At 41.8% G+C, this 59,201-nt stretch overlaps 4 protein-coding genes and 1 pseudogene across 4 annotated transcripts; 4 read left to right on the top strand and 1 right to left on the bottom strand.

Annotated features, from left to right (window-relative positions):
- Positions 1-2,070: 2,070 nt before the first annotated feature.
- On the bottom strand, positions 2,071-15,792 carry LOC139472667 (uncharacterized; annotated as a pseudogene).
- Positions 15,793-16,026: 234 nt separating this feature from the next.
- LOC139472669 (mucin-2-like) lies at positions 16,027-19,012 on the top strand. The gene is made up of 3 exons (XM_071255130.1): positions 16,027-16,500; positions 16,627-18,150; positions 18,998-19,012. Exons 1-3 carry the CDS (start codon positions 16,027-16,029, stop codon positions 19,010-19,012), a joined length of 2,013 nt encoding a protein of 670 aa, XP_071111231.1.
- An 8,123-nt stretch (positions 19,013-27,135) lies between these two features.
- Positions 27,136-28,516, top strand: LOC139472906 (uncharacterized). Its single transcript, XM_071255367.1, has one exon. The coding sequence runs from the start codon at positions 27,209-27,211 to the stop codon at positions 28,514-28,516; it is 1,308 nt and encodes a 435-aa protein (XP_071111468.1). The 5' UTR covers positions 27,136-27,208.
- Positions 28,517-28,634: 118 nt separating this feature from the next.
- LOC139472891 (uncharacterized) lies at positions 28,635-31,522 on the top strand. Its single transcript, XM_071255356.1, has 6 exons — positions 28,635-28,831; positions 28,951-29,031; positions 29,261-29,667; positions 30,187-30,392; positions 30,825-30,984; positions 31,235-31,522. Exons 1-6 carry the CDS (start codon positions 28,635-28,637, stop codon positions 31,411-31,413), a joined length of 1,230 nt encoding a protein of 409 aa, XP_071111457.1. The 3' UTR covers positions 31,414-31,522.
- Positions 31,523-33,456: 1,934 nt separating this feature from the next.
- On the top strand, positions 33,457-53,401 carry LOC139472733 (uncharacterized). Its single transcript, XM_071255188.1, has 12 exons — positions 33,457-33,607; positions 35,790-35,942; positions 37,144-37,248; positions 37,685-38,183; positions 39,512-39,553; positions 41,125-41,259; positions 45,153-45,271; positions 46,660-46,894; positions 48,938-49,084; positions 50,212-50,332; positions 50,984-51,096; positions 53,276-53,401. Exons 1-12 carry the CDS (start codon positions 33,561-33,563, stop codon positions 53,399-53,401), a joined length of 1,842 nt encoding a protein of 613 aa, XP_071111289.1. The 5' UTR covers positions 33,457-33,560.
- Positions 53,402-59,201: the final 5,800 nt, after the last annotated feature.

Raw genomic sequence — 59,201 nt, forward strand, 5'->3', positions numbered from 1 at the left:
CGAAATAAGAGCTATACATACAAAATAGCATAGCGACACTCAAACGACGATACAAAATTAAACGATAAAAATACTGAACATTTTAATATAAAAAAAGTTAAGTATTCATGTAGACACTTGGGGTCGACTGATATGCGACAATGATGTCTTAAGGCTGTTCATGAAAGTTCACTTTGGATGGACTGTGCTCGCGACCTGGCGTTGTTTGAGATGCTTAATGTTTACACCCGATTTTGCCGAAAGAACTGTCAGATGAAGTGATAAATAAAACTGACAGATTCAAAATGATTAATTTTAGAAAGAACTAAACACTGGAATACTGACGTACTTCAAATGCGTTTTTATTTACATGTCTATGTGAGAGCAGTGATGTTATTTTTGCATTTAAGAGTAACTTCATATATATTTAGCATGGAAAATAACACCCTCCTTTACACATATGGAAAGGCATCCGGTATATATACTCACACGCAAAAGAAACGCAAGTCGAGTATGCAGTATACATGTTATTTATTTTTAACAGTAAAGACAAGAAATACTAATATGGCAAGATTGACAAAAATTTGACTGAAGACAGTTTAATGGATTAAAAGGCAGATGACATAATTGTTGTTTTTTAAATGTTAAGGGCTTACACAGTTTCGGGTCAATACCCAAAATGTCTGTCAATACCTGGTGTGACCACCAATAGCATTGAACACTGCCACACATCTCCTGTACATTGAGTGGATCAGACGATTTGTGAAGGCCCTAGGGATCCTCCTGCACACATCCAGAGCACATTGGGCGCACATTGTGCAGATGCCTTTGAACCTCATCCCACAAGTGTTCGTAGGATTCAGATCAGGGCTGAGGGCTGGCCACGGTAGAACATGGGTGTTGTGTTGTTGCAGAAAGGCCATGGTAGCTCTGGCAACATGGGAACGAGCGTTGTCCTGCTGGAAAATGCGTTGTTGATGTTGTGCAAAAAATCGAACAACGTGGGGTCTGATCACTTGGTCGATTTTACCTCTGAGCAGTGACGCCGTGTCCCCGACCTTGACCAAAATTCAAAAAGCACATGGGTCTAAGTCTCACATTAAGTCCAATCCCTTTCCGCAATGTTTCTGACAGCGAAACGATCACCTCGACGCCGCCAAATTCTGACTCTTCCGTCTGCATGGGACTTTCATCAGAGGAGATGACACGCCTCCACTCACGATGACGCCAATTCTGATGACCCTGTGCCCACTGAAGTCGTGCTTGTCGATGCCGTGGTTGGAGAACAGGACGACGTTCTGGTCGGCGACATCTGAGGTTGTTGGAACGGAGACGTCGGATCACAGTGTCCCGGCTAATGTATCGATTATGTGTTCCTATGATCTGTCGAGCACTTTCACTTGCAGTTAGGAACGGATGTCGCTGGTTTTGACGGGTAATCTGCCGATCTTGTGGAGGTGTGGTGACCCTAGGACGACCGCTCCGAGGAAGGTCATCTGTGGTCTGTGTAGCATTGTGTCGATGCAGGAGATGGTAAATTGTTGAAATGACGGGCAACATCTTGGACAGACTCTCCAGCTTCCAAACGTCCGTTAGCCTGGTTTCTCTGAATTTAAGTTAGGCGTGGCATTGTTGACCAAGGAATGATTGGTCCAAGAATCGGCCACAGTTTTATACCCACTACAGTTCGTGACAGTTCGTACATTTTCGATTTCGCGAAAAACGGCAGCATGATACCCACATATTCATTGAAATGGCGCGTTTTGGCGATTCGTTTTTTATGTTGCGTTTTTACTCGGGGCTTCCAAAATGCAACCAAAAATATTGATAACACCATCAAGCTTCACAACATGCTAAAACTCGTACCAGTTTACCTAAATGCTTAAAACTACTAAAACCACGTTTTTTTGCGTGTGAGTATATAAAGGATATTGCATATTAATCTCTACACATGTTGAAATGTACATTAAAAACCAACGTGACCGCTACAAATTGCACAATATTGAAAGTTGTCTTCAAATAAAGATAATAGACTGAAAACTGTGTAACTATTAAAAACAGATACATAGGGTAAGTATCATTGTATTTCATTCATATCAATAGTTGAAGTTCAATTCCTTTCAATCGCCGACCCCACACGTATCGGTTGACTTGATTGATAGCGTCTACACATTCTTGTTTTGCCTTTGCTTTGTCCTTGGGTGGGATGGTGTTGAGTAGTACATAAAAGATCATGGTCATCTTTGTGATGTCAATAGCTGGACTGGACGTTCTGGCTTGACTATCATTCCGTAAAAATACCTTTCATACGTTTCTTGCAGAGTGAACATGTTCTATATAGTTCTTTTGTGAACTGCTTCCGGGACTGTCCACCTCGCTGTGTTGCATCGTGTAGACCTGGATAGGCCTCCTTGAGTCCAGGGAGTTTTTAATGTTAATGTCGCAGAGTTTGCATGGCAAATTTGCTGCCCGCAGATCCCAAAATCTGCTTTTTGTGATGATGTTGGAGTTCGTTGATGTTAATGACGTGGCGAATGGCAATGGAGTGAATGCCGTTGAGAGGGGAGAGGACGACAGTGGTGGTGACGACAATGTATTGTTTATCGGAGCCCGGGCAGGTGACGGGAGTACTTATATTGCTGAAGGCGGCGTGGTGTCAGAAACCATCGACCCTTCTGACAGTCGCAATGCCTGTATTTCCTACTTGAGACATGTGACATCAAGCTTCGGTGTGAAACCATCGACCCTACTGACAGTCGCTAAGCCGGTATTTCCTTCTTCAGACATGTGACTTCAATGTTCGGTGTGAAACCATCGACCCTACTGACAGTCGCTATGTCGTTATTTCCTTCTTGAGACATGTGACTTCAAGCTTCGGTGTGAAACAATCGACCCTTCTGACAGTCGCAATGCTGGTATTTCCTTCTTGAGACATGTGACTTCAACGTTCCGTGTGAAACCATCGGCCCTACTGACAGTCGCTATGTCTGTATTTCCTTCTTCAGACATGTGACTTCAAGCTTCGGTGTGAAACCATCGACCCTACTGACAGTCGCTATGCCTTATTTCCTTCTTGAGACATGTGACTTCAAGCTTCCGTGTGAAACCATCGACCCTACTGACAGTCGCTAAGCCGGTATTTCCTTCTTGAGACATGTGACTTCAAGCTTCGGTGTGAGACCATCGACCCTACTGACAGTCGCAATGCCTGTATTTCCTTCTTGAGACATGTGACTTCAAGCTTCCGTGTGAAACCATCGACCCTACTGACAGTCGCTATGCCTTATTTCCTTCTTGAGACATGTGACTTCAAGCTTCGGTGTGAAACCATCGACCCTACTGACAGTCGCTAAGCCGGTATTTCCTTCTTGAGACATGTGACTTCAAGCTTCGGTGTGAGACCATCGACCCTACTGACAGTCGCAATGCCTGTATTTCCTTCTTGAGACATGTGACTTCAACGTTCCGTGTGAAACCATCGGCCCTACTGACAGTCGCTATGCCTTATTTCCTTCTTGAGACATGTGACTTCAAGCTTCGGTGTGAAACCATCGACCCTACTGACAGTCGCTAAGCCGGTATTTCCTTCTTGAGACATGTGACTTCAAGCTTCGGTGTGAGACCATCGACCCTACTGACAGTCGCAATGCCTGTATTTCCTTCTTGAGACATGTGACTTCAAGCTTCCGTGTGAAACCATCGACCCTACTGACAGTCGCAATGCCTGTATTTCCTTCTTGAGACATGTGACTTCAACGTTCCGTGTGAAACCATCGGCCCTACTGACAGTCGCTATGTCTGTATTTCCTTCTTCAGACATGTGACTTCAAGCTTCGGTGTGAAACCATCGACCCTATTGACAGTCGCTATGCCTTATTTCCTTCTTGAGGCATGTGACATCAAGCTTCGGTGTGAAACCATCGACCCTACTGACAGTCGCAATGCCTGTATTTCCTTCTTGAGACATGTGGCTTCAAGCTTCGGTGTGAGACCATCGACCCTACTGACAGTCGCAACGCCTGCATTTTCTTCTTGAGACATGTGACTTCAATGTTCGGTGTGAAACCATCGACCCTACTGACAGTCGCTATGTCGTTATTTCCTTCTTGAGACATGTGACTTCAAGCTTCGGTGTGAAACAATCGACCCTTCTGACAGTCGCAATGCTGGTATTTCCTTCTTGAGACATGTGACTTCAACGTTCCGTGTGAAACCATCGGCCCTACTGACAGTCGCTTTGTCGGTATTTCCTTCTTCAGACATGTGACTTCAAGCTTCGGTGTGAAACCATCGACCCTATTGACAGTCGCTATGCCTTATTTCCTTCTTGAGACATGTGACTTCAAGCTTCGGTGTGAGACCATCAACCCTACTGACAGTCGCAAAGCCTGTATTTCCTTCTTGAGACATGTGGCTTCAAGCTTCGGTGTGAAACCATCGACCCTACTGACAGTCGCAAAGCCTGTATTTCCTTCTTGAGACATGTGACTTCAAGCTTGGTTTGAAACCATCGACCCTACTGACAGTCGCAATGCCTGTATTTCCTTCTTGAGACATGTGACTTCAAGCTTCGGTGTGACACTACCACGTCACTGGCACGGTCAGACAATCCTGTTGTGGAAGACACATGCCGTGGCGATGTGGAGGAGGTCGTTTCAGGAGGTGAAGATGCAGCCATATGGAAGGAGGTGGGAGGAGAAGATGCAGTTGAAGAATGGCTTGATTCAGCTCCTCTTCCAAGAATCAGGAACTAAAACGACGTGAAGAAGATTGTGTTAGGTCATACAGCATACATGCACAGACCACTAAGGTCAGCACATAACCTAGCTACCAACTTGCTCATACTATCATGCACTTTACAGATATCTGTGAAGACGAGATAAGATCTTTACTAAAATAATTAGTCATGACAAAAAGGAAAAAGCAAACCCACATTCACCTTATTTGCAGGATTTGTCCTTGTCTTGGTTCGTTCTTGCTGCACATCCTATTACATACAAATATAAATTATGAACTTCAAAGAAACGAAGTGAGAATTCAATTAAAAACGTGAATTTATACCCTGAAATTATAAGGATTCATAAAAAAAGCAAGACACATCATAAGGCACATCATAAGTGGAAAAACAGAGTATGTCAACTTCGTCTATATTTTATCGCCGTCTTTCCATATCTGGATCACTTATCATTTGTTTCATGGTCGTGTCGGTTCAGGTGTAAACACATGTTAATCAAATTATGTCCATAAATACAGGCCCGTTGCTGGTATAAGGATATACTTGCAGATGGTGCTAGATAGTATTGTCTGATAGTGCCTGGTTCTGATAGTATTGTTTAGTATTGTCTGGTGCTAGATAGTATTGTCTAATATTGTCTGGCGCTAGATAGTATTGTCTAATATTGTCTGGTGCTAGATAGTATTGTCTAATATTGTCTGGTGCTAGATAGTATTGTCTAATATTGTCTGGTGCTAGATAGTATTGTCCAATATTGTCTAATGCTAGATAGTATTGTCTAATATTGTCTGGTGCTTGATCGTATTGTCCAATATTGTCTGGTGCTGGATAGTATTGTCTTATATTGTCTGGTGCTAGATAGTATTGTCTAATATTATCTGGTGCTAGACAGTATTGTCTAATATTGCCTGGTGCTAGATAGTATTGTCTAGTATTGTCTGGTGCTAGACAGTATTGTCTAATATTGTCTGGCGCTAGATAGTATTGTCTAATATTGTCTGGTGCTAGATAGTATTGTCTAATATTGTCTGGTGCTAGATAGTATTGTCCAATATTGTCTGGTACTAGATAGTATTGTCTAATATTGTCTGGTGCTAGATAATTTTGTCTAATAATGTCTGGTGCTAGATAGTATTGTCCAATATTGTCTGGTACTAGATAGTATTGTCTAATATTGTCTGGTGCTAGATAGTATTGTCCAATATTGTCTGGTGCTAGATAATTTTGTCTAATATTGTCTGGTGCTAGATAGTATTGTCCAATATTGTCTGGTGCTAGATAGTATTGTCCAATATTATCTGGTGCTAGATAGTATTGTCTAATATTGTCTGGTGCTAGATAATTTTGTCTAATATTGTCTGGTGCTAGATAGTATTGTCCAATATTGTCTGGTGCTAGATAGTATTGTCTAATATTGTCTGGTGCTAGATAGTATTGTCTAATAATGTCTGGTGCTAGATAGTATTGTCTAATATTGTCTGGTGCTGGATAGTATAGTCCAATATTGTCTAATGCTAGATAGTATTGTCTAGTATTGTCTGGTGCTAGATAGTATTGTCTAATATTGTCTGGTGCTAGATAGTATTGTCCAATATTGTCTGGTGCTATATAGTATTGTCTAATATTGTCTGGTGCTAGATAGTATTGTCTAATAATGTCTGGTGCTAGATAGTATTGTCTAATATTGTCTGGTGCTGGATAGTATAGTCCAATATTGTCTAATGCTAGATAGTATTGTCTAGTATTGTCTGGTGCTAGATAATTTTGTCTAATAATGTCTGGTGCTAGATAGTATTGTCCAATATTGTCTGGTACTAGATAGTATTGTCTAATATTGTCTGGTGCTAGATAATTTTGTCTAATAATGTCTGGTGCTAGATAGTATTGTCCAATATTGTCTGGTACTAGATAGTATTGTCTAATATTGTCTGGTGCTAGATAGTATTGTCCAATATTGTCTGGTGCTAGATAATTTTGTCTAATATTGTCTGGTGCTAGATAGTATTGTCCAATATTGTCTGGTGCTAGATAGTATTGTCCAATATTATCTGGTACTAGATAGTATTGTCTAATATTGTCTGGTGCTAGATAATTTTGTCTAATATTGTCTGGTGCTAGATAGTATTGTCCAATATTGTCTGGTGCTAGATAGTATTGTCTAATATTGTCTGGTGCTAGATAGTATTGTCTAATAATGTCTGGTGCTAGATAGTATTGTCTAATATTGTCTGGTGCTGGATAGTATAGTCCAATATTGTCTAATGCTAGATAGTATTGTCTAGTATTGTCTGGTGCTAGATAGTATTGTCTAATATTGTCTGGTGCTAGATAGTATTGTCCAATATTGTCTGGTGCTAGATAGTATTGTCTAATATTGTCTGGTGCTAGATAGTATTGTCTAATAATGTCTGGTGCTAGATAGTATTGTCTAATATTGTCTGGTGCTGGATAGTATAGTCCAATATTGTCTAATGCTAGATAGTATTGTCTAGTATTGTCTGGTGCTAGATAGTATTGTCTAATATTGTCTGGTGCTAGATAGTATTGTCCAATATTGTCTGGTGCTAGATAGTATTGTCTAATATTGTCTGGTGCTAGATAGTATTGTCTAATAATGTCTGGTGCTAGATAGTATTGTCTAATATTGTCTGGTGCTGGATAGTATAGTCCAATATTGTCTAATGCTAGATAGTATTGTCTAGTATTGTCTGGTGCTAGATAATTTTGTCTAATAATGTCTGGTGCTAGATAGTATTGTCCAATATTGTCTGGTACTAGATAGTATTGTCCAATATTGTCTGGTGCTAGATAATTTTGTCTAATATTGTCTGGTGCTAGATAGTATTGTCCAATATTGTCTGGTACTAGATAGTATTGTCCAATATTGTCTGGTGCTAGATAATTTTGTCTAATATTGTCTGGTGCTAGATAGTATTGTCCAATATTGTCTGGTGCTAGATAGTATTGTCCAATATTATCTGGTACTAGATAGTATTGTCTAATATTGTCTGGTGCTAGATAATTTTGTCTAATATTGTCTGGTGCTAGATAGTATTGTCCAATATTGTCTGGTGCTAGATAGTATTGTCTAATATTGTCTGGTGCTAGATAGTATTGTCTAATAATGTCTAATGCTAGATAGTATTGTCTAATAATGTCTGGTGCTAGATAGTATTGTCTAATATTGTCTGGTGCTAGATAGTATAGTCCAATATTGTCTAATGCTAGATAGTATTGTCTAGTATTGTCTGGTGCTAGATAATTTTGTCTAATAATGTCTGGTGCTAGATAGTATTGTCCAATATTGTCTGGTACTAGATAGTATTGTCCAATATTGTCTGGTGCTAGATAATTTTGTCTAATATTGTCTGGTGCTAGATAGTATTGTCCAATATTGTCTGGTACTAGATAGTATTGTCCAATATTGTCTGGTGCTAGATAATTTTGTCTAATATTGTCTGGTGCTAGATAGTATTGTCCAATATTGTCTGGTGCTAGATAGTATTGTCCAATATTATCTGGTACTAGATAGTATTGTCTAATATTGTCTGGTGCTAGATAATTTTGTCTAATATTGTCTGGTGCTAGATAGTATTGTCCAATATTGTCTGGTGCTAGATAGTATTGTCTAATATTGTCTGGTGCTAGATAGTATTGTCTAATAATGTCTAATGCTAGATAGTATTGTCTAATATTGTCTGGTGCTGGATAGTATAGTCCAATATTGTCTAATGCTAGATAGTATTGTCTAGTATTGTCTGGTGCTAGAAAGTATTGTCTTAATAAGTACATATGGATTTATAGTGCACTTATGGATCCTGATCTATGCAATATGTATTAAATTCTAATTGAAACCTTGGCATGAAATATTGTTGCGAAGTTGAATAATGCCAATGTAAGATATACTTGTATCCTATCAGAGCTCCCATGTACCTCCAGATTATTTCATTAATAACAATTATCCTTGAGTAACAGATTTTCATATTTTTTAATTTGTATCTCTAAATTAAGCTACGAATGTACATTTTGAAGCAGTTGCTGTGTGACGTAATATTTACCATTGTTCTTTGACTTGAACAATATGTTCCTTGTTTCTTCTCCAGGTGACGAATTGACTTGCCTCTGCGTGTGTTTGTGACGGATATCGCCAGTAGGGAGGATACGCTCACCTTACTGAATGTCAGCTTAACAGTCAGTGTGGTCGGAAATCCCGAAGTGATGCAGGTCTCAGACGTTTACCACTTTGGTGAAGCCCACGAACACGGTATACACACCTTGCACAGCGACAGCTTTCCTAGGTTCCGTCTGCAGTCCCCCGGAAGTCCTTGGATTGCAGACCTTAGATGTGCAGGATTTAGTCTTGACCTTTAGACAGCAATAAAACATCTTATGAAACAAAGTGTAAGTCATGAATGATATCAACATGATGGTCGAAATATACATTGCAAGCGTTTCCGCGAACGAGAGGTCACGGGTGGCCGCATAGTGCAGAGTTGCGTTCCTTAGGCACGCCAGAAACCTATGATTGTGGGTTCGAATCCCAGCCACTCCGCGGATGGTCTCTGACTGCATTCGTCTGTTGCCAACGTTGCCATAAACACCAAATGGTGTTTCTGTGGACGTTAAATTGTCTTGCAACATTACGTTGACTCAATCCTGCTTCAAGCATACCAGGGGCGGTCGGGTAGCCTAGTGGTTAAAGCGTTCGCTCGTCACGCCGAAGACCCGGGTTCGATTCCCGACATGGGTACAATGTGTGAAGCCCATTTCTGGTGTCCCCCGCCGTGATATTGCTGGAATATTGCTAAAAGCGGCGTAAAATCAAACTCACTCACTCATTCAAGCATACCAATGACTCGCAAAACGCTCATTTTTATATCCATTCTTGGGTAATGAAATGCATGGGGCTTGCATAAAAGTCAACTTTTGCATGGAATGCATGTTTTTCTGTAGCGATGGTGACGTTGTTGCCAGCGCCACTGTCATTGGATCCAGGACTATATCAAACCGAATACCTGATAACTGTTCCATTTTCACGGCCGCAGCGAAGGCCATATTCAAAGCATTACAATATATCAATGACCAATCAAAACATAAACAATTCATTAGATTTTCAGACTCACTCTCTTGCCTTCAATCTATTAAAAATTTATCCTTTATGCATCCGATTTTAATCAAAATTATTGAATTGTTTAATGATCTTGCTACTGGCCAATACGACAGCGTTTATTGTTGGTTACCAAGCCATGTTGGAATCATTGGTAACACAATGGCTGATGCTGCTGCAAAAGTAGCTCTCAACAAATCTGTGACACCACTTCTTATCCCATACAGTGATTATAAACCTGTTATTAGATGTAACATAAGGAATCTCATGCAGAAGAAGTGGGACAACCAAGTAGGAATCAATAAATTACATGCAATTAAACCAACTATCGATTATAACTATTTGGGCTGTCAGTCCAGATTTGGAGAGGTCATTATGCGACGATGTCGTATTGGCCATAGCAGATATACACACGAGTATTTGTTGAAAGGTGAAGATCCTCCGTTCTGCATCCCTTGTGATGAAAGAATCACAGTCAAGCATGTCCTGCTTGACTGTATTGATTTTGCCATCACAAGGGATAAATATTTCAATGTTTCATTCTTCAAGGATCTTTTTAATCTTAGTTCTCATTTAATCATCGGTTTTTTAAAGGAAATTGAATTATTACATAAATTTGGAATGATATATTTTGTATATAATCAGTGATTTTTATAATTGGTTGAATAAAACTAATAACTGAGATTGTTACTGGCTGTATCCTCAAAGGGGGTTAAAGTAGTGTAAAATTATTGTCCCCCTGAGAGGGTATGTAAGACCACGTCTTTCAAAGTATATTTATTTGTACCACTCTTTTAATCGTAGTATATGTGTCGTTTTACTATTTGCTAACTTTACCAATAATCGCCAACAGCTGAGGGGATGATGTAAATCCGGCTGGGGTCCATACAGGTAGCAAAGGTACTGTAAGTCCCCATGGACCCTAGCATGGTGATCACTCTTCAGTGGCTGGCGATCTATAGCCCTTTTTTATCTTGTATTGTTACATATGATGTTATATTTTTATGGCTATCTATGTATTATTAATGTACTTCTCGTCACGATATGGCTGAAATACTGCCGATGTGACGTTAAATATTAACTCACTCACTCACTCACTTTTCTGTAGCAGTTGCGTTTTTGTGACTTGATTCGATTCAATACATGTATTACTATATTCAAAACCAACCTTTACTTGTTTGAAAAAAATACGCTAAAATATTGGTGTCACAGTAACTTTTGTTGTTGAGTATAGAGTCCTATAGCAGACGTGATAATATTCTTATCCACGGAATACCGAAAGCTACAGGCGATGAAAAATCAATAACAAGTAAAAATACTGTGTTAACTGTCCTCAATGAACATGCTAAATTCAAAACGTGGCAACCATTGGACATAATACGTGCGCACAGACTTGGAGTTAAACGTGTAAATGCAAATCGCCCTCGCCCAATGATTGCTAAGCTACATTCGTCTGACGACAAAGTTCGTACCTTGAAAGCGAGACCCACATTCAAGGAAGGGGGACTAGGAATTTCTCGTGATCTAACGTCACGTCAACGTCAACAGTTTCAGGCACTTAAGGGAACCAATACTTTCGGGTATTTCAAAGACGGTCGTTTGGTGACAATACCCCGCACCATGGAAACAACATCAACAACATTTAGCACTTCAGACACGACCCGAGAAAGCCGACCTTTTTATAGAATACCGGATGGAAAAACAGTGTCTCATGCTTCTGTCAGCTAGGATATTGGCCGAGGCCCGGATAGTTTTTCACAAGATCCTAACACTATCAACACCGGTGTTACGTTGAACGTTGATTGTTCAAGCGAGACATTCACCTTTCTAAGTTGGAATTTTAATGGACTTCGAAAGAAAATTGATGATGCTGATTTTATATCATACTTACAACAATTTAAAATAGCATGTCTTGTGGAAACTTTTGTCGACTGTAGTTTTGATAATAACTGGTTAGTTGGTTATGATACTTATAGTCCAGCAATAAAATTATCTGACTAAGGAAGGCTGTCAGGTGGTATTTGTGTATGTGTCCATCACATGTGTCCGTCAGTAAATTTTGTAAGTTAATTAAATCAGATGTTGATAATCTCCTGTGCTTGAACATATCAAAAGTGTTACTTACAGTTGACAAAAATGTAAACTTGTTATGTACATACATACCACCAGCTGGTTCGCCGTATTATAACCATGTTTTCTCAAATTGCAGTATTGATCATCTTGAAGAGTTTATGTTAGATAATCAGTCGCAGCTTAAAGATTCTATCAGTGTAGTCTGTGGAGATATGAATGCTCGTTCTGGTAAAAAAACAATCCTTTAGTCGATACACAAAATTATTTTGTTCATAGTAACTGTCCATTCCCAGAAGATGAAAACGTATGTGTTGGAGATCGGAAATCCCATGACACGTTATTAATAAATTTGGTCAGATACTGATATGATTGTATACATTTCAGTTGTTCATTGTCAATGGGAGAGTGTATGGGGATGCCCTTGGAGAATTTACCTATTGTGGAAACCAAGGTGCGAGCGTTAATGATTATTTTATATGTTCCCCCGATTTCTTCGATTACATTGAGATGTTGAATATTGGCGATCGTCTAGAATCTTATCATCCACTTTGGAATTGACCTGTAAGTTCCCTCATATGAATCAAACACATACCAAATTAAAATATGAGGGTGTCACTAAGAAGAAACTAATATGGAAAGACGAACTTTCGATCAACTTTCTGAGCAAACTACAAGAAAGTATAACATATTTTAAACAGCTACATCAAGATAAACTTGATAATAATATTGAGGGGGCAATTGATGACTTTGTTGAAATTATGCTAACTTCAGCATCTTGTATGAGAAAGGAATTAAAACTGAACATGGATAAAACTAAAACTTATAATACTGGATGTAGAATTGCAAGGCGTAACGCCCGCAAAGCACTACGAAGATTTAGAACAACCCGTACTAAACTTGACAGAAAGAAATATTGCGAAAGTAGGAATATATATAAAAGTTGCTGTCGAAAATACAAATTTGATATGCGTAGACAAAGACAAGACAAACTGAAAAAGTCTATTAACAACCCTTCTGCGTTCTGCAAACAAGTACGATCTCTTAAGAATAGATCTTCTGCTACAGATGACATAACAAAGTCGCAGCAGCTTAGTCATTTTAAGAAGGTTTTTTTTTCAAATGATGCAATATTTACAATGACAATTGATGACATGCAAAATTATTTTAATGAATGCTACACGGATGATGATGAAGTTCTGCTAGATTCACCCATTGTTGAAACACGAAATATTAGATGCGATAAATCACCTCAAGAAGGGAAAAAACGCTGGTCCTGATGATGTAGTTATCGATATGTGTATCGTTGTTAATATGTTTTTGATTGTCCTTTGGGCCTAAGACAAGGCTGTATTTTGAGTCCGGTCTTATTTTCATTTTTCATCAATGAATTATATTACGAAATAGCTGCCAGGGTAAACACGGTATCCAAATTTTTCAAGATTTGATAGAAATATTAATGTTACTTTTCGCAGATGATGTCATTCTAGTGTCAGATACTGTTGTTGGTCTACCAAGGCAATTAAATATTTTAAGTACATACACGAAAAAATGTAAATTATCAGTAAATTTGGAAAAAACCCACTAAAATTGTGATCTTCAGAAAAGGTGTTCCAAAAGCGTCGAAAGAGAGATGGTCATTCGATGGTCAGTTAGTCAAAATAGTAGATCACTACTCATATTGAGGAATGTGGTTCGCACACACAATGAATTGGAAGAAAATGTGCCCTTGACTTGTCCTTGCGTGCAAAGAAAGCTTTAATAAGTGTAATGTAAGTTGGATCGATGTCACCTAATCTCTTCTTTAAGCTTTCTGATACCAAGATACAACCAATTGTATTGTATGGTCCTGAAGTATGAAGTTATGACTGTTTAGAGAAGGTTCACTTATTAGCATGTAAAAAGTTTCTTTGTGTCGGATCTTCTACACCAAATTGCATGGTTTATGGTTTATGTGGTAAATACCCGTTTTATATTAACTCTCAGATCAGATGCTTAAAATACTGGTTTAAAATTCTTCATATGCAGGAACAACGTCTCCCCGAATTAGCTTATAACATGCTTCTACATTTAGATTACATGGGAAAGAATACTTGGACATCACAAATAAGAAATCATTTTCGCATGTTTTTGGTTTTATATGGCTATGTCAGTCAGTTGGAAATGTAAATATGTTTCTTAATTAATTTCGGAATCGGTCTATAAATATGTTCTACCAAGAATGGCACTCAACTTTAGAGGATAGTTCACGTTATGAATATTACAAAACTTTCAAGACTTTACTTCAACCAGAAATATATTTATCAGTACTCACTACGGAAAACTTAAGAAAACACTTATTTAAAGATCGACTTGGTTTGCTAGACCTATTTGTAAATGAATGAAGAAAACTGTCCATTGAAAAAATAAAAAGAATTCGTCCATTGTGTAATCTAGAGATAGAAAATGAAATTCATTTTGTGTTTGTCTGTCTATTTTACAATGATTACCGAAAGAAATATATAAAAGATTATTTAATAGCAATGTCACCGATAAACGCCTTTGTAGTTATGCTGACGACAAAGAACGACAAAGAATCAAATATATTGAATCTTTCTCTTTATATTAAGCGTGCATAAGCCAAAAGAAATGAATGAATCAAACAACGTGTATATCCCAATGTGTAACATTTATGATTGTATCTTCATGCCTAACTCCTTCTTGTATATGGGCCGGAGCCCTTTTGTACAATAAAATTCTTTTTCACCTTTTGAACAACAAACAAAAAACATAATATATATATTAATAAATATTTTAATCTTATATCGACTCGTGTTGATGCAATTGATATCAAAGGACACTAGGCTATGTATCTCTGTGTAACGCTAACAAGTATGGCGTCGCGTATATCGATAAGCATTCCAAAAATACACATGTAGCTCCTGGGATTGCCTATCTCGAATGTTGGGGAAATGAAAGACCACGGTCGAACAAAAAGTTGGTGTTGGATTTGTCGGGATTGTTTGGACGACATTATGATCCTAAGGACAAATTCTATCCGCTTGAGATATTACACAGGCAATGCTATTTTCAGGGCAGTTTTATTTGTCTGTTCAATTGCTGACCTGGGAAAGCCTCGGGATTCTGTTAATCATAATCCCCTGACAATTCGCCTTAACCACACGTATGTTTATCAATACATCAAATTTGTGTATTGAACGTTATCAAAAGTAACATAAAGTCACACATGTTTATACAATCCATTGTTTTGCTACATGACATTTGCTGACAACCCTTTGCAATGTATAGTGCAGGCTTTTGTTTCACCCCAAAATACGTTATTGTGTGGTATTCAATAGGGTTCCTGTAAATCTACCTACATGACTGAGTTTGTTGAACTAGCTCCATGTAAAATCCGCACACATTGACACTCATCAACTAACCATTAACTGAACATCAACTAAACATCAACTAAACATTAACTAAACATTAACTAAACATTAACTAAACATTAACTCAACATCAACTCAACATCAACTCAACATCAACTCAACATTAACTAATCATTAACTAAACATCAACTAAACATCAACTCAACATCAACTCAACATTAACTAAACATTAACTAAACATCACCTCAACATTAACAACTTACAAGGGGGTGATTCTGAGGACGCACACTGGATCCTCCCGTCTTCTCAATCATCTTCAGTTGACGACAGGATGCAAAAATGAAGTCATCTTGGCAGATAAGTTGACACAATTTGAGGTCAATTTTCCTAAAAGTGACAGATCTATTCTTCAGTCCCTCTGTCAACTCAAGTCTACATTCCTGTGTGCTGCACGGGGGAAGTCCAAGAAGGATGTACACAGCTGCTGCTAAAGCCAGCTGCAGACAGCTTCTCGAACACAGCGGCGTCATCTTGAAGTGTTCGGAGAGGAGTGCAGGATGCACAAGCGTGCTAGAGGACTACCCGAGATTCCAGCGCAAGGATCGCCACCGGGTGGACTGATTCCTTCTTTAGGCAGTTGACGTCACGTGATATGTTACACATGACGATGGTGACTGACGAGATCAGTTTAACGTGCGTGTCAACCTTTGCTGACACCAGAAATACAGATGGAGATGTCGTGAGCTTTTTTTGGTGTATTCAACATGGGGAAAGCAGTCCCGTCACCTACACCACCTTCATCCCATCAGTCCCATCACCTACACAACCATCATCCCACCAGTCCCATCACCTACACCACCATCATCCCACCACCACCAGCACACAAGTCCCATCACCTACACCACCATCATTCCACCAGTCCCATCACCTACACCACCATCATCCCACCAGTCCCATCACCTACACCACCATCTTCCTACCAGTCCCATCACCTATACCACCATCATCCCACCAGTCCCATCACCTACACCACCGCCAGCCAAACAGCCCCATCACCTACACCACCATCATCCCAACAGTCCCATCACCTTCACCACCAACAGCCAAACAGTCCCATCACCTACACCACCATCATCCCACCAGTCCCGTCACCTACACCACCATCATCCCACCAGTCCCATCACCTACACCATCATCATCCAACCAGTCCCATCACCTACACCACCTTCATCCAACCAGTCCCATCACCTACACCACCATCATCCAACCAGTCCCATCACCTACACCACCATCCCATCAGTCCCATCACCTACACCACCATCATCCCACCAGTCCCATCACCTACACCATCATCATCCCACCAGTCCCATCACCTACACCACCACCAGCACACCAGTCCCATCACCTACACCATCATCATCCCACCAGTTCCATCACCTACACCACCATCATCCTACCAGTCCCACCACCTACACCATCATCATCCCACCAGTCCCATCACCTACACCACCATCATCCCACCAGTCCCATCACCTACACCACCGTCATCCCACCAGTCCCATCACCTAATCCACCGTCATCCCACCAGTCCCATCACCTACACCACCGTCAGCCCATCAGTCCCATCACCTACACCACCATCATCCAACCAGTCCCATCACCTACACCACCATCGTCCCACCAGTCCCATCACCTACACCACCATCGTCCCACCAGTCCCATCATCTACACCACCATCATCCCACCAGTCCCATCACCTACACCACCATCATCCCAGCAGTCCCATCACCTACACCACCATCATCCCACCAGTCCCATCACCCACACCACCATCGTCCCACCAGTCCCATCATCTACACCACCATCATCCCACCAGCCCCATCACCTACACCACCATCGTCCCACCAGTCCCATCACCTACACCACCATCATCCCAGCAGTCCCATCACCTACACCACCATCATCCCACCAGTCCCATCAACTACACCACCATCATCCCAGCAGTCCCATCACATACACCACCATCGTCCCACCAGTCCCATCACCTACACCACCATCATCCCACCAGTCCCATCACCTACACCACCATCATCCCACCAGTCCCATCACCTACACCACCATCATCCCACCAGTCCCATCACCTACACCACCATCATCCGACCAGTCCCATCAACTACACCACCGTCATCCCATCAGTCCCATCACCTACACCACCATCATCCCACCTGTCCCATCATCTACACCACCATAATCCCACCAGTCCCATCACTTACACTACCATCATCCCATCAGTCCCATCAACTACACCATCATCAGCGCTACAGTCCCATCACCTACACCACCATCATCCCACCAGTCCCATCACTTACACCACCATCATCCCATCAGTCCCATCAACTACACCATCATCAGCACACCAGTCCCATCACCTACACCACCATAATCCCACCAGTCCCATCACCTACACCACCATCATCCCATCAGTCCCATCAACTACACCATCATCAGCGCGACAGTCCCATCACCTACACCACCGTCACCCCACCAGTCCCATCACCTACACCACCATCATCCCACCAGTCCCGTCACCTACACCACCATCATCCCACCAGTCCCATCACCTACACCATCATCATCCCACCATTCCCATCACCTGCACCACCATCATCCCACCAGTCCCATCATCTACACCATCATCATCCCACCAGTCCCGTCTCCTACACCACTGTCATCCCACAAGTCCCGTCACCTACACCACCATCATCCCACCAGTCCCATCACCAACACCACCATCATCCCACCAGTCCCATCATCTACACCACCATCAACCCACCAGTCCCCTCACCTACACCACCGTCATCCCAATAGTCCCATCACCTACACCATCCGTGGGGGTTGACGGGGGCTATATTTTATACATTTTACAGCATTATACTTTTTTTATAATCTTTTACATTTCAAACACATCAACCTCTAACTTATTAATATATTCAAAATGACAATGTGTTTCTCTTAATTCCTGATACAGTGTGTATGAACCTAATATTTTTTGGAATTACAACAAAATATACTGAACAACAACCTGTGACATTGAACAAGAAAATATACTGAACAAGATCCTGTGACACTGAATAAGATTTAATGCAAAGTTATGTTTTTTACCAAATCTAAAACAATTTCGGTTTGCAACAGACAAAAGACTCCTGTAAGTTTTCAATGGTTTGATTTGACATACTGACTTCAGAAAATGCGTGATTTCATAAAAAATTAAGCATGCCAAAATGTCAATTTACAAATCAATAGTATAGCGTGTGTGATCACCTCTGGTTTCAATGCAAGAAACACATTTTCGTCTCATGGAATGGACCAGGCGTCGCATAAAGTCCTGTGGGATATCTGTTCATATCTGCTGAAGCATGTTTCGAAGTTCCTGGAGTGTCTGTGGAACACGTGTTTTTATATCCATTCTTGGGTAGTGAAATGCATGGGGCTTGCATAAAAGTCGACTTTTGCATGGGATCCATGCTTTTCTGTAGCAGTTGCGTTTTTGTGACTTGATTCCATACATGTACAACAATATTGAAAACCATACTTTACTTGTTTGAAAAATACACTAAAATATTGGTGTCACGGGAACTGTTTTAATACAGTACATTTAGTTCTGAATTGTGAGGGTAGGTTGAGAGTTGTCTTTCTTTTTTCCAGCCAGTATGTTTTAACATTCTCTCTTTCCAGATATACGTGAGCTGATGGTCACTAAGAGTTCGGTTGCAGCTGGGTTACTGTCTGTGATATTACAGAGCAAGTCCATCCTTCTTTAGAATGTGAGTGAGTGAGTGAGTTGGTTTTAACGCCGCTTTTAACAGTATTCAAGTTATATCACGGCGTGTCACCTTAATGTGGGAGGAAAGCCCGAAATGATGCAGGTCTTAGACGTTTACCACTTCGGTGAAACCCACGAGCACACGTATGGTGCTGACAAACCTAGAAACATTATCAGGGCGAACTGGGATTCGAACCCAAGGGCGTGTCCAAGGGACGCAACTATGCACAACGAATCGCGGCGCCTTAGACGACTGGGCAACCCGTGCCCTCTGCGGTGACGAACCAAACTCTGCAATGCTGACTCAGTTTTCTTTAGGGTGTCCGTTTCGTTAGTTCATGAAGTTTCGATGTCTGTCATATGTTCGCTTGAAGTAAATCGGTGTAAAACACATGGTTGAACACACAATACAGTAAACTACTGTTATAACGAACTCAAATGGACCCCTTATTTCAGTTCGTTATAACCGTAGTTCGTTATAAGCAAATATACAACATCTATACAGCAAATGGCCGGGACCAAAAATAAGCGTGTTCGTTATCAACGTATTTTACTGTAGATGTTCAGACGTGGCTATTGATATGTTTAAATCTAAAGCTGCACAGAAGAATTAAGAACTATATTCCATTCCACAAATGGCAATCGCCTCATTGAAAATACCTCTTTATCGTTGAATTACAAAATGGATCGTGTTATTTAAAAACACGTATTGTTATAAAAGAAAATGACTTCTCCCCTTGCGTTTTAACTTCATTGAGCAATAATACACTGTAATCACTATTTATTTCTCTTTGTACAGTGAAACCTCGTTGCGTCAAACAATTGCACGCCTGTGGGAAACTTCGAGTTATCCGGGGTACGAGACAACCAACAAAATGATCTTTTACGCTGAATGTTTCTTAAATTCTCAGACGTTTACGTTTTTGATGAAGCCAAAACGCACGGTTGGATCTGGAATGGGAGAGAACCTCTTCACATCAAACCATGGCGCCTTTTACGACTTGATAACCTGGGAACCCCTATTAAGATTTGTGCTGCTGCAAATTCCGGTTTTTACCTTTCAAAATGAAAATTCGAAAACATATACACTCTTCAAAAAATAGAACAGGTAGTATGTACTTCATTGAACCTGACTACACAAAACTCCGGTCTATAAATTGGATATATGTTATCGGAAAATGGTGTTGGAAGATATTCGACAAACGGAGCGTCAAAACGCAACCATTTTCGATTTACAATGTCTTAAATGGCATTGTTTTCACACTTGTTCAAAAATGTCATGGAGCAAAACGGTAAAGCAAAATGCACGTGAAAGTTATGGCATTCGTAACTCGTTGTAGTGGCTATAAAAAGGCAAGCAGAAGCAAATAATTTGTCATTCAATATCAAGTTCGAAAAAGCCGAGACTCAACGCTGCCCATCGAAACATCGCTATAGGACGAAAAGAGGGGAATCGCAGTCTTCTGTTGCACGCCACTTCAACGTCCACCACTGCACCATTTGCCGCCTTTGTGACCGACACACAGAGTTCAATTCCACTGCAGACCTTCCGAGAACCCGTCGACTACTACTGCAGAGGATTGCTACATTCGATCACAATGCTACAGCTATGGAGACTGCAGGACTGCAATGAACAGTTTTCAATGTCTTAGTACAACGACAACATGTGCCTATCTAGCTCCAAAATTTCATATTTGTATCTATGATACTAAATTAAATATATCGACTTTATTAGGTGCAATAAATTTACTAAAAATCTCCCTGTGCGTTTCTTATTTTTTGCATAGTGTATATCACCACTTTACAATTCATAAGGGTAATATTAGAAAACGATGTCACAAGTGAGCGGTCAGTGCAAGCGCCAAGAAAGAACTTCAGATTCCTCAGCGGTATTATTAAAAATTCTGTCACAAGCGAGCAGTCAGTGCCAGCGCCAAGAAAGAACTGCAGATTCCTCAGCGATATTATTGGAAATTCTGTCACAACTGAGCAGTCAGTGCCAGCGCCAAGAAAAGAAATTCAGATTCCTCAGCGATATTATCAGAAATTCTGTCACAACTGAGCAGTCAGTGCCAGCGCCAAGAAAGAACTTCAGATTCAGAAACAGTATTATTAGAAACTCTCTAAAAAATGAACAACGCGTGGCAGCTTGAACGAAGAACTGAAACTGACAACTGTCTAAGGCCATCTTAATATTTAATTTTCAATATATCTTTGGTTATATCGCCGTGGAATTGACAACGGCATTTAAAGAAAAGACTGAGTATATATTTCAACCTCATAAGAAAGGGAACAGTCCCAGCGGTGTGGCGGTTGTCTGTATATGTAAGTCTTGATCCTCTGTTACAGAAATATTGTGAAACTTGTTGATTATGCATGTAGATGGTTGTCTTTAATCACCCCACTGTATATAAGGAAGGTAGGGGCTGAGAGGTGACAGTGGAACCTATTCATCACCTATTCAGATGTGAAGCACTTCTCCAGGTCCACGCCGAAGACCCGGGTGTGTGAAGCCCATTTCTGGTGTCCCCCGCCGTGATATTGCTGGAATATTGCTAAAAGCGGCGTAAAACCATACTCACTCATTCACTCTCCAGGTCCATGAGCATACCTAAATTTTCCTCCGAATGACCTAATATGTATAAATTTAAAAACGTTTTGTTGGCATGGATACGTCTGAGGCTGTAAATGGGCCTAGACAGATGCCCTTTTACAAAGAATTTTGTATTTATCATTTTCCATGACGCCCTCTACATATTCCTGGTCGTACGATGGATGGACCTGTGTCAAAACCACAAGCATGGCGAAGACGGTAATACAATGATCGAGCCACTCATGTCGCTTAATATACTGTGTTTGTGCCAAAGCTGGGCATCCACTGACAATGTGTTGGACAGTCTCATTAAATTCATTTCATAATCTACATTTCATATTTACATTTTGATGCAAAATAAAACATTGACGGTTTCGAATGGGAAGTGACTGGTCCTGAGCAGCGAACAGAAAGCCTTCTGTTTCACTTTTCAGGCCAGACGACTTCATCCAAGTGAAGGTCTCCGCAGGGCTGCTAAACTCGATGCAGAGGTCGTTCAGATAGCCTCTCCTTGCAAAACTGAGTCATGGCCGATTTGATATGGCACTTCGCTTGGTGGACATTCATTTCTGTACCGTCCAGTAGTACAGAACCATCAACAACATCAACACTGACATTGAGAGTATGTCCAACATCCTTGGTTCGTTCAAGAAAACTGTGGAATGCCTTGTTTTCCTCATGAGTCTTGACATGCTTCACAAGAGGATCATCATATAAATAAATGTGTGCGAAAATGCGCAATACAATTCTATCATAAAGAGCCTCCACGTTATAATCGTTATATTATTATCACTTGTGTTAAATTGATAAGAACTTTAGTAGGTCGAATTATCATTTGTGTTCGTATTTCATTTCTCAACTCAAGTTCACGATTGTACTGAAAACAGTAAATATAAATATGTCAATGCAAGAGAATAACCAGTTTTGATTATCCGCAGAAACATATCCCAGTGTAAGGAGTACAATACCTGTGGCCATTGAACATTAGTGACGCCGCACAGTAGTACTAATGCCATGAGACGGCGGTCTGTAAATAAACCAGACAATCAAGTGATCAATGAACCAGATACTCCAGTGACACGATAGAGCATTTATTTATTTTGTTGAAGCTAATAAAAACGAAATGTTCATTTTGAATTACGTCTTCTGTGTACAAGAGCGGAGATTTTGCTGCTTATAGTGTGAGTATGGTTTTACGCCGCTTTTAGTAATATTCCAGCTATATCACGGCGGGGGACACAAGAAATGGGCTTCACACATTGTACCCATGTCGGGAATCGAACCCGGGTCTTCGGCGTGACGAGCGAACGCTTTAACCACTCGGCTACCCCACCGCCCCTTTGCTGCTTATAAGAAAAGTAATATATATTTAAGAAATATATTTGTTTTTCAAACGACATTTCTAGTTTTCAGGAGTGGTTACGCTAAATATAATTAATCGTAACGATTATCAACTACAGTAAACAACGTTTATAACGAACTGACCGATATAACGAACTAAAATTAGTGGTCCCTTTGAGATCGTTATAACCGTAGTTTACAGTATATAGTTAGGAACACACTACCTTTCATATAACTCTAGATACTCTCCATGACAGAGTCGTATGTCGTATGAAATTTCTGAGTCGTTGGTAAGTGTGGCCGAAAACTAAAAAATATATGTAGCCAGAGTCAAGGGAGTGAGTATAACATGAGCAATATTCAGAATTATGTGGGCCGGGAATCATATTTTCAGGTTGACGAGAGAACTTACAGTGGCTGTTTCAGCAAGAACTAGCCCGGACTAATGCCGGTTTAATAGTACTATCCCATTAAGATACCATGCTGCAATTAAACATGAAGACTCCACTCAGACACAGTATACTGACTCCGTGATGACCAGTCCTTTTTTTAGCTCCGTAATGCCGAGCGCCAGGCAGGGTTACAATATGTACCATCTTTTACAGTATTGTGGTATGACGTGGCCGATGATCTAACCCCCCACCTTCCGCTCGATCGATCTCCGGGCATCTTCCCGAGGCAAGGAAATTAACTGACTATAAAGGTCCAGTTTCCACCCTTGCCGAACAAGGCAGAAATTATGGAGTTACATTTTGGCTGGACTAACGAGTCTGTGCATAGTCCAATCAAAATCACGCACAGAAATCGAAATTCGGTTCGTAAACTGTCGTGCTGATTTCGATCGATTGCAGGATTTGCGAAGCATGTGCACCGCTAACTTGTTGTCAGCAGATATTATCCAAACCTTTTCATGTTTTTAATCAAGGTGCATTTCGCGATGTAAGACCCGTTTTTACAGTATAGATCTTGATTATCGATCAGATCGTCCTGACTGGGCGCCACCATGTTGTGTGAAGCAAACGCAAGTGATACGAGAGGTGGAATCTGATTGGTCCATAGGAAAGGCTTAGAAGGGACATAACTGGAAATAGCCACTGGTGGCCCTACGATCGAGTCCAGTAATTCCAGCCTAGTTCGGCAAGGGTGGAAACTGGACTTTTAAAGTCAGTTAACTCTCTAGCCTCGGGTTGGTTGGTTGGTTGTTTAACGCCACACTCAGCAATATTCCATCTATATGACGGCGCTCTGTGAATAATCGAGTCTGGACCAGACAATCCAGTGATTAATATCATGAGCATCGATCCACGCAATTGGAATCGATGACATGTATCAACGAAGTCAGCGAGCCTGACCGCCCGATCCCGTTAGCCGCGTTTTACGACAAGCATAGTCGCCTTTTACGGCAAGCATGGGTTGCTGAAGACCTATTCTACCCCGGATCTTCACGCGGACACAATTCTTGCCTTGGAATATGTACGGTTTAGAAACAAATCTAAACAATACTAAATTTGTTTCAACTGCACAAGAGAGTCACTGTACAATACTGTACACTGTTCATTGCTGCACCCTTCTCGTGTTTGATTTGGTGAAGCCCACGAGCACGGGTATGGTGCTGACAAACCTCGAAACATAATCGGGACGAACCGGGATTCGAACCCACAATCATAGGTTTCTGGCTTGCCCCTGGGACACAACTCTGCACAGCGAATCGCGGCGCCTTAGACGACTGTGTTGATTATTCTCTGTTGACTTGTTAAATATTTCAATTGTAGATTTCAGTGTTCAGACTCGTGTTGATTCTGACCACTTTCCTCTTGAATCGAGGACAATGATATGTATACTCTGAGTACGTAGTCTGAAGACAATTTTGAATTGTCACTAAAAAACGAGGTCATGTTTCCACCTCTCTGACGAGTTCTGTAGCATCTTCATGGATAATGCAGCACCACATGCAAAAGTATTTATTGGCATTATTCAGACACCTGCTTCATCACGTGGCTTGACTTATTATTCATATGATAATCAGTAGAACAATAAATGCGCATGGTTTGATCAGTATCTCGGGACTTGTGAGTGAGTGAGTGAGTGAGTGAGTGAGTGAGTGAGTTGGGTTTAACCCCGCTTTTAAAAGTATTCAAGTTATATCGCGGCGTGTCAGCTTAATATGAGAGGAAAGACTGAAATGACGCAGGTCTCAGACGTTTACCACTTCGGTGAAACTCACGAGCACGGGTATGGTGCTGACAAACATAATAAGGGCGAACCGGGATTCGAACCCAAAATCATAGTTTTCTGGCGTGCCCAAGGGACGCAACTCTGCACAGATGACTCATCTTACCTTTGATTTTATTACATTTGATGAGTGAGCGAGTATCCCAGGCAGCATTACACAATTGGGCCAATGCTGGCTGAGCGTCGCCAGCATCGCCAGTGCCGGCATCGCTCTCGCATCACTGGCCCATCAGCGGGCCAACGTGTGCCAGCCAATGCCAGATAACAACTCAGCTGGGTTCCGCTCACACCCTCGCCAGGCGACAGTAGCCCCATACAGTGCCACGCTCTTATCAGTAATCTGCCCTGAACACTCAAAGTTGATATTAAATACCATCTTTGATAGGATGAAAAAAAATTATATATATATAAATTGTTTGGTCATGAGTACTAAGATAAGGAATATATGCCTCTGGTAATTATTTAGAGAAATCAAATAATTATAATAAGGAATAAAAACTGTTTATGTATCACTTTACCGCGGATCAAGCTAACGGTTACGTTTCATTCTACAAGTGGGTCATTCTTCCTGTTGATATCTTTGTCTCTAAATTTGCCCATTTCAACAACAGTAAGTATGATTTTCATCAATCTACAGAATCCTCCTAACAGATAACCACTTTGGCGTAAAATAAGTATAATATCCTTAATGTTCTTGAGGAAGAAAGAGCTATATATTGATGAGATAATTAATTTCATGAAATCTGATATACTGGCGCCATAGTAAAAAAGTGTGGTCTGTACATTAATTGGTCTACTTTTGTTCATGTTAACATCTGTGAATTCAGTTTAAATGTAATTGTTTCTCATGTTATAGTTTCATATTTCTATGCCTCAAGATATGATTTGAACTCAATTAAATAGCTGGACTATACTGCGAACCAATGTTATTTTCATGAAAACAAATATATTACCGATAACCAGTATTAATTTGAGCATTTTTAGTTTGGTTTTCTGATTTCTTACAAAGTTCTGCAAAGTTTAAAGTGATAATTAAGAAACAAATATATAGACCAAATTGTTCCCTAATTACAACACATGCACTGAAGCATTTACAGCAGATTAATTTAAAATCAAACCAGACTGTAGTACATTCCCACGAAACAATAGCTAGTTTCTCATAACTATGAATGATTCGTACTGGACAAAACGTCGTAAAGTAAGGGACAGGGTAGCCGAACATATACAAGCAATTACATCAGCACCACACAATGAGGATTATCAGGAGGATTATCAGGGAGATACAGAACAAGAAGTTACCAGTGATACGTTTGTCTACGCAGTAGATGACTCGGATCAATTTGATGATTCCTTGAACAGATCTGTTACCAATACAGATGACTTAGAAACGACATATAATGACATGCCATTGATGACTGATCATAGTTTCCAACAAGCTCATGCAAGTATACACCCTGAAGGTATTATTACAGACAGTAGTGAAAACGAGAGCACTGAATCTGACTGTGAAAGCTCAAAGGATAACAATATACGGAGTAAACTTGGTGAATGGGCTGTATCATATCAGATAACTCAGAAATCCCTGGCAGCATTATTAGAGATACTTCGCACTGATTATCCAACTCTACCAAAGGACCCAAGATCATTACTACATACTCCAAAACATTATGATGTAAAAGACATATCCGGGGGCAAATATTTTCACTTTGGGATCGCAAATGGCATTTCACATCAACTTTCTTGTAGTTGTTTGTCAGATGTACATGCATCATCTTCAGTCACATTTCAAGTAAATATTGATGGACTACCTGTTTTTAAAAGTACTTCCATGCAATTCTGGCCAATACTTGGAAGAATAGTTAGCCCTGTTGTTGGAGAGCCCTTCATCATTGGTCTTTTCTATGGCTGTTCCAAACCAGCTAAACTTGATGAATATCTTGAAGATTTTGTGGAAGAAATGAAATTACTGGAGCGCGATGGGTTTGATTATTTAGGGACAACTATAGAAGTTGTGTTGTCGTGTGTCATTTGTGATACACCAGCTCGGGCCTTTGTGAAGGCAGTTAAAGGACACAGTGGTTATTATGGATGTGACAAATGTACGCAAAGCGGGATCTATATAAACAAAATGACATTTCCTGAAATAAATGCGGCTTTAAGAACAGATATCAAGTTTGATGAAATGAGGGATGAAGAACACCATGCACATGGCAGGTCACCATTCAGTCGATTATCTATTGGAATGGTTTCACAATTTCCAATCGATTACATGCATTTAGTGTGCCTTGGTGTCATGAAGAAGTTACTTATGTTATGGATGAAAGGCCCGGTATCTCTTGGTTGCAGGATAGGATCAACTGCAGTAAACATACTGTCTGAGAGACTAATTGAATATAGCAGCTACATTCCGCGGGAATTTTGTAGAAAGGGGAGATCATTACATGAAATTGATAGGTGGAAGGCAACAGAATATAGATTGTTTTGTTTATACACTGGTCCTGTAGCGTTAAGTGAAATTTTATCTCCTCATGTTTACGCGAATTTCCTACTTCTCTTTGTTGGAATTACATGTTTGGCAAGTCCTCAGCTCGTAAACAATTTCTGTAGTTACGCGAACGAAATTCTTTGTATTTTTGTGCAAAATTTTGCCCAGATATATGGGAACGACATGCTCGTATACAATGTACACGGGTTAGTACATTTGTCTGAAGACGTCAAGAAATTTGGTCCATTAGATAATTACTCAGCTTTTGTATTTGAGAGCTACTTGGGAAAGTTGAAAAGATTGCTACGTACACCAAACAGACCCCTTCAACAAGTAATAAGGAGAATATATGAGCGGCAGTTTATTAAGCGGAATAATGACTCCATCATCAAAACAAGAGAACCTAAATATGAACACACACATGGGCCACTGCTTCGTGATTTAGATTCTGTTAAACAATATAAGGAGATACAAATGGATGATTTTCTGATATCATGTTCCAGAGGAAATAACTGTGTAAAATTGGACAATGATGTGGTGATCATCAAGAATATTTTGTTACATTCCAATCAGGACATTAGTATAATTTATGAGAAATTTATGGACAAGAGTGATTTTTTTACATATCCTATTTCTTCATCTATCATTGGAATCCACAAAGTTTCACGATTAACGAGACACCTTTTTGTCGGAAAATTGACACTCATCAAATGCAAATATGTTCTTTTACCAAAACATGATTCATTCATAGCAATACCCGTTATGCACAGTGAGAAATAAATTACAGAGTTGACATGAAGAAACAACTTGAGGTATAGTTATAAGTAACTATCTGAGACTGTACCTGTTTACACTATGTATATTGGTAGATTTGTATGACAAATGTTATCACAGGAAAATGCATTACATTGTGAAGTTCTTGAAAAGTGATGAAATCGGCCTTATTCCTGATACGTGGTTGGAAGGGGATAGGTTCTGCTACTGGCCGAAATACAAGAACTCCAATCAAATGGACAGAGCTGTAAAATCTTCAATCGAACCAGATAAGGATACCTGGAAGATTTATGAAATATCCATCATGTACAAAAATGGTAAGTTACTTTATATATATACTAGGAAAATAGAAGCTAAGTTTTTCATTGCCATCATAACTGATATACTAGTAGGTAACAAAGGTAACATTTTTTTACATGGTGTATTTGGTGTCAGTACAGAATATTGCCACTAGCTGAAGAGACATCCAACCTGGATACAGAGATGGAGGAAGAGGGACAGATAGATACAAGGAAAAGAAGGTATTATAATGTCAGATACATATTTATCTTCTTTGACAGTAATTTTACAGAGATTAAATAAAACTGAATATATAATAATAAATAATTCTCTGTTTCTGAAATGTATGTCTTTGTGATTGGTTTTATCATAATGTTTTACATGATTGAATGTACATGTTTTGTCCATTCAGCAGTTTGTGCCAAAGCTTCTTATAGAAAAATGGTTTCAATTTGGTAATTGCTTGTGTAGGCCACCTACTAAATACCTGTCAAGTGACAGTGAGGACGAAGAGGAAAGGCAACCCCATACCCACACCAAAAAGACCAAAATTATGGAAAGGAGTGGCATGGTTAGTAGGCTGCCTACACCACCTCGTGTACCGACTGAGGTTGATATTGAACCCCTGGTTCTGCGACGATCTCCAAGGAAATCGGCGCATCAAAGGGAGCATGTTACTTCGAACTCAAGCCTAACAACGTCCACAACAGACAGAAGTTTGTCATCTCCTTGGCCATCAGCAACCAGGGCGAGACTGGTGACACCTTCAACCTCTTCATACAGCCCAATGCCAGATTTCCCTAGTACACCAGCCCGACCGCAAACTAGTTTTCAATCAAGAACAACAGGTTCATTGACATCTGTTGGTACCAGCAGAGGTAAGAAATTTATCAATGGTATTGCCAAAAATCAATGACGGTATATGACAAGAATGAGTGAGTGAGTTAGTGAGTAGTGTATAACGCCACTTTTAACAATATTCCAATTATATCACGGCGTGTCAGCTTGATGTGGGAGGAAAGCCCAAAGTGATGCAGGTCTCAGACGTTACCACTTTTGTGAAACCCACGAGCACGGGTATAATGCCGACAAACCAAGAAACATAATCGGAACGAATCAGACCCCACACGCATAGATTTCTGGCGTGCCCAAGGGACGCAACTCTGCACTGCGAATTGTGGCGCCTGCAGGCGATTTGGCCACCCCTGCCCCCGTATATGGAAAGAAGTAACTGACATGTATGATGCTAAAATACAATTCCAATTTAGTTGGGCTGATCACTAACCTCAAATAAACTAAAGCATGTTAATGTTGCAGTATTGTGGAAATATAATGGAACAATATATCAGGAATAATTTTGAGATATAATTTTTTTGCTATTTTTCTTTTTATAACAGAGGTTGTCCAAATAATCAGAGCCATCGAAACCAACACAGCGACCACGATGGAAAACAACAGACTGCTTAACCAGTTGTTGTTATTGATGTCAGCTCCAGCACAATCAACATCTGAGCAACCGTCCTTAGACCTGCCTCTTGACAATATTCAAGACCTGGAGGAGGCAAACACTTCTTTGTCGGATGCTACTCTATTCAGGAGTGTGGTAAGTATTCCAGCCCATTGTTATAAATTGCCAAACGTTAATTGTAATAATACGATTTCAATGGTCTTAATTTTATATATTACATCCTACAACAAAGGCATGATTAAAAATACGTGTTCATTTCTGTATCACGGCAGCTGAAGTTTTTAGCTAATTTCCGTATTGTCATAATTTATATAAAATAGAATAAAACATAACTACTTTCAACGTTTCTACAAGCGTGTTTTTTAAAGGAAACGCTAACCATCCCAACCCAGTTAGGCTTTCATACAATGTTAATTTGACTTCATTCGTAATCCGTAACTATACTTCATTCAAATATAAATGTTCGTTCGTTCGTGTTATGTTATTTTATAAAAAAAACTATAAAAGCTGTCTCCATAATACGAATATGTAATTGTAACTATACCATGCATGTATTACATATTATAGGTCTCACAACTTGGTGTCATCGGGGGTATGAGCGCTGCAGACACGGTGAGACGCATCCTGTCGGCGGCCATAACAAACAAGCTGGCAAAACAAATAAATTGGAAAGGGACATCCGGGAAGAGGGCCTTTAAAGATGTGCCACTAAAGGATGTTATCATTAGTAAGTACAGCTTCAATCTTAATTCGCCTCAACATATTCCTTGATAATTGCTAAGACATGAAACTGTCTTGAAAACAACTTGAAACAACGTCACACTCATTTTTAGTCTTTCAGTGTAAAACGTCGCAATCCTTGTACATTTACCTGCACAAATGTGCATGAAACTGTTTGTGTGAAGTAATTAACACATTTATGTCACGAATCAGTGTTATAGAGTTCAGTAGCTTGTATCATGTCAACTATGTTGCAGAAGCCACCCGAAAGAACCCACTGGTCCAGAAAACAAATAATGAGATAGAAGATCATATAAAATTGTGGTTTCGCTATGCCCCTGACAGGGACGGAGGAAGAAAGGAGAGGATCCTTAAGGCCTTACAAAAGAAGGCAGCAGCTACCGCAGCTGCACCAGCTACTCCCAATGGAGAGTAGTTTGCTGAACCAGACTAAGAACACATATTACTTTTATAAGTGTGTTCAAATTCACAGCATTAATGTTCTGGGAGGCATATTTATTCGAATATTAGCTATTTATATGTAAATAAACAAGGAGATGGATCCCCTGGTTGTTTGTTACATTTTTCCGACTATGCAGGACTTGATGAATTGGATTTGCATTAAACAGTTTTGTGGTAGACTGACCAAGAATTTCTTTATTTTAAACGCTGTGGTGACACTGCTAATGAGTTTCTTTGAAAATCATCGTTAAGTCTTCACTGTCGCTTGCATAACCTTGAACTACTGACCATAATCTGAAATTACAGGAAAGGTAATTTTAAACTTGCCAACATTGCACCAACATTGGATCAACAGTGGGTCAACATTGGCCCAACATTGGGCCAATGATGGCTCACAAATGACAACCAATGTTGGCCCAATGCTGCCCCATCGTTGATAAACAGCATTGGCCCATTGCCGGCAAACGACATTGGCCCAATGTTCAGTGCGGCATTGGCCCACTGTTGGCCCAATTGTGTAATGCTGCCTGGGATGGTTTTACTCCTCTTTTGGCGGTCGGGTAGCCTAGTGGTTAAAGCGTTCGCTCGTCACGCTGAAGACCCGGGTTCGATTCCCGACATGGATACAATGTGTGAAGCCCATTTCTGGTGTCCCCCGCCGTGATATTGCTGGAATATTGCTAAAAGCGGCGTAAAACCATACTGACTCACTCACTCAGGGGGAAAATACTTTTGACCTAAAGACGACCCATGTTGAGCTGAAATCGGAGATAGTAATAAGGAGAGCATTCTTTTTTATCCTGACGGAATAGAAAGAAATGAATTTTATGATATGTAGCTGTTGATGTCTCATTGTAAGATGTGATTTTGTAGAAAAATAGGAATACCGTTCTGATCAGTCAGGTCCATCTTTTGCATGATCTTATTGTAATGGAAAATGTTATTGTCATTGAGTAGTTGGTACGATTTGACACCTGTAGTACGACTTCCGTAGAAGTCGGAGAAGTGGTTTTATTGGACCAAGGCCGTAGTTAACTTTTTTTGATAGGGGCAACTGCTCCCCCCCCCCCCCCCCCCCCCCCCCCCTCCCCCTGTGGACCTAATTTAATTAATGATGTTTGGGTCTCTGTCTCAACTCAGTAGCCGCGACGTTGAGAAAGAGAAGGATTTACTTAATGAGAGTAGGTTATACAAGAAAAGAAGGAAATATTTTATCTATGTCACACGTTGTATGTGTATACATTAGACGACATATAAAAACTTGCATAAAAAACATACATCAGGCCATGAAAGGCCTATGAGACACAATGAACAACGAAAAACATTGTTTGATTAAACAGTGATGTATAAGATTATTGGAATATTGCTGAGTGCGGCGTTAAACAACAAACAAACAAACAAAACAAATAACGGCGAAATCAGCAATATTCCAGCTACATGACAGCGGTCTGTAAATATTCGAGTCTGGACCAGACACTACATTGATTGACATCATGAGCATCGATCCACGCAATTGGCGAGCCTGGCCACCCGATCCCGTTGGCCGCCAAGCATATATATAGTCGCCTGTCACGCATGCTTTATTGCTAGAATATTGATGACTGCTAAAATACAGAAATTAATAATATATAAAATAAAATACAAAACTACATAATAGAATTTTTAAAAAGCATGTTACATGAACCAGTTTAGACACATTCAAACGGTCATGTTTTCTAACTACCTGTGACATAAACGTTGAACTTGTCAAAAACAAAATCCTTGATGTCTGAGAGCTTTCCAACGAGCCACCATGCGTCAATACTTGGAATAGTGTGTTTTTCATCATAATGAACATTAATGGAAGCCGATATTTTATATTCTTTTCTCAGGACAACCGAAAAAATATCTTTTTTTTTTAAAAACCCACATGACGTTCCTCCACGTCAAATCCAAAACGAGCTAGACAATATTAGTGGCATGCGACTATTCCTGTTGTAGAGTTATTCCCCTTTGTACACTAGGCGGCGCTTCGGGATCCATGGCGGCATGTAAACAAATTTTCGAGAGAGTTATTTGAGTACTTCTCTTTTATCATATATACCGTCTGGACCATCGCCGATGATGTGATACACGTGGAGTATGTCGGTAGAAGCCAAGGAACACTTTTGGAGGGAACACCAAGACTCGTAAGTGGGAAAACTGTACTTGAATCTAGTCTCATTCCGTCGCGCATTCCACAGCATTGTGCCTCTCAGATGGTGGCAGTTTTGACGAGTTTGGAATAACGCCGATTTTAGTCCTGTTCTCATATCCAAGCCTCGTTTCGGGTAAAATGCAAGCAAACAGATAAAGTAATTTGGTTGTCACTTGTCAAAGTTGTTTTTAGGTGATAGTTTTCACCGTGAAATTCAGACAAAAAAACCCAACTGTTTTCTAGGGATGCAAGTTCAACTTTGAGCCAGTATTTTTGATTGGATATTCAATTAATTAATTTGTTTGTTTGTTGTTTAACGCCACACTCAGGTGTATGCCAGCTATATGAGACGGTCTGTAAATAATTGAGTATGTACCACATAATCCGGTGATTAACATCATCAGCATCGATTCACGCAATTGGGATCGCTGAGGTGCATCAACCAAGTCAGCGAGCCTGACCACCCGATCCTGTTAGTCGCCTCTTACAACGAGCGAAGTCGCCTTTTAGGCAAGCATGGGTTGCTGAAGACCCTGAATTTTCAAGGGTCGGATAATCCATGAAACGAATCTCTACACTGTTTAAACTTTAGGTTCGTACCAGGCTTTCAAATAGATCTAAGTATAGATGTCATGATGAAATATTTTTCAAATTTAGTGATGACGTAGAAGATAGATCGCATAGATATGTCATATCAAAAGTATGTAAAGTCTTGAACTAACACCATGGGTCTCCAGCACAATTACTGCACTAGTGGTCACCAATCAGTTATCACCAGTGTTTTCATGTTATTTCTGACATATTCTGTGTACACAGTTGACAACCAATAAGTTACCAATATATTTTTGTGAAACCATTAGCAAAATCAGCCATTTCTGTCAGTGAAATAAGATTCAGTTGATTTCTGTTATAACGCTACAATAGGGAATCAAAACAGTGGAAGTAGAACTTTCCTGTCAACTTAAAGTACCAGTTATTGCCATCGTCTTTACAGCGCGTACCACATGATCACGTGCACCGCTTCAGTTATTCAGAATAATTTTATTAGTGTCTCTGGTATCGCACTTAATTTTTTTATTCATCAAAATGAATAAAAAAGTGCTGCTATCAGTTTGTCTGCAAACTGACAAAAACCAACAAACCCCTGATTCAATCTTCACTTGCTTATCCTTAACACTGTGTGCTATGGATTTCGCGATATGTGCAGGCTATGCATGTTGCCTTTTACAACAAGCATGGGTTGCTGAAGACCTATTCTACCCGGGGGGGGGAGCGCGGGTGGCCCAGTCTTCTAAGGCGCCGCGATTCGCTGTGCAGAATTGCGTCCCTTGAGCACGCCAGAAACCTATGATTGTGGGTTCGAATCCCGGTTTGCCCCGATTATGTTTCTAGGTTTGTCAGCACCATACCCGTGCTTGTGGGTTGTATCGAAGTGGTAAACGTCTGACACCTGCATCACTTGGGGCTTTCCTCCCACATTAAGCTGACACGCCGTGATATAACTGGAATATTGTTAAAGCGGCGTTAAAGACAACTCACTCACTTACTCACTATTCTACCCAGATCTTCATGGTTCTCTACCAGAAGTACATTTCTCTTGTATGAATTAAGTTCTGTGCTAATAACTCTCGATTCTGGCCTTAATTTCAGTGGAATTATTTTATTAATGTTAATATGTTAATATGTGGAGTATTATTAGCTTATCGAACTAGTGGCTTAAGAATCTGGTGTAGAATAGGTCTTCAGCAACCCATACTTGCCGTAATAGGTGACTATGCTTGTCGTAAAAGGCGACTAACAGGATCGTGTGGTCAGGCTCGCTGACTTGGTTGATGCACCTCATAGATCCCAATTGCGTGGATCGATGCTCATGATATCAATCACTGGATTGTCTTGTCCAGACTTGTCGTAAAAGGCGACTAACGGGATCGTGTGGTCAGGCTCGCTGACTTGGTTGATGCACCTCATAGATCCCAATTGCGTGGATCGATGCTCATGATATCAATCACTGGATTGTCTTGTCCAGACTCAGTTATTTACAGACCGCCGTCATATAGGTGGAATATTGCTGTTTGCGGCGTTAAACAACAAACGAACAAACAAAAGTGGCTAAAGGAGCAGACCGAAAAAGTTACATCAAGATACAGGTTGAAACAAAGCATCCCCTTTTTCAGTTTACGCCGCATCAGGACCCACTTAGTGAGTGGGAAGAGAAGTCCTGCCACCAAGTCCCGGACCCCGGTGTACGGAAGGAGGTCCCCAGCAGCCAGAAATACCCACCCTCCCTACGGCAAGTACAGACGGGCCACACCCCCTAACTTACCCAGGTAACATTTATACAGGGAAATTCTAATTTTTAAGTGAAACTTACTGAAACATTAGTGTTGCATTTTGAATGCTAGTTTCATATCACCGAAGTCTGTAAATAATGGGGTCATGGCAACATGGTAAACAGGTGGATGATAGCATGAGCAACTGTAGCGATTATTCTTGTATCAGACACTTGACTTGAAATGTAACATACATATTTATTTTCCAAAGAAGAGGGTTCTCCCAGACAATCAAGACTTGATTGGTCTCTTATTTTTTGTGATTTTTCCCTGTTTAGAATGTTTGAATGCGGGTGGGCAGGTAACACTAAAGATGGGCAGGCAACGCTTATGGGTCACCTGCCTGTCTGCCTTTTTGGGTTGTGACATTATTTCAAACACTTGTTGTCCTGCTGCACTTCCCTGCAGCTCAACTGCCCTACCCCCACCCTACCCCGTCTACCCCTGCAGCTCCACCGTCCTACCCCTGCAGCTCCACCGTCCTACCCCTACAGGTCCACAATCCTACCCCTGCAGCTCCACCGTCCTACCCCTGCAGCTCCACTGTCCTACCCCTGCAGCTGTACCGCCCTCCCCCCATCCTACCCCCACCGCCCTACCGCTGCAGCTCCACCGTCCTACCCCTGCAGCTCCACAATCCTACCCCTGCAGCGCCACAATCCTACCCCTGCAGCTCCACCGTCCTACCCCTGCAGCTCCACCGTCCTACCCCTGCAGCTCCACAATCCTACCCCTGCAGCTCAACCGTCCTACCCCTGCAGCTCCACCGTCCTACCCCTGCAGCTCCACAATCCTACCCCTGCAGCTCCACAATCCTACCTCTGCAGCTCCACCGTCCTACCCCTGCAGCTCCACCGTCCTACCCCGGCAGCTCCACAATCCTACCCCTGCAGCTCCACAATCCTACCCCTGCAGCTCCACCGTCCTACCCCTGCAGCTCCACCGTCCTACCCCGGCAGCTCCACAATCCTACCCCTGCAGCTCCACAATCCTACCCCTGCAGCTCCACCGTCCTACCCCTGCAGCTCCACCGTCCTACCCCGGCAGCTCCACAATCATACCCCTGCAGCTCCACCGCCCTACCCCTACAGCTCCACCGCCCTACCCCCGCCCTACCCCTGCAAACCTGCTCATCACTGCAACCCACCCACCCCTGCACCGGCACCCACCGTTGTGTACTGTACTGTTTGTGACACAGACTCGACACCCCCCCGGAACATGAAGAACGCAGGTCTCACAGAAACCTAAGGAAAACAAGATACGAGGAAGTACCGCCAGTAAAACCAAGAAAAGCTTTTGTCAAGTAAGTCAGGAGCTAACTCGGAAAAATAGTATTCCTGATAAAAAAATAGTTTCAGTTACAATTTTTCCCAATCTTTGCATCAAAATCCTGTAAAGTTATATCATGGGGAAAGTTTTAACTGAATCACTGGTAGATTCCAAGAAAACGTGTGTACAGCTGATTGCTGTTTCCGGGTTAGTTTACAAGAAAATCTTTAATCTCAAATTTCAAATTTGTACTGACCAAGTTTACTATCACCAGTTCGTTTATCGGAATTTGCTTTAGGAGTATGTGTAATATTTTTTTGCGCTTAATATTTGTTTTTTTTCAAAGATACTCAATCTGCTAGAGGGGGATGCGCACTATACTCAAGAAAATATGGTATACCATAAAAAGCAATATTGAGCCATACATCATATATTGATATGTTTATGCCATCTTGTTGCCATGGTTTCAGCCCTCCTGAATATGACAGCTGGGGGGAAGAAACTGATGATGACGAGGACGACCAACTCAAGCCCCACCCCCTCCCCTACCCTATATATGCCCCGCCCAATGTGGTCTACGGTCAGCCCTTCCCTATGTACTACCCTCCTCCACCCAAGGGGGCGGGGCGGCACCAGAAGCGCAGAGACAAGAAGAGGAAGTCTGACAGAGGATACAAAGACATTCACAGAGATCGATTACGTCTCTCAGGATCCACCTCGAAAAAGAAGGGCCGCAAGTCCCGCCGTGATCCTGCCCGGAATTCTGTTCCTTTGAACAAAGGGTACCCGATACCCCTCCACAGCTACCCGGGGCCGATGAACGGGTACCCGGTACCCATGTTGAATGCCTATGTGATGCCTGTGCATACAGTAGCGGGGGGATCAGATTCAGAGGATGATGAAGAGGAGACGGAGGAAGAACCTGTCCGGCGCCGCAGAGCCTACACGCCACCCAGGAGGTCGTACCGGGTAAGTAAAGGCACCACCTCCACCATATTAACCTTAAGTCATGCTATTGTTATTAGAGGTTCTCTAATTGTCAGGATAACAAAATCTCCAGACTGATGAAGCAGATTCTGTAAGGGGATTTCCTACAGATCGTCCCTCATCCCAAGAAGGTTTTGGAGTCTACAGAGGGATCTACGGACCCAGAAACTCACTTTTGTTTCCAGTACCTGGAGTTGATGAATGTGTGTCATTGTGTCATTGTTTTGTTTCTAAGTCCCTGGAGTTGATGGATCTGTTTCATTGTGTCGTTGTTTTGTTTCCAGTCCCTGGAGTTGATGGACCTGTTTCATTGTGTCGTTTTTTTGTTTCCTGTACCTGGAGTTGATGGATGTGTTTCATTGTGTCGTTGTTTTGTTTCCAGTCGCTGGAGTTGATGGATGTGTTTCATTGTGTCGTTGTTTTGTTTCTAGTCCCTGGAGTTGATGGATGTGTTTCATTGTGTCGTTGTTTTGTTTCCAGTCCCTGGAGTTGATGGACCTGTTTCATTGTGTCGTTGTTCTGGTTCCAGTCCCTGGAGTTGATGAATGTGTTTCATTGTGTCGTTGTTTTGTTTCCAGTCCCTGGAGTTGATGGATGTGTTTCATTGTGTCGTTGTTCTGTTTCCAGTCCCTGGAGTTGATGGATGTTTCATTGTGTCGTTGTTTTGTTTCCAGTCCCTGGAGTTGATGAATGTGTGTCATTGTGTCGTTGTTTTGTTTCTACCCCCTGGAGTTGATGAATGTGTTTCATTGTGTCGTTGTTTTGTTTCTAAGTCCCTGGAGTTGATGGATGTGTTTCATTGTGTCGTTGTTTTGTTTCTAAGTCCCTGGAGTTGATGGATGTGTTTCATTGTGTCGTTGTTTTGTTTCCAGTCCCTGGAGTTGATGAATGTGTGTCATTGTGTCGTTGTTTTGTTTCCGGTCACTGGAGTTGATGTATGTGTTTCATTGTGTCGTTGTTTTGATTCCAGTCCCTGGAGTTGATGAATTTGTTTCATTGTGTCGTTGTTTTTTTTCCAGTCCCTGGAGTTGATGAATTTGTTTCATTGTGTCGTTGTTTTGTTTCCAGTACCTGGAGTTGATGAATGTGTTTCATTGTGTCGTTGTTTTGTTTCCTGTACCTGGAGTTGATGAATGTGTTTCATTGTGTCGTTGTTTTGTTTCCTGTACCTGGAGTTGATGAATGTTTCATTTTGTCGTTGTTCTGCTTCCAGTCCCTGGAGTTGATGAATTTGTTTCATTGTGTCATTGTTTTGTTTCCTGTACCTGGAGTTGATGAATTTGTTTCATTGTGTCGTTGTTTTGTTGCAGTATGTTCAGCCACTACTGGACATCGAGCCCGACCACATCTCGGTGAGTTCTACGTGTGGACGGAGGTCAGGGGAATGTGTTTGATGTGGCGTGTAGTGATGGAACGAGAGCGTTAAGAGTTTGAGCCAATAAGTAAATCCTTGACAATGATCTTCTTTATATTTTATCCTGCTTTATACTCTATTTTTATGGCATTCAATGTCAAACGTTAAAACAAAACTGTGTGCTTGTAATTACATGACTGCCGTGTGGTGTGTTGGTGCCAGAGGTTTAATGATATCCAGGTGTGGCAGAAATCTCCTTCACTGCTCATGGGATCCTTGAATATTGAAAATGTTTTTTTCTGATTTTGCCAACTTTGTTTAGTCTATTAGCCTAGATGCAACATTTGGCATAACACTTATATACATTGTGAGTGAGTATTGTTTTACGCCGCTCTTAGCAATATTCCAGCAATATCACAGCGGGGGACACCAGAAATGGGCTTCACACATTGTACCCATGTCGGGAATCGAACCCGGGTCTTCGGCGTGATGAGCGAACGCTTTAACCACTAGGCTACCTGACCGCCCCTGTACATTGTGCATTGGTATACATAATCTACATTGCCTGTCCTCGGGAGTACCGGTAGGTGAAAGTGTTTGGCTGTTTTGAATCAAACCAAAATATTCACAAGCATGCTGGATTAAGGGCGGATCCAGCACTTTTTAAAGGGAGGGGTCAACGATATCAAAATCCTCTCTCTGTTAGGGTGGGTTGTCTACAACTAACTATATCTCTCTTAAACACGCCAACAAATGCTTGGCTAAATTTGGCAGCCATCGCCAACATCTGAAGGGATGGTGTAAATCCTGCTGGGGTCCATGCAGATAGCAAAAGTACTGTAAGTCCCCATGGTCCCTAGTATGGTGATCTACTTTCAGTTGCTGGCGATCCAAAGCCCTTTTTATATTGTATTGTTCCATATGGTACAAGGTAGACACAATTTTATGGATAACAACTTCTTTAATACTGTAAAAAGCGATGTTTCGGTATAGATCCTTATACCATTGTCAAGCTGTCAACTTCTAAGTAATGCCTATCAAACAATTCTTTCATAAAGTAGTATCTTTTTATGGTTGTATGCTAGTTTTAAATATGAATCTGGGATATTCTAGTAATTTTACTGTCCATCGATGACAGGTTTTTATTTAGACTAAATATATGTATTAATGATGAAAAACATCTCGTTACGATATGGCTGAAATATTGCTGATGTGACGTTTTATATTAATTCACTCACTCACTCATCCATGACATCTTCTCAAATGGTTTGAGTCAGTCAAGAGTAGAAATATTTAAAACAAAAACAAATTTGCTCCGTATTTGGAATGTTCTTGTCCATAACCGGTTTCAGCCGCTGCCAACCAGAATCTTCAAAGATTCAGAAGCACTTTTCAAATTATGAAAGCAATATGCATTTTCTACTAATACTGATTGATGTAAATATCATCAAACCTCTACTCGAACTGTGTTGTGGTGAAATGTTGAAATGTTTTGTTGTGTTACGTTGTGTTACGTTGTGTTGTGTTGACGTTTGTTGTGTTGGTGATGGCTTGCGACTTTATTTTCAGGATGAGACTCACACACATTTCATTAAACATCCGCTGTTTGCCGAGGACTTTGTCACATGGTTTATAACCGATTGTTTAGAGGAGGAGTTTGTGCCTGATGTTTTGATAGATGCTCTTACGGAGGTTGACAAGTTGGTGTGTATATATCGTAATGACCCTTCTACAGCACACTGACCCTGCCTTTCCACCCACCTAGACTTGGCCAAGTCTGTTTCGCAAATGATATATGTTTTTTCAAGGGAGATAACCCCTCATATAAGAAGTTCAAAGTTTCTAAGTTACACATGAATCGTCATAAAATCCCTCCTGGCCAGATGTCTGTGAGGACTGCAGATTGGATTTTTGGTTTTTGTTTGTTTGTTGTTTAACGCCACACTCAGCAATATTCCAGCTATGTGACGGCGGTCTGTAAATAAACAAGTCTAAACCAGACATTCCAGTGATTGACATCATGAGCATCAACCAACGTAATTGGGATATGATGACATGCATCAACCAAGTCTGCGAGCCTGACCACCCAGTCCTGTTAGTCGCCTCTTACGACAAGTAGATGGGGCCGAGGGATGTAGTGAGGGCGTATGACGGACAGACTTGGCCAAATCTACGTACCACTACTAAACCCTCACACAACATTCCCCAGTTCATAGTCTGGTACGTTAAGTAGATTTTCAATATTTTTATTTTTTAAAATTTTAACAATATTTTGAGGAATAAATTGAGAAAATTGAATTTTGTAGTGAATTCAAAATTGATACATAGCTTTTTGGAAATTAATTCAAAATTGATCAATTTTAAATTTTCTTAATGTTGTAGATGCTGCTCAAAGATACTTTTAGACAGTGTTCTCTTACTAACACCCAACTCTCCACAATAGCCTACACCCATCTTGATAGCACTAGTTGTACTGACGTTAATATTGCTTTGCGTCACAGTAGCACATATGTGATATTAGTTTAGCCGTCCTATTTATGTTAGAATCACTACGTTAAATTTCTTTTAAAACTTGAATTTCTTGTAAATTTACAGGACATTTTGAATGTTTTGAAATGTTAATTTTCTATGAGACTTGCTATAATGTAGAGTAGGGAGTGTATGGTTGAGCTGTATGTGATGACGTAGTTTTTTTCCCTGTATTCGACAGTTGCTTTCTTGCTGCTTTTCTGTTTGTACACACTGTTTCTACACCCCTGTCACACCCCACATAGTGGACCCCTCAACACCCCTCCACACCCATCACACCCCACATAGTGGACCCCTACACCCCTCCACACCCCTGTCAAACCACAAATAGTGGAGACCTCCACCCCTACTGATGTCAAACCCCACATAGTGGACCTCTCCACCCCTCCACACCCCTGTCACACCCCAAATAGTGGACCACTCCACCCCTACTAATGTCACACCCCACATAGTGGATCCCTCCACCCTTACTGATGTGACATCCCACATAGTGAACCCCTACACACCCCTGTCAAACCCCACATAGTGGACCCCTCCAACCCGTACTGATGTCACAATCCACATCGTGGACCCCTCCACCCTTACTGATGTCACACCCCACATAGTGGACCCCTCCACACTCGTCACACCCTACATAGTGGACCCCTACACCCCTCCACACCCCTGTCACATCCCACATAATGGACCCCTCCACCCCTACTGATGTCACACCCCACATAGTGGACCCCTCCACACCCCTGTCACATCCCACATAATGGACCCCTCCACCCCTACTGATGTCACACCCCACATAATGGACCCCTACACCCCTACTGATGTCACACCCCACATAGAGGACCCTTCCACCCCTACTGATGTCACACCCCACATGGTGGACCCCTCCAAACCCCTGTCACACCCCACATAATGGACCCCTCCACCTCTACTGATGTCACACCCCGCATACTGGACCCCTCCTAACCCCTGTCACACCCAACATAGTGGACCCCTCCACCTCTACTGATGTCACACCCCACATAGTGGACCCCTCCACCTCTACTGATGTCACACCCAACATAGTGGACCCCTCCACCTCTACTGATGTCACACCCCACATAGTGGACCCCTCCTAACCCCTGTCACACCCCAAATAGTGGACCCCTACACCCCTATTGATGTCACACCCAACATAGTGGACCCCTACACCCCTACTGATGTCACACCCCACATAGTGGACCCCTACACCCCTACTGATGTCACACCCCACATAGTGGACCCCTCCACCTCTACTGATGTCACACCCCACATAGTGGACCCCTCCTCCTCTACTGATGTCACACCCAACATAGTGGACCCCTACACCTCTACTGATGTCACACCCCACATAGTGGACCCCTCCACCTCTACTGATGTCACACCCCACATAGTGGACCCCTCCACACCCCTGTCACACCACAAATAGTGGACCCCTACACCCCTACTGATGTCACACCCCACATAGTGGACCCCTCCACACCCCTGTCACACCCCACATAGTGGACCCCTACACCCCTACTGATGTCACACCCCACATAGTGGACCCCTCCACCTCTACTGATGTCACACCACACATAGTGGACCCCTCCACACCCCTGTCACACCCCAAATAGTGGACCCCTCCACCCCTACTGATGTCACACCCCACATAGTGGACCCCTCCACCTCTACTGATCCTCTACTACAGCACTGATTGTCACAGTATTTCAAATTCAGACAAGTTCCGGCCAGACTTGCAAGTCTTGTTAAATGTTGCCAATTTGATTACAAACCGGCAAGTCCAGATTTGAATGAACAATCAATATCAGTGACTACAACTGAGAATAATATGTACTCATTTCATAAGTTCTTATCATTTTTGAAAAAAAATCAAGCAGAATGTCGGCTGTGCATATTGTAAAAGTCGACCGTCCAAGACAAAAACATCTCGTCTTGGACAGTCGGGCAGGCGGTTATTTTAGACACTGCTATAAAAACTATTCACATGATTTCATGTTCATGGAGGGGGCACGCGTGGCCCAGTCGTCTAAGGCGCCGCGATTCACTGTGCAGAGTTGCGTCCCTTGGGCACACCAGAAACCTAAGATCGTGGGTTCGAATCCCAGTTCGCCCCGATTATGTTTCTAGGTCATGTTCATGGAGAGGAAGTGGCACAGCTGCCCAGAGTTGTTAAGCACAACCATTAAATGTTCAGAGTTGTGGCCCTTTGCGACACGAGGATCAGCTGGTAATTGGTTTGAATCCAATACTTGCGTGTGGTAAACACCTCGGGCCTACATCACGTCTGTGACTTGCTGTTAAGTTGTTTTAAGTTTTGTTCCTCGTCTCATTTCCATCTGTGTGTTATTAAATATTTCTTCTGTTTACCATAGTTGCTCTTTGTGTTTCCAGCAGAGAAGGTGAGGAATCTGCAGGAATAATTCTGCGATGGGGCCTTGTGCTTTTAGCCCCTAAATTTGAAAAAAGATGCACATTTTCAAACACAATGGGGCATTTTAACCTTAATAATTTAAATGCATTTAGATGTAATTGACGTATAGAGACGTCTTCCCAAAACAAGGAAATTAACTGCCTTTAAATGTCAAGTCTCCACCATTGTCTAACTAGACTGCAAGATTTGAAAAAGATGTGAACTGTCCACTGGGCATTGACAGATATTTTCCCAATCAAGGTACTTACATTCTTTTATGTAAGATAAGACCCGTTTTATTGCAATATATATATATCTTGATCATCGATCAGATAATCTTGACTGGGCGCCACCATTTTGTTTGAAGCAAATGCAAGTGATGTGAGAGGAGGAATCTGATTAGTCAATAGGAGGGATATTGAAGGGACATAACTCGAAATAGCCACTGGTGCTGGCGATTGGGCCCAGAAATTCCAGCCTAGTTCGGGAAGGGTGGAAACTGGACTTTTACTGTCAGTTAACTCCCTTGCCTCAGGAAGATGATATAGAGATGGATGTACACAATTATGAATATCAGCAGCTGGGTTCCTGTGTTTGTACCAATTAGTCTGGTGATGGTGATGATGATGTTGTTGTGCTGCAGCCAGCGGAGCATCCATGGTTCATGCCGGCGCTGCGAGCGTGTGACGACGTCCTGACGCGGGAGATCGAGGAGATGACGGTGGAGATTGTGAGGGAGGCTATGCTGGAGGAGGCTAGACCGTAGGTCATCATTTCTCAAAGCATCAAAATGTTCTTCATCAGGACACAGGTGGCCCAGTCATGTGGAGTTGTGTCCCTTAGGCGTACCAGGATCATAAGATTAAGGGTTCTTATCCCAGATTTGCTTGATAATGTTACTTGGTTTGTCAGCACTAAGGGAGTATGTCATTGCCAGTACACCGGTATATTGAGGGCAAATCTTCAGCAATATTTATTGCGATATGTTTGTAAATGTAGCAATATGTTGGGGCAAATATAAATAAGTATATTTATGTGTTCCTAATCGATATCGAGATGGAAAATAGTATCTTTCTGATACAAATAGCCTCTGACGATCTTTTTATCAATAAGCAAGTACACATCACGACTATCAAGCTCCTCACAGCGATAGCCCATCGCGGAGCTCTGTATACCGAGAGTATAACGAAGGTGTCACACGCTGGGAAGGAGCCTGATGGTATCTGACATTAATACAGGGTATAACTCTGATTAACTCTGAAAATGTAAATTGACAATAATTTGCAATACGTATCGCAATACAGGTTAAGGTATGGCAATTTATTGCAATACAAATCCAGGTCAATACACAGCCCTAGTCAGCACCATACCCATGCTTGTCCAAGACTTGGCTTTCCTTGCACAACCGGCTGACATGCCATGGTATAACGGAAATATTGTCTTTAGTGGTTTTAAACTCATTTACTCACTCACTCAAAAGGATATTTTTTGTCACAGAGCCTCAAAATTGTTTTGACGCATCTTAATTGCAGAAATTCTGCTCTTGACATAAGGTTCATGAGGCTGATGTAATTAGTATTCTATTTTCTTCCAAAATGTTCAGTATCATCGAGAGTGAATGTTGTTTTGTGTCACATTCAGCAATACTCCAGCTGTATTGTGGCTAGTTTATGCTTGCATGGATGGTTGATGGATGGATAGATTGAATGTGTCACTACAAGACTGAAGTGCTTCAACAGTTGATGGATGGAAAGATGGATGGATGATGGACAGATTGAATGTGTCACAACAAGACTGAAGTGCTTCAACAGTTGATGGATGGAAAGATGGACAGACTGAATGTGTCACTACAAGACTGAAGTGCTTCAACAGTTGATGGATGGAAAGATGGATGGATGATGGACAGATTGAATGTGTCACAAGACTGAAGTGCTTCAACAGTTGATGGATGGAAAGATGGACAGACTGAATGTGTCACTACAAGACTGAAGTGCTTCAACAGTTGATGGATGGAAAGATGGATGGATGAATGATGGATGAACAGACTGAATGTGTCACTACAAGACTGAAGTGCTTCAACAGTTGATGGATGGAAAAATGAATGGATGCTGGATGGCTACATTGAATATGCTGATGTGTCCCCTGTTCAGATACACCAAGATCAGCCTCCCCCTCACCCCCCTCACCCCCTACTACATCCCCCCTCCCGACCCCCTGGAGATGTTCCTGGAGGATGTGGTGGCGGCGGCGGTGATGGAGCAGTGCCGGGAGGTGGTGCGTGAGACGGTGCTGGAGCTGGCACACAACTACCTTGAGGACGTCATGGCCGACAACATCCTCGACGAGCTGCTGGCGGAGGAAGTCCAGGACATGAGGAACGAGCTGGTGAGTAGGAATAGACTTGTGTTTTGTGATGAAACAAACCTGAAAATGAAGTGTCTGGGACAACATGTTTGTTGTACATATTGAATGATGATGCTCTGTTTCTATCTCACTATTCCTGGGGGGCGGTCAGGTAGCCTAGTGGTTAAAGCGTTCGCTCGTCACGCTGAAGACCTGGGTTCGATTCCAAACATGGGTACATTTTGTGAAGCCCATTTCTGGTGTCCCCCGCCGTGATATTGCTGGAATATTGCCAAAAGCGGCTTAAAACCAAACTCACTCACTCACTCACTCACTCACTATTCCTGGAGAGTTAGATGATGCTAGTCCTGCCTTGCGGTAGCTGCTGTGGTATTTGAATCTGAGGACCACCTGAATATTTAAGTTTTAATATTAGGCTATGACAAGGATTTATCGATTTTCATGTTTATTTCCAACAGCATCATATATTTCACCTGGGCCCAATGACCACAACAGCTTTGATTTGGAAGTGACAATCGTGATACCTCTAATCACTAGGGCTGCAACGAATACACTATGAGGCGAATACGATTCATATCATGAATATAGGGTAACGAATACGAATATTAATTCACGAATACAATTACAAGTCAGTAGTTTATGTATTATTTGTTATATTCAGTGAAACAATAACATAAATTATTTGACATGGTTTGTTAATTATTAATATATTAAACGTTAATATACTGCACTTATCCAGGTACAAGTATCTGCTCAAATGTGACAATGACCAGTGACCACAACAATGTCAAATTAAATATTATAAGAGTGTTGTTTTTGAAGAAATCTATGCATTTATGTTTTTATAAACTTTTATGGATACTGTAAACAGGGAATTTTTTGTGACCGTTTTATTATTGCGAGTTTTGCGAACGAGACTCAATCGCAAAAATTAAAAACGCAAAAATAAGTATAAATAATACATACATACTTTATTCATTGCAACACGTCATCAAATGTTGAAATCATCAACCAGAACTACAAGTTACTCAATAAGTTAAAAACACAAATGAATGCAGACTGGTCACACAATACATCACAAATGACAGTGTAAACAGACCAGTTAGTGTCACTGTTACCTCACAGTAATTCTGCCTTCTTCCAACCTCGCTTGATTGCGTCAGTGTCCTTTGCAATTTTGTCCACACATGACATGACACTGAGTTGAGTCAATTATCGTATTTGATAATTGGTCGCAATCTCTTCCGGTCAACTTTCCGTCCAACTCAGAAAAACTAGCTTCGGAGAGAAGCTGTCTATTGTTTGGTACGTGAGGGGTCATCTCAACACGACAACTCACAAAAATATCTTGTCGCAGTATTGTCTTTGGCGTGGTATTCGCAATATTTTAACGGCGCAGAAATAAAGCTGTTTACAGTAATTAGGTACAGGGTATGTAAATGCACATGATTCCATATTCATATATATTCGATTCTAGTGGCTTCGAATAATGAATTCATCTCATGAATGAATACGGTTCAATTCACAGAATGCACGAGTGAATCGTAACAGCCCTACTAATCACCAACTCAGTACAGAGGATTTCTCTCGCTCAATAACTCAATAATCAGCAACCAATCAAAGTGCCTCTTTTGAGCACAGATTTTGCACAGATCTGCAATAAAATCATGTCAAATCAGAGGACTGTTATGATGAAGTTTTTCTTCAAAGATGTTCCGAGTTGTATTCGAGAGACATGCAACAAGGAGAGACATGTACTGGAAAAATACCTGCTTGTTTCAAACATAAAAGGATTTCCTAGGGGTGTTTCAGCTGGAGGAGGGTTAACATGGGAGGCAATGTTGGTGTTTCAGCTGGAGGAGGGTTAACTGAGGAGGCAATGTTGGTGTTTCAGCTGGAGGAGGGTTAACTGAAGAGGCAATGTTGGTGTTTCAGCTGGAGGAGGGTTAATTGAGGACGTCCTGTTGGTGTTTCAGCTGGATGATGTTTAACTGAGGATGTCCTGTTGGTGTTTCAGCTGGAGGAGGGATAGGGTTAATTGAGGACGTCCTGTTGGTGTTTCAGCTGGAGGAAGCTGTGTTTGACATTATAGCGGAGGACTTCCTGGAGGACGAGGTGATCGGTCCAGAGGTGGAGGATGAGGCTGTGGTGGTTGCCAAGGACATTATCCAGCACTACGACAGCAAGATCACACGACGCGAGATGAAGTCAGTGAGTAAATCTTTCCCAGGACTGAACAGGTCATGTTCTTGGGGTGGGAGAGTTGATTATAATTAGAAACACAACATATTTTCGGTCACTGAACAATCTGTTTCTCTCATGTCTGTGCCTTGTGTCTTTGTCTGGACTCCAGGTACCTAATGTCTGTGTCTGTGTCTGGACTCCGGGTAGCTAATGTCTGTGTCTGTGTCTGGACTCCAGGTACCTTATGTCTGTGTCTGTGTCTGGACTCCGGGTACCTAATGTCTGTGTCTGTGTCTGGACTCCAGGTACCTAATGTCTGTGTCTGTGTCTGGACTCCGGGTACCTAATGTCTGTGTCTGTGTCTGGACTCTGGGTACCTCATATCTGTGTCTGTGTGTAGGTGAAGGAGAAGGCTGGAGGCTGGTGGAGTCTCTGTGTCTGGACTATCTGTTGTCTCTCATTTCTGTGTCTGTGTCTGTGTCTGGACTTTCTCCAGAACCTCATGTCTGTGTCTGTGTATGTGTCTGTGTCTGGACTCCAGGTAACTCATGTCTGTGTCTGTGTGTAGGTGAAGGAGAAGGCTGGAGACAGGCTGGTGGAGTCTCTGTGTCTGGACTATCTGTTGTCTCTCATTTCTGAGTCTGTGTCTGTGTCTGGACTTTCTCCAGAACCTCATGTCTGTGTCTGTGTATGTGTCTGTGTCTGGACTCCAGGTAACTCATGTCTGTGTCTGTGTGTAGGTGAAGGAGAAGGCTGGAGACAGGCTGGTGGAGTCTCTGTGTCTGGACTATCTGTTGTCTCTCATTTCTGTGTCTGTGTCTGTGTCTGGACTTTCTCCAGAACCTCCTGTCTGTGTCTGTGTATGTGTCTGTATCTGGACTCCAGGTAACTCATGTCTGTGTCTGTGTGTAGGTGAAGGAGAAGGCTGGAGGCTGGTGGAGTCTCTGTGTCTGGACTATCTGTTGTCTCTCATTTCTGTGTCTGTGTCTGTGTCTGGACTTTCTCCAGAACCTCATGTCTGTGTCTGTGTCTGTATCTGGACTCCAGGTAACTCATGTCTGTGTCTGTGTGTAGGTGAAGGAGAAGGATGGAGACAGGCTGGTGGAGTCTCTGTGTCTGGACTCCAGGTAACTCATGTCTGTGTCTGTGTGTAGGTGAAGGAGAAGGCTGGAGACAGGCTGGTGGAGTCTCTGTGTCTGGACTATCTGCTGTCTCTCATTTCTCGACAAGGCAAAGTGTGGACCGAGAGTGACTTCGCCAACAGATTTGTCGATGGTAAGTAATTAAACAGACCTCTCACTGAGGCTTTTTGAGCTGCTCACTTTGTTACATTCTCCAGCTCATTCCAGCTCCACTGTTGAAAGTGAGAAAGGAAAATGTGAGTATTTCATGAATTCATGTCCTTTCTTGGTGTCATCAAAGATGTTGATGTTGATGCCTCTTTGTTGAAAGTTTTTTGTTCGTGTTTTGTTCCTTGTTTAACGCCGCACTCAGCAATATTCCAGCTATATGACGGCGGTCTGTAAATAATCGAGTCTGGACCAGACGATCCAGTGATTGACATCATGAGCATTGATCAACGCATACGATGACATTCATCAACCAAGTCAGCGAGCCTGACCACCCGATCCCGTTACTCGCCTCTTACGACAAGCATAGTCGCCTTTTACGGCAAGCATGGGTTGCTGAAGACCTGTGCTACCCCGGATCTTCACGGGTCCTTTGTTGAAAGAAAGGATCTTGTACAGACTGTAAGCATGTACCGTGGTCACTGTACACATGTTCATGGCTTTTACCAAAGTGACAAACGTTTAAGAACTGCAAGATTTTGTAGGTCAGGGTTTCTTGTTTGACAAATACCAGCTAGAATTGAGAGGTGTAGTCTCTGTCAGATGTAGGTCACACATTCATTGTTTCTTGTTTCAGAAATGATGGGAAATATCTTACTTCGGCAGTATTTTGGAGTGAAGACAAATCGAGACAAGACGATTCATTGCAAGCCGCTACGTAAACTGCATGAGAAGGTGGTGACCGATGTTGTGAGTATCTTCAGTGTGTCCTCCATGGGGACCGGGGTCACAGTCGGTCCTCATGCTTGTCTTTGGAGCTGACTTAACTAGAGGCTGGGTGGTCACCGATGTCAGTTCTTCATTGTGTCCTCTGTGGGGACCGGGGTCACAGTCGGTCCTCATGCTTGTCTTTGGAGCTGACTAAACTAGAGGCTGGGTGGTCACTGATGTCAGTCCTTCATTGTGTCCTCTGTGGGGACGTGGGTCAAAGTCGGTCCTCATGCTTGTCTTTGGAGCTGACTAAACTAGAGGCTGGGTGGTCACTGATGTGGTCAGTTCTTCATTGTGTCCTCTGTGGGGACGTGGGTCACAGTCAGTCCTCATGCTTGTCTTTGGAGCTGACTAAACTAGAGGCTGGGTGGTCACTGATGTGGTCAGTTCTTCATTGTGTCCTCTGTGGGGACGTGGGTCAAAGTCGGTCCTCATGCTTGTCTTTGGAGCTGATTAAACTAGAGGCTGGGTGGTCACTGATGTGGTCAGTTCTTCATTGTGTCCTCTGTGGGGACGTGGTTCAAAGTCGGTCCTCATGCTTGTCTTTGGAGCTGACTAAACTAGAGGCTGGGTGGTCACTGATGTGGTCAGTATCTTCAGTGTGTCCTCTCTGGGGACCGGGGTCACAGTCAGTCCTCATGCTTGTCTTTGGAGCTAACCAAACTAGAGGCTGGGTGGTCACTGATATGGTCAGTGTCGATAGTATGTGTCCTCCGTGGGGACCGGGCTCACAGTCGGTCCTCATCTCAGTAGCCTACATAGTAGCCGACATAGTAGTGAAGATCTCATTCTTGATCATCCAGGGTTTCAGGCTACTGTGATTTGTCTGAATATTGACTTCAACATTAGGGATCGACTATTTGTATTCTGGAAGGGGTTGGGGGAGTAGGGAGACAGAAGACATTAATCAGCACTACAAAAAGGGAGGAATGAAACAAGTTTTCTTTGCACAACAACACAGTAGTGTTCGAACAGAAAGTGGAAGTTTTGTTTTTTTGTTAAATCTGAGGACAAATTCTTATGTTCAAGGATATATACAGGAACAGGTCCCATCCCCACCTTAAATAATACACCAAATAGTTAGCACTTCTCACTCATAAACCTCAGAGTGTATGTTAACACTGAACTCACTATAAACCACTTTCTAATAGCTTGACAGTGATCTTGTTCCTGGGAGTTTTGAGTTTAACATTTTATTATGTCGCAGTGACACTCCTGTTGTTAAGACTGTTTGACGGTTTGTGTTTGGTGCTTTTAGTTTTGAATGTTTAAATGTTTCGCCTCGTTCGAGTACTTGGAGGTTGCCTCTGTGGTCTAGTGGATATTGTATCTGCCCTGAGGATTGAAGGTCGGTGGTTCAATCCCCTTCCGCGTCATCCCACCAAAAGAAGAGGTTTGTGTTGCTACCCTGAAGGGATAAAACAAAGACATATCAGTGTCAGGATACTGTCCAATCTCATTATAATCAGATCTTAGGACATCCCATTACGGGTCATGTCAGAACGACCTTTCATCCAACCAATCAGAGCGTCGCTTACCAGATCATGAAAGTGATGGACGGAATGTGTTTTCTCATCATGCAACCTCGTAAAAATTAACAGAGGGTATTCCGAACGACAGTTACGTTTTTTTTAATCATATCCATACAATCTAGGCCATCTATAAGCCATTCCAGAATGTTCTTTTTATCAGTTTTAAATTTTTTAATAGTGAATACGTCAAAATATGTTTCGAAGCGTAGTTGCTAGTTTGAAATTTGTGTCGCAAAGCTCGAGAAAGCTGCCTTCTGATTGGCTAATGTTGATTGCTTGTCAGTCATTTCATTGGTCGGTCAAAGTTCGCGAAAGGTCGTTCTGACGTGGCCTGTTATGGGATGTCCTCAGATCTTTGTTTAGCGGTACCGAAAACTAAGATCTGATTTCAGTGAGATTGGGATACTGTCTCACCTTAGTTTGGGCTGCTGTGTTTTTCTTTTGCATGATATATTTTGTCAATTTTAGTTTTTACTAGGTCATCAGAACCAAGCATTCGTTCGTCACCATGACGACCTGGTTTCTGTTGCTGGACTACTGACTTTGTCACTAACTAACTTTAAAGTATACATGTTGCCAGGCCCTCACTCACTCACTCACTCGCACATGCATACACATGTTGCCAGGCGCTGGATGTGCTGCTGCAACAACTCTCCTCCTCCCTGGATGAAGACCTGGCTGACGTTGATGAGTATGAGAGAGGTGTGAATGACGGAATCGACTTGCCCACCGCACCTGCCATTGTCAGGTAGGCAGTTTAACATGGGATGACACTACTTGGTATTCATTCATGAAACTTTGCACACACAGAGATCAGATTGTCAACTGGTGCCTTTTGCTATTTTGGGACTTTTAGAATTGATATTTTTAATGTTTTCATGGCAACAAGTTTGATTTTGACTCAAATTGCAGGGATGTGTTTTTCCAGTGCATATCTCCAAAACTACCGTTTTTCTTCAATAAGCACACAAAATGACACACAATGACACACAATGACACACAATGACACACAATGACCAAATGGTAAATTGTGGATAGCTAACAGAAGGGAAATGTTTATGTCTGTATTTGTATTAAGCTGTAAAAGGTGAGCTTCAGTAACTATTGATAAGCACAGTTGGTAGATTACAGCATAAGCCATGTACCAGCTGTGTGACATCCACTCACTCATATCTTTGCAAAAAAGGACCTGACATACAATGTTCCGAATCCCAATTCCATGGTGTTTTGATAGCTCAATGACTACTCTTGTATATAGACAAACTTATTAGATAGAAATACTCTGGACAGATCACTGTTGCAGGACTTGCTGCCCTGTTCAAAGTTGTAGGGGTCGGGAAGTTTGTCATCTTCTGATGACTCTTGTTCAAACCAGTTTTGGTTCATATGCCAGCATTTTCCCAGCAAACTCTGTTGCTTGGGAATCCTGACAGCAGAGAGTCCAACAGACTCAAGATGCGAAAAGTTGCTAAAAACTTCAAGAAGAATACGCGCAATTTCAGGTTATATCTAGATTAGGCAACTATGCTTTATGTGGTGGTCAGTGGGATTACAAGTTTCTTTTGAGAATTACAAATGCCCCAGTCAAGCCAGATATTCCCGACTGCCTCCATCTTGGGTCTGCATGTCCCAGTTAATGCAGTCAGTTGGGATAATGGTGGTAGTACACTTGAGTGAGTGAGTGAGTGAGTGAGTGAGTATGGTTTTACGCTGCTTTTTGCAATATTCCAACAATATCACGGCGGGGGACACGAGAAATGGGCTTCACACATTGTACCTATGTTTGGAATCGAACCTGGGTCTTCGGCATGACAAGCGAACGCTTTAACAACTAGGCTACCCGACCACCCCTGTTGCACTTAAGGACATTGAGAGAATAACATTAGCTGCTATTCTGAAGCCTGCGTCCAGTAAAATATATTTTAAGTATGATCAGCATATGCTAGTTTAAATATATCAAACAGTGCATTATGCAAAGTTTGGTTTAGTAGACACTAAAAAAGTAAATTATTTTGGAGGTGTCTGTTTTCTGAAACCAGGATTGACTTATTAACACTAGATGAGACATTTCCATGAAGATCTTCAGTTCGGGGGCTTCTGTTTTCTCGATAACCAAAAGTGTCCTGTCCATGTTTGTCAAACTGTTGAAGAAATAGAAGGTTTACTTGGAGCCCTACACCGCTGCTGGAAGCTTTATTTTTGTTCTGTATTTTCAGGTGACACGGCTCAACTCATTAAGCAAGATGGTGGGGATCCAATCAACTCAGAAAATCAAAGGACAATTGTGTTGCTTTTCTGTGCAGTGCTGCCATGACACAGTCGCTACTGCGTCCATAGAACATGATCGGGGAGACGGATGTCGGGCAAATGTTAGTAGGGGCAGATAGACAGGATTAAGGCTGGATATTATCAGGGTAACGCTCATCTTCCCAAGGCAAGAGAGTTAACTGACTATAAAAGTCCAGTTTCCACTCTTGCCGAACTAGGCTGGTGTTATGGAGCTAGATTTTGGCTGGACTAACGAGTCTATGCATAGTCCAATCAAAATCGTGCCACGAAATCAAAATCCGGTTCGTAAACTGTCATGAAGAGTTCGGTCGATTACAGGATTTGCAAAGCATGTGCACCGCCAACTCATTGTCAACAGATATTTTCCAAATCTTTTCATGTTTTTAATCAAGGTGCTCACGTGATTTGATGCACTTCGCGAAGTAAAAACCAATTTATCACAATATTGATCTTGATTGTCGATCAGATTGTCTTGACTGGGCAGCGCCATTGTGTTTGATGCAAATGCAAGTGATACGAGAAGGGGAATCTGATTGGTCCATGGGCGAGACATAACTCCTAACAGCCACTGGTGGCTCTACGATCGAGCCCAGGAATTTCAGCCTAGTTCGGCAAGCTTGGAAACCAGACTTTTAAAGTCGGTTAACTTTATATTCAGGGTATTATCATTTTCTGAAGCCCGCGGTCTTCCATAAACTGCCTGACGAGGAAGGGCAGTTGAAAAGACTGAGGGCTTCTGATCATGCCCTGAGAAATAGTGCCACCATTATTATAGCTAAAATGGATAGAATTTGTTAATAAATAAACAACAATATCGGTTTTGAAACATTTACTGCAATCAACACACAATGAATGTCACTGACCACTTTTGCAAATACAGAAACGTCATAGACCAAACCAGATGATGTCACTATTGAACTCCCTATGATATCGCCTAACAACGGGCGTGATAATGCCCTGTCGTCAAGCAATATGAGCGCATTATCAAGTTACAGCGGTCTGGTATAGTGATAAGTCTTCCTTTTTAGCTATGATGTATAAATAACATAACACATTAAGAAGGGTACACAGCTAGCTGGGTAGAAGTAATGATAGTGATTTGACAAATAATACATCACCTGGATTACACTGAAATATATGGCAGGGGAGAACATCACCTGGGACGAGGAGGACTGTGTCATTGTAACCTGACTGCTTGTCACAATGCTCATAATGTCAACCACTAGTTTATCTGGCAGCCATCTTGTGTCTGTGACATTCCTCGCTGTTGCGTAGATCAGCATTCACTAAACATCACTCCTTCTTCTCTTCCTCTCTTCTGGGGGCACGGGTGGCCAAGTCGTCAAAGGCGCCGCGATTCGCTGTGCAGAGTTGCATCCCTTGGGTACACCAGAAACCTATGATTGTGGGTTCGAATCCCGGTTCGCCCCAATTATTTTTCTAGGTTTGTCAGCACCATACCCGTGCTCATGGGTTTCACCTATGTGGTAAACGTCCGAGACCTGCATCACTTCGGGGTTTCCTCCCACATTAAACTGACACGCCGCGATCTAACTGGAATACTGTTAAAAGCGGCGTTAAACCCAACTCACTCACTCACAAGTCGGGTAACTTCATCTCTTGTCTCCTTTGTCCTGGGACCTGTGAAGATTTCAGGGTAGAATAGGTCTTCAGCAACCCATGATTGCAGTAAAAGGTGACTAAGCTTGTCGTAAAAGGCGACTAACGGGATCAAGTGGTCAGGCTTGCTGACTTGGTTGATGCATGTCATCGATCCCAATTGCGTGGATCGATGCTCATGATATCAATCACTGGATTGTCTGGTCAAGACTCGATTATTTACAGACCACCGTCATATAGCTTGAATATTGCTGAGTGCGGCGTTAATCAACAAACCAAACCAAACCTTTGTCCTAGAGGAAGATACCACCAGATAGTGTAACATACGTCATGCTCTCATTCATTTATCTTCATGTTCTTTCATCTTTTCTCCGTTTCTTGTCTAGTTAAGATCTGATTGCCAAAATACAGTCCCGACTGATTAGGTATTGCCAACCAATGTTTGATATATATATTTATATCTGATGTATATATTTACATTTTGTTGCAATGATCTGTCCATTGTTATTTGTCTATGTGTGTGTAGTCATGATGTCTCAGAGGGGCCAGGAAATCCAGTTGTCTAAGGCGCCACGATTCGCTGTGCAGAGTTGCATCCGTTGGGCATGCAAGAAACCTATGATTGTGGGTTTGAATCCCGGTTCGCCCCAATTATGTTTCTAGGTTTGTCAGCACCATACCTGTGCTCATGGGTTTCACCGAAGTGGTAAACGTCTGAGACCACAATCACTTCGGGCTTTCCTCCCACTTTCAGTTGACACGCCGTGATATAACTGGAATACTGTTAAAAGCAGCGTTTAACCCAACTCACTCACTCAGTTTCTTGTCTATTTAAGATCTGATTGCCAAAATACAGTCCCAGCTGATTAGGTTTGCCTAACCAATGTTTCAATGTAATAAGCACCCCGCTCTAATAAGCGCCCATGCTAATATATATAGTGAAAAATCCTAATAAGCACCCTTCAGATTGATCAATGTACACAAAAAATATATCTGTCGTGTATAACACGCACAAACCTTTCTTTTGTATCATTTCAGGCTGTCAGCATAAACTACGAAATTTACAATCTTTCAACTCTTGTTTTTTTCTCACCAAAATTATATTCTAATAAGAACCCCCTATTTCTAATTTTGAGAGCGCCCCGGGCGCTTATTACGTCGAATATCTGATGTTAGATTGACATTTTGTTGCAATGATCCGTCCTTTGTTGTTTGACCATGCATGTGTAGTCATGATGTCTGAGGTGAACCTGGACAAGGAAGTAGTAGACATCACCCACATCCAGATTATTATCTGTAGAGTGAGTGAGTTGGGTTTAACGCCGCTTTTAACAGTATTCCAGTTATATCACGGCGTGTCAGCTTAATGTGGGAGGAAAGCCCCAAGTGATGCAGGTCTCAGACGATTACCACTTCGGTGAACCCCACGAGCACGGGTATGGTGCTGACAAACCTAGAAACATAATCGGGCTGAACCGGGATTCGAACCCACAATCATAGGTTCCTGGCGTGTCCAGGGGATGCAACTCTGCACAGCGAATCGCGGCGCCTTAGACGACTGGACCACCCAAGCCCCCTCATCTGTAGAGAGGGGTCGGTATTGGAGTTGATGGTGTGTGTTCGATTCCCAGACACGTCCAGATAATCTTTCTTGGTTTGTCAGCACCAAAGTGTAAGACCTCCATCACCTCGGGATTTCTTCCCACGTTAATCCGACATGATGTGATGTACAACATTACTGTTTTGTCCTGTGTCAAACTTACCTTCACAATGTTGCTGTCTACTGACCTCTGAGTGTTTGCAGTTTGAAAACAATAGTTTTTTTGTTTTTTTTAAATTGTCACCTATTTTAAGAGTTGATATGGATTTAAAGCATCCTTGTTTAGCCAGAGTAAAACACGACTATACTTGTCGTAAGAGGCGACTAACGGTTGTCCTCGCTGACTTGTTTGATGCATTTCATCGTATCCCAATTGCCTAGATTGATGTTCATGATGTCAATCACTGGATTGTCTGTTCCAGACTTTATTTACAGACTGCCCTCGTTCTGACGTGACTTGTAATGGGATGTCCTCAGATCTTTCTTTAGCGGAAGCGAGAACTAAGATCTGATTTTAATGAGATTGGATTGTTCAGTGTAGTATATCCCCATTCCTTTACAATACATCTCCTGGACCCTTTACCAGGGTATCCTATTGATGACAACTACTGTCCAATGTAGCCTGTATCTGGAAAGGGTAAATTACCATGGCGACAGATATGTGATGACCGCTCTGCATCTCTGAATTCCTCAATCTGGACGAAGGCTGTTCAAGATTTTGTTTTGTTTTTCAAATGTCTACTTTGAATTGAAGATGAACAAATATTTTGAAAATAATAATATATGAAGGAAAAAGACATGTTGCATGTTGTATGTTTCCGGTTCGCAATAAGCAAAGACGATGGAAACTACCATTTCATTATGACTATGATGATGGTGAAGATTATTTAGCGTTAATGATGTTAATAGTTACCAACCAAATCAGTGACTGATAGCATGAGCAACTCACACCCTTGTTGTATGGTGACCCAAACTGACATATTTTATTCCGAAAAATGAAATGGATTAGGCTTAAGTGACACACTTACGAGGCTTTCTCCTAA

This window comes from Haliotis cracherodii, unplaced genomic scaffold, assembly GCF_022045235.1.
Source record: "Haliotis cracherodii isolate W230 unplaced genomic scaffold, xgHalCrac1.p SCAF_25, whole genome shotgun sequence".
Lineage (NCBI taxonomy): Eukaryota > Metazoa > Mollusca > Gastropoda > Lepetellida > Haliotidae > Haliotis > Haliotis cracherodii.

Coding starts and splice junctions, on each gene's coding strand:
- LOC139472669 (XM_071255130.1), top strand. CDS start 16,027: ATGGGGAAAGCAGTCCCGTCACCTACACCACCTTCATCCCATCAGTCC. Junction 16,501..16,626: donor ACACCACCTTCATCCAACCA/GTCCCATCACCT, acceptor TCATCCCACCAG/TCCCATCACCTACACCACCA.
- LOC139472906 (XM_071255367.1), top strand. CDS start 27,209: ATGAAATTACTGGAGCGCGATGGGTTTGATTATTTAGGGACAACTATA.
- LOC139472891 (XM_071255356.1), top strand. CDS start 28,635: ATGCATTACATTGTGAAGTTCTTGAAAAGTGATGAAATCGGCCTTATT. Junction 29,668..30,186: donor ATCTGTTGGTACCAGCAGAG/GTAAGAAATTTA, acceptor TTTTTATAACAG/AGGTTGTCCAAATAATCAGA. Junction 30,985..31,234: donor ACTAAAGGATGTTATCATTA/GTAAGTACAGCT, acceptor ACTATGTTGCAG/AAGCCACCCGAAAGAACCCA.
- LOC139472733 (XM_071255188.1), top strand. CDS start 33,561: ATGTCGGTAGAAGCCAAGGAACACTTTTGGAGGGAACACCAAGACTC. Junction 35,943..37,143: donor ACACCCCCTAACTTACCCAG/GTAACATTTATA, acceptor TTTGTGACACAG/ACTCGACACCCCCCCGGAAC. Junction 50,333..50,983: donor CGCCAACAGATTTGTCGATG/GTAAGTAATTAA, acceptor TTCTTGTTTCAG/AAATGATGGGAAATATCTTA.